Source organism: Bolinopsis microptera, chromosome 8, assembly GCF_026151205.1.
Source record: "Bolinopsis microptera isolate Bmic1 chromosome 8, MBARI_Bmic_1.0, whole genome shotgun sequence".
NCBI classification, from domain to species: Eukaryota; Metazoa; Ctenophora; class Tentaculata; order Lobata; family Bolinopsidae; genus Bolinopsis; species Bolinopsis microptera.
This window is the reverse complement of record NC_087079.1, coordinates 3,456,100-3,528,188: the sequence shown is the minus strand read 5'-3', so window position 1 is coordinate 3,528,188 and position 72,089 is coordinate 3,456,100. Positions and strand designations below refer to the sequence as shown.

The window sequence follows — 72,089 nt, the reverse complement described above, 5'->3', positions numbered from 1 at the left end:
CCTAGTACCGCTTTGTTCTGAATGACCGTTATTTCACAATACTTCTTTGTTCTCAGTTGATGTATATCACATTGAAATTGCCCTGGTTTTGTCTCTCTTTCACCCTGCCGCTTTATTCTGAATCGCCCGTTATTTCACCATACTTCTTTGTTCGGAGCGAATGTTTCGTACACATCTCTCCATTCTCCAACACTGAAATGGTTCTTATTTCTTCCATTTTTGCCGTTGTTTCCCCTTAGTCTTTGTCCACACTCCCCAGTGTAAGCTTTCATTGTCGCTATTATTTCACCAAACTTGGTTTCAGTACTGGGGTGTAACACTGTATGTTCGTAGCTATTTCAACTGTCCTGGTCCATACATGTACGAAATGCTAGTCATATTGCAGAATATTTGCAATTCTGATCTCGCAATTGATTCGGTATTAGAATGTATTAGAAAAAATCACTCTACGTTATGCAAATTATGTGTCCAAAGAATTGCATTACCAATTAACATTCATATTTTTTTTCTGGTCATCTCTAAACAGCATAATGGACATATTTTAAAGATAAGATGTTGATTATTAGCGCACTGAACAAGAAAGTATTTGGTAACCATTGTTTCGTGAACAAAAAATTTGGACGAAACCCCGCCAAAAGTTTTTGTCTTCAAATTTAGACGTAAGGTATGGAGATGCAGCAATGCAAGGACTTCAGCGCGTAGGATCACCACTCTCCACCGCGTAGGGCTTCAGCGCTACAAGAACACGGGATCCCAAGGCAGGATAAGTACCTTTCCCGCGCATAATTACATCTACTAAGGACCTTATGTGGGGGAAAATTTATGCAGAAGTCTGGCGATATCATATCTTTGTGGCAGGCCCGAATTACTAAACTGGGTACCTAGTCCCTAGTCCCTAATCCAAAGCAGAAGCCGCTGCAAAAATCATTCGACTTTTTTCTTATCAGTTAAGACAATTTTTATCTCTTTTATATCCTTGGCCCGCACACACTGACTTGCCCTAAATATGTTAGAGAAACGCCGGTACAGTGCCTTGAAACTGAGCCATGGAAAACTCTAGAATGTCACCAGAACTTCTGAACCTATTGTAATTCCAAAAATGTAGGCTAAACTCGCACAAATGATATCCGATAAAATACCCCCTTACATTTTGACCGCAGTTGTGAACTAAGCCCATATTACCTAACTTAATTAAGTTTCACCTGGTGTTCGTTTTAGATCCGTACTCAGCGCACTATTTTACAGCTGAGTACATCACTGCTTGTAAGAGATACATGTAACGTATCACGTGACGGGAAGTGGCCGTTAACCCTGAGTACCCGAACTTCTCCCGGTCCACAGCCCACAGATCTGTTGAAATATTACTGTCGTCAGCATTAGATATTTGAATTTTCAACATTGTTCAGTTGACGCAGGGGCGAAATCAATCGAGTAGATGGCCGTGTCGCTTGGGGTATGGAGTAAAGAGTTTAACATGGCCTCAATGTTTAGAACCCTGACAAAGTTTAGCTCTGATAGTGACTTTGTTTTACTTTTACTAGGAGACCTTGAAAGTGTTAGTAGTATACCAGATCCCTGGTCATGTTCTTGGTAGTGGGTCCCTTGTAGTAGCTAGTATAATTAGACCCGCGGACAATATTCAGATCAGATATAGAGCTATGTTTCTTATTTTTGGTCACGCTGTGGTCACTTTAGCCGCTAGGGACCTAATAATATATTATTTAATAACTCGCAATAAAATCTGCTATGATTATTTTTTCTGCTGGTGAGTAATAATATCATAATTCCCATACCTACTGTTACGTCTTAAAATATATATCGATATACTGTGACATGACGTTGGTTCAAATATAGCAATCTGTTAGCTGATCAAGGTGGTCATGGTGGCACAGAATACCCCTATTTGGATAACAACTTAGATCCAGATTTACCATGTTGACCTGACAACCATTCTCCATATATCCGTTCTCCATATCCACGTTCTGGAGTTATAGTCCCTTAAATAATTTAATGCACTTATGATTCGTTCATCATTTACTTAGTATACCGGCGAGAATTTGTTTTATGCTCGTTAAAAAAATACCAGGATTTAATCTTGAATATAATTTGTATCGCCAATTTTTGTAATCAATCACAACGTGCATTTCAATGTTGTAAAGAAAATGTACATCTTTCACCAGATTAAGGGAACTTTAATGTTCAGATTAATTGAAACGAACAATTTTATGTCCATGTTGCGAACAAATTTTAATTCGAAAACGACATTATCAAGTGAATCACATACAAAATATCAAACATATTGTCTTTATTTAAATATCTATTTTGTATTTATTAATGGCTAGCAATTTTTCCAAAACTCAAAATTTTCGATAGCGCAAATGACCTTCTCAAACATATTTTTATTGCACTCAACCCATTTCTCAACCCACTAAACCTGAACGTCTGCCAAAGTCCCACCCTTTTCTCATTTAATTTGAACCTTTAAAAACACCACGTGACACCTTAACAAAACCACGTGCACTTTAACAAAACCACGTGCACTTTAACAAAACAACGTGCACCTTCCCCTCACTTATCCAGTCAACTGTACAATACTGCCGAACTCTCTCGAACTTTTAATCCATCCAATAGAACATACCCCTGATTAGATGGAGCTCAGCCCTGAACACCTGATCGTGCTGCCCCAAATTAATGGGGCAAAGAGGCTACTTTATCATCCCATATAGCGACCCCTGATCAATTTCATGGCTCGAAGCTAAACCCCAGGTTGCCCGTAAGTCGTACTGTGCCACCGTTTAGTTAAACGCTCTGTTTGGATCGCGGGAACTGCGACTACAGTACTGCACTTATCTGTTCCACCCAATAGGATCATTTCCTGATAGGATCTTCTGGGGATGGTCCTTTTATTGTTTAGGTAGAATGGATCAATCCTCATGCGCTGCTTTATGAATTTAAAAGGTGATATTTACGCAGAGTTGAGGTATAACCAAGCGATACTTATCCTTAGCATCTTGGTAAGTTAGGTCGCCAATCGACTAGATATCATAAAATTGCTACAACTTTATTCGAGTAAAATGCTGACTCAACTTGAAGTTACCACCAACTACGTTCAACTTACGTAAACGAGTAGGTAAACGTGGGTACTTCAGCGTGCAATGTTGAGTAAAAGGAATATGGAAGTTAATTAAAGCAGTAGAAAAATTCACAATTCAAGTGGTAACTTCGTCACAAGACAGTAACTTCGTCACAAAACAGGACGAAGCCTGACACTTGAGGTATGACAAGAGTTCGACAGAACTTCTATAACCGCGAGTTTAAAGTTAAAGTAGTGATGCTGCAGGGACTTCAAGGTTAGTCTCAACCGTTCGTCAGAACTCCGTTACCTGGTTCTTGGAAGTAGAAGTTATGGCGAACATTCACAATTCAAACTTAGTTTCCGTCACAAGATAGGATGATGCCTGAGACTTCAGCAAAGAGGAAGTGAGGTGGAAGCAGTAGAAGTAGAAGCAGTGATGCAGCAGGATGTTAACCAGGAGGAAGTGCAAGGTCAGGGATTCAGGGGTTGCATGATTGGCTCAGATCTTCAGTACTGCAACTGCTTGTCGTGTACCTTGTAATTTACTCTCATGTTCTTTTCGGTTTCAGCGAGCTGCTGTGTACAGGATAGGGGGATTATCGTAGTGGTACCTGAAAAACTGGATACCTGAAAAACTGGATACTTTTGAGAACTTTCAGGGACTCTCCTCTTCCCCCGGAATTTTCGTATCTGCTTTAGTTTATTTGATCGTTATATTTTTGACGTATTCATCAGTATACACTAGATATGTGATCACAAACTTACTACTACAGATACTATACATTTACCATCCTTACCATAATTACCATTTCCATTGTCCACTTCTAAGATGTTCTCACCACCCGTGTCTAGATTTGTGTTCAAGACACAGTCACCTCAACATTCATCAGGTCCAGTATAACAAAACATGAGCTACAGTTTCACTGGTTTTGTTACACTGGTTTTCTAGTCTATAACACTGGACCACATCACTATAATAACGGACCTGCTCATTTCTGGCGACATGCCAGCTTATCCAGTATTTTTTGCGATTTGAACAGATTCAAAGTGGTCCGGAGATTCAGGTTTCAGTTAACAACTCTGGAGTGACGTCTTTGATTAAGAAAGTTTCGTAAAATAAATTGATAAAATGTGTCCACGTGGAGAGACATTGTTATGTTTGCGTGTCAGAGCCTTTTACAGTTCTTATCTGTTTTCATTATCTGATATTCCTTTATTGGAGTCTTTGATGTAATTTATGGTTCTGCAATCTGCAACAAGCAATTGCCCTTTACTTGACCTGTTACATAATCTGAAACCTTGAAATCCCGATAAAGCAAGCACTCTAATACTTGTGTCTGGACTGTGTTATTAATTTAATTAATTTATATAACAATTTTTAACAAGTTTAATAATAATAATAAATTCTAAGTTTAGAAATGCAATTGAAAGTTTTCTCTTTTACCGATAAATTTAATCGTTTTTATTTTTCTATTTCTAATTTTATCTTCCGCAGAACCTCAATTTTTAAACGGTTCGGCCGTTTTAACTTAATTGGAAACTTAAGGGTTAATCAGCGTATGTAGGGCGGCGGTGAACCTACTACATATTTAATGCAACTACAAATTATGTTCCGTGGAGAAGACTGCCTAAATCTACTTGAACATACTTTTATTTGAGTTATAGTTTCCATTCTTCCGGCGAGATAGATCAAGTTAAACGGACCCTTATTTAAGTTATAATCCCGCTGCTTCGGCTTAACATTTCCAGTTAGCTGTATCAGTTGCTCGATAATCAGCTACAAAATTGAACACCAACTCGGTAGATGCATCACATAGTTAAGATGAGGTCACCCCTCATTCTCTCTCACACAGCTGATATGAAGCGTTACAAGAGCAGCTGCCCATCTCGCTTCATCAAATCTCATCAAGTACTATCATGCCAGCACCCCCAATATTGTGAATTCTTATCAATTCGAATCACACTGCTTAGCCGTGTGTTTTATAGCAGCCAGTATTATTAATGACATGTGGAAACAACAGCTATTCAAGGTTGGAGAGTTGCAGTCATGAAAACCAGACTGGCGCGCTTTCTTCACCACTGCTAAAGATATCAATTACAAAAGTAACCGATCTATTAGGTTTCCCTTTGTTTTTGTCTATTTCGATCAATAACATGGTCACTACTAACATTAGTGACTACTATAGTGACATTAGTATAGTGATATTTTCTAAATCCTTCTCCTGGTACAATTACATCATCATCAACCCAAATAAACTGTCCAATCTCACTGATCGTGAGATTGGACGGTGTGGTTTATTTGGTGAGTCACTACTCACCTAACAACCACCACCGTGACCGTCAATACCACGTGCACTTTAACAATACCACGTGTACTTTATACCCACTCCCAGCACTGTGACTCATCCATCCAACAACCTGATATAAACCAACACCGTGACCGTGTGTTTCAACATGAGCTCAGAACGTCACCATACTCACGGTGTTGTTCTGTGTTCTCCACAGCCTCACATCACACAACACGCAGGCTAGATGTACTACCGGGTACTGGGGTCACGTGTCATGCCCTTATTTGGGTACACGTGCTACTCTCGCCCTGTTTGATCCCACAAAACCCACAACTAGTTCACCAGGAAGTGCTGTGGCCGGCTCGCCGCTACCCAAAAGTAATACACGTGTATTCAGGGCAAGTGTACGTTGTAGAAGTTGTCCAGCAACCGGCGAGATCTGACCTTATGCCAGGAACTGGCGGGTTCCTGCCGGTGTTTCAGTGGCTGCTAGCCTGGGTTTCTGGCACGGTGCCAGGGGCTACTGAGTTCCTGCACCATTTCTCTATCGTTTTGCTGTTAATCACTTGGAATGTGGCTCATTTATACCAATTATTGTGTGTTCTTTTGGTTGGTTGTTGCGCTGTATATCAGCTACTATTGCTACTCATGTCCAAGTGAAACCTTTCTAACTCTAGTTTTCAACTCTCATTTATCCGATTCTTATACTTTTCTCATTGAGCTCACGACCCCTTATAAGATATTCTAACTTCTCTGAGACTGAGTTTTGTTTGAAGTCTGAGGAGGGAAAGCCGGGATAACTCACTGCCACGTGCTTGCTGTTCCACAACACAGGCTGAATACAGTACTCCAGCACATTGTGCCAGCTTATCAACTGTGTGTTAACTGGTACCCTAACTGGTACCCTAACTGGTACCCCGTCCCCCACCCTCTCCCGTGTCTATAAACAGTCGCCTTACGTCCCAACTAAAACAACCGTTAAAACAGGTATACTAATTTAGCAGCCCCGGCCCCTCTTAGTAGCCCCGGCCCCTGCTCCATTAACGGTGCTAAATGTGGTGGTCAAGCTGTTAAACTCCAACATTAAGTTCCACGGTAAGCACCTTGTAAAACGTTGGCTAAGCAGAGACCGTCTGGAGTGGCTTGATTATTTTAAAAATTTGCCTTAAAAATATAAAATATGTGCGTATTTGAGCAGATTGTAAAATAATCCAACACGTTGATAGTTGGAGTTAGATTTACGGTATATTGCAGTTAGAAATGCTTTTTATTTTTTGCCGTTTTGTCGGAATAGCATATGGTATGTAGAAATCCTTATTCCTTATTCTTTTTTACCGTTTTGCCGGAATATGTATACGTAAGTTATAAGTCTTGAGCAACTATTTGCTGTAAATAAATTTTTAATGTTGATCTACTGTAATTCATCATGATTAGCAGGAGTGTTCTATACTATTTAGTACTATTTCGACTCTAAAATGTCATCCATAACTTGTAGCGATCAAAAGCCGACATCGCTGTTCATGCTTGTACCGGGTGCGATGTTATTTGCTCGTTCCGTGCCATTTTTCTGTCCCTATCATAAAAATAGCTTTGCGAGCACCGCTATTCTGGGAATATTAATGTCTTTCTGGCGGTGATCATTCTGCAGAAAATTCTAACAAATTGGTAGAGAATGATTCGTTGTTTTTTGCCACATCGCCATAAATGGCTAAAATGACGAGAAAGGCAAAGATATTTTTTACCTTTTCGGCATTTTTACCCCACAAATTCTCACAAATTAATGGCAATGACCCGAACATAATATTTAAAATAATCTCTGTGGCCAGGCTAACGAGTTTCACAAACATTACTCCTTCACAAACATTACAGTTAACTACAGTGCTTCATAACCAGTACTTGTAATAGACCTACGTGTAGTAGTAGTTGTACAGTCACAGCGAACACCTTAAACAGACCAGTGTAGTACAGATACGGAGATGATTTCTGTAGAATTGAGCCAGTCATGCCTCTTAATACTATTAAGGGATATGACCTGATTCTTATTATCATAAATAACCACACAATCTCTATACTTGAACCGTTCCTCGAGAGTTATTAGGAAAAATAGGTTGGGGTATCACTATCAGCCCCCCCCCCCCCCCCCCCGGTATTTGAAAGAGCAAATACCCCTCACTCTGTCTGATTATAGTCGTGTAGTAAGAGGAATGCTCGCAAACTATACAGTGTTTATAGATCCGTAAATTGCATTAAATTCTAGTTCGACTCCGGGGTAAGCGCCTAGCTGAAAGGCTAAAGGTCCTTAATCCACTTTTCATTATGAAATCAGAGTTTTTTAAATTACCCGGTGATATGTTACAACCCTGTGGAGTTGTTTGATCCCTCTCCGTGATCTAATTATGGGGATATAATTATTAGTTATGCGTTTATAATTAATAATGACGTTTCTGTAATTATTCTTCATAACTTTGGATTTGAATTCTTCATAACTTGTTATCTGGTACGTGACGAATAATTAAGTTCACGTAATTATTCATTGTATCACGTTTAATTATTCTTCATGGCTCATACGCTGTCTCCTAGTCCTCCCGGATTAAAGAGGCAGGTACATTCTCTCAAACTTACGTTCAATGGATACACCGTCTAGTTTAGTGGTTCCACTACCGTTATATACCGTGGATGTTTAGTGGCATCCTCCAGTATTTACCCTGGAAACATATATTAACATTACAATTTGTGTAGAGATATATTATATTATATATAAGATTACATATTATATTATATATTATATTATATGTTTCCCGGAATTGCTTTCCCCGTGATTCATTCCTGGTAATACAGTCTTTCTTTCTGTGTCGTGTTGCAGATCCAACTCCTTACTTCACTTCGGACAAAGAACGCTGCTGCTTAGATCAGAAATCCAGCGAAATATTAATTTAGTCAGTTAGTGAAGTTAATTTTCTTTTAAATTCATTGACATGAAGTTAATTTTCTTTTAAATTCATTGGCATGAAGTTAATTTTCTTTCTAGATTCTTATGATATTTTATTTTGGCAGCAAATACTCCAGGTCCTCTTCACTCCACATAAAAGTATTTTGTCTTCTCCTGCCGCGCCCTTTTTGCTCGGCACTAAACGTCACTAGTTATATTTAAGCTTCATATTAATGTCGGTGGCTTCCCTCACCGCACATGCTCAGCTTTTACCCCTCTTGTACAAGTGCAGCACTCATTACTAAGGGGGTAAAATGTGAATAACAATCAGCATTTTCTCGCTTTACAAGTGCACTTCCAAAGAATTCGGACTCGTTTCACTTTGAATTAATATTAATAATCATTTAATTTGTATTAATTAACCCCCATCTTTGCCTCCTTGTTCGAAACTCGCACATTATAGTGCTACAAAGACAGCTGGACACGTATACTATCCAGATAGCGTGGGTGAAGGTGGTGACTAGTGGATCTAAGTGCTGAAGTGGGACGTCGTGATCTGAAGTTTTGCATTGTGATAAAATTAGGTGTCACTAATACATATTACATATCATTATAGCGGATATATTGGCATCTAACAGTTGCATAGATTGGGTGCTGAGAGGTACGTGTCTAACTGAGGTCTTGAAGGAGGTCGCTCCAGCCATGTGTCGTGATGAGTTAAATTACATTAAAATATGTACGTGTCCAGCCTCCCTGCCAGCATCACTATCATCCTCTATCCGGCCTGTCTCCGTGCTTTCAAGCCCTTTTTTCCCTCCTTTCTTGTATTCTCGCATCCCCCGGTTTGTCCCTCCCATCCTGCCTGCATGTCTCCCCGCCTATTTGCTTTTTTGTTGTCTCCCTTCCTTCTTTCTTCCCTCCTTCCCTTCCTCCCTCCCTCCTTCTCTCGTTCCCTCGTTACATCATTCTCTCGTTCCCTCGTTCCATCATTCCCTCGTTCCCTCTCTGCCTCCCTGCCTAGCTCCCTCCTTCCCTCCCTCCCTCCCTCCCTCACTCCCTCCCTCCCTCCCTCAGTGTGTGATGCTGAAGCTGGGAGAAGCTCTGCCACTGCCCAGTGATTAGCCAAATCTCCTTTGCGCTACAAGTATAGTAGTACATCCTTGCATAGTATTAGAAATGCGAGAAATTGGCCTGAGTTATTGCTAATGAAAATTACCAATGACAGAGCGCAGAGGTGGGCGCTGTGTTCATGTCCAATGAGATGTCAGATGAAGGCCCCATGAGAGCTAAGTCCAGGGCAAATGTCCAACCGTTGCCGGTAATTGGCCTCACGTGTCACCAGCGATAATTCCTCCCTAGTTAACAGCCGGCCATCATCATACCTTTATACGCCGGTAATATTTTATGCAGTATTATCTATAATATTCATCCTAATTCGTCTTATAGTTAGTCTTAGCCCAAGTGTAGGCCGAATTTTGGATGATTGTTAGCTCGTCTATAACTGAATTGCGAGTCTAGTTCACGCGAACGAAACAGCATTATATTTTATGCAAGAGTTGCTTGGTACTCCAACATATTCATCGTCGTATCATAAGCATAAGGTAAGATATGAAGTTTAGCAAAAGCTTCAGCACAGCAAGCACAAGACTGTGCTGGTGTGGAACACGTGCGTTGGGGTGTCACGTGGGATCCACGTGAGACACACGTGCGTTCCCCTGACTACCACGTGCACTTAACTTACCTTGATGTGTGTGATGCACGTGACGCAAATTATTCAATTGTGCATATAATATGTAACGCCGGCCTATTTTATGTTAGCTTCGGTGGATAATTATGTTCTAGTTCATTGTTCGTTGTCAAACTCCGTTTTCTACTTACTTTGTGTGTCCTTTCTAGTTACAACAGCAACTCGTCTCGCTCCTGGGGGGTGAACACCGTCCCCCAGACCTCGCCCAATCACAATTCTCAACTATCACGTGATAGCTCCATCTAGCTCTCTCTCTCGCTTGCACTAGACTACATATCTTATTCGATGATTAGCAAACTACACGGTGGTGTCTCCCCCCGAGAGGGGAGGATCGTTCGATTGGATTGTGTCTTCAGCTCGGCTTCACTACCGCCGTATCTGCTGCGTGTATGTAATTAGATTGCGCTATATTTGCTATATAACTGCTATATGTTTGCTATATAGACTTGCTGTATATTTTCCTATATATTTTCTATATATGTTTTCTATATAGATATTCTATATAGATTTGCTATATATATTTGCTATATAGACTTGTTATATAGCTTAGATTTACACAACATGAACTGCATGTGTTTCGTTAATAGTTCCGATAGTAAGTCACGTGACGCAATGTAAAGCAAGCTTTTATCACTTAAATGTGCTGCACCTGTTCACTACCGTGTCTACACCCCAACACTTCTTACAACCTGCTGCTTCACTGTGATATCCAATACATAGTATACCCTCTCCCTCTACCTCTCTCTCTCTCTATCCCTGCTACTGCGCGCTTCTGTGCTGCTCGTTTACTGCGGTCCATTGATCCACTTTAATAATAAATTTCATGATATATGTTCCAACATTAAGTTCAATAAATTTACATGTTGTTTCAACATAACATTGTCTCTATTCTCCATGATGCTACATCCCCCTCCCCGCGCCGGCCCTACACTCCACATACTTAGCACTCCAACTTGGATTCCTCTCGTCTGTATTTAATTATCAGTTATGTACGGAATGGCTCGTCCCCATTGTGCTCTACCTCGCTGTAACGCAGACTCACAGCCCACTAATCTGCCCACGTGATGTCCATATAAGGGCATCTCTTAGTGTACACGTTCCCTGTGTGTATTATATCGCATTATTATTGTCCAGTCTAGCTGCGGCTACTAGATACTACCTGAACTTCTCCGCAGCTTTTATTGGATCACTGAAGTCACGCAGAGTGCTAGTCAACTTCCTTTGTTCTGCGAGCACATTCGAGCTTTGTTTTATGGGAACATTTGCTTTGTTTTATGGGAACATTTGCTTTGTTTTCGAGCACATTCGGGGTTTGTGTTTGAGATAATATCAGCTTTGTTTTAATCGATGGCAGCAGTCTAGTTGATTGTCATTGTCTGCTCTGTTAGTCTTACAATGACAAGTCTCCCATCTCCAGCACGACCACACGTTACACTGAGCGAGTTTTCTCTCTCTTCTCTCCTCCTTTCACTCTTCAACTGTAACTTTTCCGGGGAGAGAGTCTACTCAGCTCATCATGAAGTTAGCCGTAGTTCTAGTATAATAGTGTTGAAACACTGGTTTGAAACAGTACAACACATGGAACATGGTGTTCTCATGTGGCCGTGTTCCCACCTGGAAATTTGATCTGGAAACTTCCAGAAAATGTCGGTGATGCTCAAAATGTCATTATCTGTTCTGAGTTAGTCCGATTTCTAAGTGATCGCAGTTAGTCACAGTGTAGTGGTTTTCAGAGCACATGGAGCTGGAGGTAGTTCCACTTTATTTCCCGCCCACTTGAGGGGCGAGGGAGTCTTAAAATCAAGTACTATCCCCCTCCCGTACTTACCCCACTCTCCTACGTATCCCGTACTCATACTTGTATCATCAGTATTTATCCCTCTGAAGCAAGTAAAACTGTTCAAATCAGCTAATTTCCCCAAAAATTTTCGCCGGTGGCACTGGGATTACTTTCAAATTCAATTGTTGGTACTAATATTTGAGTTTTCTAATTGCGATTGAGTTATAATAGGTTACCTCACTTTTAAAAATATAATAAATATCTAGCTCCTCTTACCTCACTACATAATGGGTAGGTTTTCGAAAATTGGGAAGAAAATAAATTTCTCGGGACATGGTTCTACTTTGAAAGGGATATATTATCATAATTTGTGATAATTACGATAAATGGTGCCAGCTGGCTGTGTTTTACTTGTGGGTTGTCGGAGAAAGCCACTTTAGAATATTGATTTCTCAAATTTTCTAACATTCTATTTTGAAGGGCTTCAGATATTTTGTTATTGTAGATTTTAATGTGGCCAATCAAAAACGCCCAGCTCCAAATGCCCAAGAACTGGCTATGTGCTTGCTTCTCTCGCCGTGCTAGCCCTGGGAAGCCGACATTGCAAGCAAAGCGAGCGGGCCACAGAAAACAGAAAATTTGTATCTGGGAGGAAATTTTAAACTTTCTGGATGTGGCCCTACACTGCCGACTGCCGACCATATCATCTTTCTTCAATTTGACAAGTCCCCATAGGGTAGAATGTAAATGCAACTGAAGCTAATTATGCACTGGTATACATGAAAGTAGCTGACTAAGAATTTAAATGCTACGACCCGAAGGGGCAAAGCCCGCCGAAGGCGAAGCTTCATTTAGGGCTAGACGCCCCTCTAAATGCCCTTCTTTTAGGTCAAAATGTATGCCCCTCCAAGACATTTTTCTCTGTTGGTCAGTATGGTTCTCATCATTAGTTTCCTGCCAGTTCTGTTCCGCATAAATCACTGATCTGAAAAACCGCATTACTCCAGCCGTAACACTCCTCCCTTTCTTCTTTCTCTCTCTCTCTCTTTCTTTCCATAATTCACTCATACGGTAATTCAATTATTTTAAAACATTCATATTTTCATGCCTTGCTTCGTGACCTATAGTAACGGTATATATTATAACATCCCCCCCCCCCCCCCCCCCCCCTTTGTGCAACACGACGAGAAACCTCTCCTAGATCTGTCGGTATTGACTAGAAAAGTTAAAATCCTTTCTCAGTACTGCTGAAAAGGGATTAGCCCTTTTAGCACTTGTTCTAGTGCTGGCAAACTAACGTGTAGTGAGAGAGAGAGAGAGAGAGAGAGAGAGAGAGAGAGAGAGAGAGAGAGAGAGAGAGAGAGAGAGAGAGAGAGTTGTGGCGGGTTTATTCTCTGTACTCTAGTAACGTGTAGTACTTTTGTTTAAACAGTACCGTGGGGGTAGCAGTCTTGGTTAGCTGTCCGGAGCCCTTCATGCGAGCCAGTCGTTACTGTTATGTCTGTTTGTTGCTTGACTGATGAGTACGTGGCTAGCAGACTTCTAGTTGTAGCAGTAGAAGTGGCTAGCAGACTTCTGGTTTAGGTGTCTAGCGGACTTCTAGTTGTAGCAGTAGAAGTGGCTAGCAGACTTTTGGTTGAAGTGTCTGGTAGACTTCTAGTTTTAGAGCTTGAAGTGTCTAGAGACCCTCTGATTTAGTAGTAGAAGTCTAATATGTGCATATATTTTTTCGGCTAAAGTTTATCGTATTTAGCAGGAACGGTATGGGACGTGTGTGCTTTGTGCTTCACCGATAATTAACCTCTTTACCTTTAAACATCAACACAAATAAATGTGAATAGGTCACAAACTAACACGATTTATAGATATGTTGTTGTGAATTACAGGTAAATCGGCCTAAATTAGGTTGGATCAGGAATTTCTGAGAGAATGGGCGGTGATTCTTTTGATAACCTGTATTTAGCAGTGCATTACTTTTTATTAGGTAATTTTCTGAAACTAGATATAGCACAAATAATTGTGAATAGATCATAAACCTAGAGAATTAGTAGATATGTTATTAATTAGGGCTAGATCTTCCTAAATTAGGTTGAATCAGGAATTTCTGAGAGAATGGGCGGTGATTTTCTTAAATATCCTGTATTTAGCAGTGCATTACTTTTTAGGTAATTTTCTGAAACTAGATATAGCACAAATAATTGTGAATAGGCCATAAATCAACATAGTTAGAAGATATGTTATGAATTAGAGCTTAATTCCGGCAGCCCTTAAATAAGGCTAGATCAGAATTTCTTACAAAACGGACGGCTTTTCTTTTGAGATGCTCTCCAGCAGACCATTACTTTTTAGGTAATTTTCTGTAACTAGATATACCAGAATTAGAGCAAGGCTGAACAACTACTTAACTTAAATTAATATGTTATATTTAGTTAAATTACTATGTTATATTTAGTTCTAGATTAATGTAATCAGGAATAAAATCAATAAAATGCCCGACCCCCAGAGCACATCAGTTTAAAATCATCCTATCCAGTGCGTTATTCCTGCTATTCCGCATTCCAGTGGACTCATGTAACGTAACATACATCCATGCAGCTAGTCAGATTCAATGACTCTAATCGCCCATTGAAAAGCATTTTAAACTCTCTCCCTGCAATTTTCATATCCATGGAATTTTAACCAAATATCCATCGGAATATGTAGTTAAAGGGATTCAGCAATCCACTACTGAGTGATGGTCGTGCTTAGTTGTTGTGCTGTTCCACTGTACAGTGCAGAGTTACATGGAACATTTATTACTGTGGAGTCGATTTGACTGGTATTTTCAAAAGTAAGTCTAGAAAAAGTTAATACGATCTGCTTAACTCGCTGGTATGCGGACATAGCGGACAAGTCTCATTTGTCTTGCCCGGTAACTGTGACCTAATTCAATCCTCTCTCACTGGGAGGGTGATGTGTGTGTGTGTGTGTGTGTGTGTGTGTGTGTGTGTGTGTGTGTGTGTGTGTGTGTGTGTGTGTGTGTGTGTGTGTGTGTGTGTGTGTGTGTGTGTGTGTGTGTGTGTGTGTGTGTGTGTGTGTGTGTGTGTGTGTGTGTGTGTGTGTGTGTGTGTGTGTGTGTGTGTGTGTGTGTGTGTGTGTGTGTGTGTGTGTGTGTGTGTGTGTGTGTGTGTGTGTGTGTGTGTGTGTGTGTGTGTGTGTGTGTGTGTGTGTGTGTGTGTGTGTGTGTGTGTGTGTGTGTGTGTGTGTGTGTGTGTGTGTGTGTGTGTGTGTGTGTGTGTGTGTGTGTGACCAGTGCTTCACAATGATCGGGGATATCAGTGGTCATTACTGGTCATTACTGGTCATTCCAACAGCGTGTGACAAAGTAACAGTGGTCATTATTAGTCACTTCAACAGCGTGTGGCCAGTAATGAGCAGTGTTTATGAGAGAATATGACCAGCAATGACCAAGTTGTTATGAGCATGTAATGACCTATCTGTGATCATGCATTTAGTCCCCAGTTGGTGTACTTAGTGTCCAGTGTATTATACCCATATCTCATGTAGACAGCTCTGTACAGAATGCGCTGAGCTGTGCACAGCAACCTAGACTGCTCAGTGCTCACAAAGTTTCCCCACTTTAAAAAAAGTGACTTTAAAGTTGTAGTTATTTCTCTGCGGTTACATTGACATTTTCACTCGATTTACACACCTACTTTCAACGATAAAATCCCCTACAATAACCGAATTTGTTCTAAAATCACTAACCACAAATCTTATCCTAGGTGAATGTTTCAAGGTATGACCTAAAGGGGACATGTCCCAAGTTGAGACCGCTTGAGAGAGCTTGTGTACCTGGAAACTGGGCGCCTCTGATGAAATACTAAGTTAAGCGACTAAGGAGCAGGTATAGACTTCTTCTCGAACTTTCCCCGCCTCACACACCGACCTACAGTGTAAGCCCCCTCCTCCCCCTGCCTCCTGACCTCCACTCCTTTTTTCATGTGGTAAAATATGTGCCGTTGTTTAGTTTATATTAGAGTTGCAAACAAACAATCTGCTCTCAACAACACAGTCGACCGCCTCCCCGCCCCAAGTGACTCTTAGTTTCCACGCTCCACGCTCGTTAGCTCCTAATTTGAGAGCTCAGTTTCCCGGCACTCAGTCCAGCTCCTTACCCTCATAACTCCTTACTCCTTGCTCCTTACTCCCGCCCTGTTCCCGCCCTCTTGCCGCCCTGTTCCCGCACTGTTCCCACTTGCTTCACACTCTCCCCGCCGTTCCAGCCATGTTACAGGAGATGTCATCTCACTTCTAACCTCACCTCACCCTCTCTTCACCTCTCCCTAGACAAACCCTGAATTACAATTACTCATAAGCCAATAGAGAGTTGTTAGGTTGGCAGATCACCGGAGTTGAAATTGTACGGACGTTTTGTCTACTAGTGTAAAGCCCCAGGGAATTGACCCCTGGTAATGTTACGCGCTCTTTTTAAGTTTAATAGAGCTGTAGAGTGCAGGTTGTGGTAGTTTCTGCGGTAGGTTGCGGTTATTTGGCGGTAGTTTGTGGTTATGTGGCGGTGGATAGCGGCAGTTTGCCGTTGGGCTTTAATTTGGCGATATGATTTAGTATTTTGACTGTTGGTTTTCGTTCTTTGGCAATTTTTTTGAATCTGCTCATAACTTTTGCGTAAACTGAAAAGTTTTGGGACCTGTCGTTTACTTAGTGTAAGTTAGTTATACTTTTATTAAATTTACATTTCTTTACCGAAAACTCGTGCTTATAACTGCTTGATGCGTTCTAAGCTACAAGTACACACGTATTACTAAAGTGGCCCTCCTAAGATCTCTCATGTTTCGAGATCCAAATTCCCGACTAATTTGTCATACTTCTACTAGAAGTGACTTATAGATCTACTAGATGTGACTGATTGTAGCTGGAAGTGGGTGGTGATATTCTGTCCGGAATACCATTACTTTTACTGCCCCGAGGGTAGCATGTCTCCTTTTGCTTTTCGTTTGGAATCCTACCCGTACCTTAAACTTGCCTTTGAGTATCCCTACACTTGCAGCAAATATTTACTGATCGTAGCATATCATGACTTAGCATAATATCGTATCTCGACTAACCAATACCAGAATATGTTGACTCACCAATTACCAATTACTAATTTCATATATATAGCATATCTTGTCATATATGGTTAAGCAGTCCATTATTATGAATCTTTGTTTGGGCTTTAATAAAAGGTACGTAACTTGTTCAAAGTCATTCTTAATTGATTACCAAAGAGTTGTTTATCAAATTTTAGTGGTAAATCATATTTTACTGAATTGAACACCACCGTATATAATTGTTTCAAAAGTTATGTATCACGCGACAGCGATTGACTAGTCACATGTCAGTCACTCCAGCTTAACCTCTCCAGTAGTAGTACTACCAGTAAAATCAGTTAAACCGTCCACAAATCCCCGTAACAGAGCCTAAAGTGGTTCTAAAAGAGTGTCTTAATTTATATACAGCTTAGCAAGCAGTTTGAACTGTTTGGTAATTTCTCATACTGGCTGCTTACTAGCGGAGTAGTTGTCAGTTTATTCTTCAACCTACTTATTACTTCCATTATTCATCCCAGTTTAATCGGATTTGTTTCCAGGGAACCCCAAATAAAGATGTCTTTTGCCTGGATCAGGCGATCGTTCTACCGTCACGAATGTTAATTGTTAGCTTTTACAGTCCTTTTATGAGAACATTAGCTGATCTCATGATTGTGATTTAATCTTGTGGTTTTGTAGTTTTCTGCTTTACCGTGACTATGTGTCTGAATCAATATGTTTTAGAAGGGAGCTTTATAGTTATACCCGTTATATTTGACAATTCTAGACCGGCCAAAATCACATACTTCCGAAAAGTCTCTTGCACCACCACCTCCTCTCCCGATTATGTAATAAATATAGGTTATATAGGTTTAGGTTTAACAAACCTCTATCAATTAGTTGGGGAAGACAGAGCAGCTTGCTAGCAACTAGTGAGTACTCTATTATACTATATAACCTACCACATTTCACATAACACCACCTTGTCTTTGACCATAAGATCCAGAGCTGATGCACTCGCACAAAAGAAAAGGTTTAATCCACCACTAGCTCTCCTTCTCTCTCTCTCTCTCTCTCTCTCTCTCTCTCTCTCTCTCTCTCTCTCTCTCTCTCTCTCTCTCTCTCTCATGATCCCTGACGTGGTGATGCATAACAGAGCCCCCTGATTAGTATAACTTGGTGTCATTATCGGGGCTCTGTAAACTGCCTCCCCCTCCTAGTGAGGAGAAGAGGAGGAGGGGGTAAAGAAGGGGAGCACTGCTCATTACTCCGGCTCTGTTGAGGAGAAATGTTGCGCATAATGGTGTATGGTATGTGGTATAATGGTATGTGGTATTCACCATACATTTACGGTAATGTTATTGTGGGGGAGTCTTGGTGTGGAGTGTTACACAGCGCTAAAATTAAGCCGCGCTCAGGGTAAACAAAGATTTGACAAACAAACAAACAAATTGCCCGGCCAATAATTTGTAATTTGCAGCCGTGTATGGTGAATGTGGTGTCATTACGAGCTGCTTTTGTTACCCGTGACTTTCCTCCTCCTTTATGAATCACCGCCACCGTCACCCGTACCGTCACCCTGAATCATTCACCGGAGCTGGTGATATGCACCAGATCAGTGCCAGCTTCGTCAGCTTGGTAACCTTTCCAGCTGTTTCATTGTGAAAACTTAGCTAGTTTTGTGGCGCTGATAGTTGAATGGGGCCCTTATTCTTAGTTAGCGGACGCTGATGTCGATGAGAGATTCTCTGCATTTTGCATGACTCACTAACTGTTACCCTCGAACATTCCAGCCAATATCTCAGCCATCACACACCTCAATGTTCGTATATCTATTTTCAACCGTTCACAATTTATTTAACTAACGTTACGCATCTTGAATGATGCGTGCACTGCTTATTAAAATGTTAAAACTCCGCGAGAGAAACATCGGGGGCATATTATATTTGTGTGCCGATGAACGGTTCGTTAGTGTGTCGAGTAGGTTTCAATGCTGCCTACACCGCTGCTCTCTGCACATCGCGTCGGTTCTAACTGCGATTTCAAATTTTGTAACGTTTTTTTCGTATTTTGTGAAGAGCTTGCTTTGATTAATTCCTTATAATATTTTTGAATAGGTATAATTTTGACCGCGTCGGCACGTTGTGAAATCATGAACGAATATCACGTGAATGCTTTATAAGAGGTCCCGGTCATAATTTTCGAATCATATGATAAAATGCGCTATTGATATCCTTTCGGACAAAACAATGAAATATTCCACCCCTTTGACTCACGCTGTTATTTTTGAGACGTGTCTGCTTCATTTAAAAATAGAGCTGCTGCAATGTCTCTGCATATAATTGTAGTTAATTTTGGATATAATTTGTGCCGACTGTTAAAGACTTAGATCACCCTTCTCCTCCTCTTCTCTTCTCTTCTCCTCCTCTTCCCTGATCTCCAGACTCCTTCTGATAGGCTCACAAAGCAGTTTAGCGGCTTCCTCTCAGTTCCTTGCTCTTAGACCTGACTTACCGGTCGAATCTGTCGTGATGAGAACCCGGGTTATTAGCCCGGGCCAGAAGTAGCCCAAATATAGCCTGACTCAACACTGCATCTGGGATTCCTGGGGTTTAGTACACGCTACCTGGGGTTTTCCTGGGGTTAAATACAAGGTACGTAGAAAGGAGTTTCTAGGATTCCCCCGATTCACAGAGAAAGCTTCCTCGAGTTAATTATAGGTTACCTTTGTTCGGATCTCCTACGATTTCCTATTCACTGAAGTAGCAACCGTCAAAGTAGGAATGAGGATGCTTGATAAGTGACCGCCATGTTAAACAACACAGCACGTCCTCTGTACTCATTTCAAAGAGGACACACATGTATCAAGTATTAGTAAAGTTAGATCCCCCGTCTCCCTCCGCCCAGACCTCCAGACCAGACATCTCGGACTTCTCCAGCACGCTCGTCTGACAGATCCCCCACTTCCAGGTCCAGGTATGGTTTTACGGCTAAACTTCAGTGGCTTTACAATAGCCCACTCCACCGACAACATGCAGCAGCACTGAGAGGGGGGGACCTGTTAGAGTAGGATGGGCGCCACATAACATCACTCCTAACACCCTATCTCGAACCCTTCATACCAGGGCTACCATACATATGCTCGGAATATACATAACTAGTGCAACACATCAGGGTACACTCTCGTATCGTGTTACAGTTCCCTGGTCACCGTGTCATGGTACTGGTACTAGCTATGAAGTCTGGCCCGCGCTTACCTTCCCCCCAATTATGTACCGGAGGTCGTGTCGTGTGTTCCTGGTCCCTGTTGTGTTGTAGTGCTCTCTCTCTGGTTCCTGTGCTGGCTTTGTGGTACTGGTAGTGGTTGTGTTTTGAGGTGAAGTTTTGGTGGATTAGAGTTCCGGTTAAACCTTAGAAACGTGTGAGGAGGGATTTATTTTATTAATGTAAAACGCCGAAATCGTTTGCGAACTTCAAAGTAGTGGTACCGGTAGTGCTGGTTGTGATCGGTAATGGCTTAAGTTTCCCTGTTTTCTTGTTATATCATCTTACGGTTCAGTTTCAATTATATTTCATGTTATGTGTAGCAGGTTCAGATAAAACTGTTGCCAATGGGCACTGGCACATGCACTGTCAATGGTCAATGGTTTTGCTGCTCGTCTCGGTCTGTGAAACCTGTATTTGTGATAAAGCTGACCCTGAACTTAGTCCTGCTCACTATCAGGGGATATCTAGTCTATATACGGTGTACTTTATAGTGGGTATACCAGTGCTACTTCATGTACTGGTACATGTACTGTACCAGTACTGGTACTGTACCAGTACTGATACTGTACCAGAAGTTAGACCTGCTTTTGACGCTGATATCAGAATATATCCAGCCTATATAATATCTAGTCTCTCTCTCTGTCCGTAGTGTATTTTTATAGTCGCGTGTGTCTGATTAATTTGATCCTGCAAACTCGCCGTATATCAAGCTCCCTCAGGTCGGAAGGATCTACTGCAATATATAGACCTATGATTTAATATATATCCACACTGTCTCTGTCTTCAGTGTAACTGCCACAGTCTGATCCACGGATTCGGAACTGCTTTAGTCTGCTTTGTCAGAAGGTTACAGTCGCCCGATAATAGCATTTAACACGGACATCTGTGAGGAGTTGTTCGGCAGAAATATAACTGATAACTCTATCAAGGTGGGAAGTCCGAGTTGTAATTTTCAGTGCCACATCTAATTCCTCCGTGAAGTAGGGAGGGATGACTGCCGGTACAAGTCACGAAGTTGGGATTTAATTTATATGGAATCACGGGAGATCATGTTATTATGATAGGAACCCATTTAGTGTATTAAATCGGATCACGTACTCATGATAATTCCCGTTCTGTTGAGTCTGATAAGAAGGCTGATCTGTTGCCTATCCCTTATTCTAATCGGAACCTTAAGTCTGCCGATACCGATTATAGTTGCAAAACTTAAGCTCAAGTTTGGAATTCGGTAAGAGGAATAAGGACATTCCTAATTCGCTTATTGAAATTAAGTTATCTCCTATCATATATGTAAAATATGCAGAATAAATTTGCATAAATTATTATTATGTTATCACATGATTATCATCGAATTTCCTATCTCCGTGCCCGTCCTGTAAATCACAAATTTCATGGACATTTTTGTTTCCAGGATCTTAGGAAATTTGTGATCTTTGCTCGATGATACTGATCTTACGCTTGTTGTCCTTAAAAGGTATCCGTTTCCTTTCTTTTCTTCTCCGTCTTCTCTTAACTTAAAATTTGTAAAACCTATTATCTGAGCGATAATTGGGTACTTAAAATAACTTAATTAAATGCTGACACATTTACCCTCTCTGTTTATCAATGCCTTGTCATTTCTGGTGTGTTGCGCTATGTTCTGGCTTTATTATTCTGGATTTATCAATAATTACCTGCCATTGCATATTGTGTAAAGTACGGGAAATGGAAATCGGGTTCATAATGATCCTAATTTTCTCCCAATTCATGGTTATCCGGGATTGTTGCTTGGAAACGTGACTTCAATTGCTTTGCTCCCAAATTCACGAGCTAATTGTGCTCCAATTCGTTGCTCTGTCATACCCACCGGATGAAGTCACCGAGAATAAAATTCCAGAGGAAATTGTTTGCAATTCGCAGTTTCGAACTGGAGTTAAAGCATGTACTGTACCTCACACTGTCGAGCCCAAGCTGTAAATTGATTCCGAAATATATGCCACTATTTAGCGATCACTAAACTCTATCTTCACACGTCCGCTGCCTCTTTATATTAAAACGTTAGACAATCCATTTTAAATGGCTCGTAACCACACAAACTGTTCAGTTTCGGTTTTGTCTCCAGCACCGGCAGTGTTACTAGTCACCCTCACTTTATTACCAACCCTAACCAGTTCTCCGTAATCTCCTGGTAAACACCTCAAAGTGAGCAGGTAGTTTGCATAAACACTCCGCAAGCAGTTTAGGCACCTGCCTCCCAGCTTTGTTTTCTCTAGAAACAATCTCGGCTCACACTTTACCCCTGAAAAGCAATTACGATCATCATATTTGGATATCTCCGTCTAATGACGATCTCACGAGGGATATCACGAGATAGGGATATCCAATCCCCCAGACCCTCGCTCTGACCCCACTGTAACCCCCACCTCAACCCTGACACCCTAACAGACATTACCCGCTCTTTGTCGCGTCTCACCTCAACTACCAATCTCCTTCAACTCATGATATTCCCCGATTTTCCCACTCCTTCATCCAATTTTCTAATTCTTGCTTGAATGTCAACCGGGCCTTCCAATAATATATTATAACACAACATATATATGCTGGAATTAGATTAAGCGGTATCCGTGCAGTATGCTGTATCGCGGCGGTGATCTATGTTCCATCATCTAATTAGGGGTGTTTTGTTTAGTCTGGGGGCGCCAGGGAAGTGTCTACCGAAGTGCGGGATATATGTATACCCCTGCTGGGAACTTCAAGATATATGTCCTGGATAATGTTATGTTATGTGCGGAGTGAGCAACTCTTCGCTATGACAATCACTTAGGAATTTATTCAGATCGCTCTCTCTCTCTCTCTCTCTCCATCTCTCTCTCCATCTCTCTCTCTCCATCTCTCTCTCTCTCCATCTCTCTCTCTTCACTTCTCTCTTTCTCTCTATGATCTCAATATCATATTCATATATTCGGGTGTTCATGTCAGGAGGTGATCGCTTAGCACTTCAGTGACAGTACCGGTGCTCTACCAGTCCGGCATTCCTTTTCAGACCTCCTCCTTCCCGGTCAGTAGTTTGTGTGTGGTGTCCGGCAGCTCTTTTACGTTCTGCAACGTACTGCCACGTCTGTGAATTTGCCCGCATTCTTACTTTGTGCCGTTCGTTTCGGTTTTGATCTCTTATCAGTGATAGGTTAGTCGAGGTGAGTTCACGCTGCCTTCTACCCACCGCATCTGTTACACCGTTCTACTCATGTTTAGATTTGCAAACTATTCACACTAATGATATCCATTCTTAATTAATATATTATTAAACTAAATTAAACCAGGATGCCACAGAATCACTCCCGGAAATAAATCCTGAAAATGCACTAAGTATGCACATAATATGGTCACTCCGTCCAGGTCTGTAGAATAGAAGACACCCTCGATTATCCACATCTCTGTGTTAGGTCCAATATGCTGCGAGTAGCTAATTAAAACTATTGTCAGATATTTCATTGTTAACCGATAATTTTCAAGCCTCGCCGCGAGCGCCGTGTCTTTACAACCGTTACTTCGAGTTGCATGGCACACAACTCACCCCCTCCCCTTTGTACTCCAATTGAACCCAATTACAACTACCGCCGGCATTATGGTCATATTTTCAGTGTTATGGTGAGAGAGAACTTATCACCTGGGAGAGAGATAGAGATAGAGGGAGGGAGAGAGAGAGAGAGAGAGAGAGAGAGAGAGAGAGAGAGAGAGAGAGAGAGAGAGAGAGAGAGAGAGAGAGAGAGAGAGAGAGAGGGATGTTTGGTCTGTATTGTGTGTGTAGTGCTCTCTGTACCGTTCCTGGGGGACTGCGCACCTTAGAGAGCTAGTAGTCCCCATTATACCATAAACGTTGTAATGTTTCAATTTATATGTCGAACAGCTTTTTCGAAGGACGCGGGGTCCGTTTGGTATGTGTAGGTGGGTCCCGTCCTTAGCCGGTCCAATTCATCAGTTCTATTAGCCTGCTGTTGGAGCACCACGAGGGAGAGAGTGAGGGGTAAGATCTGGTGGAGGGAGTGTTCCACCTCAACTCTCAAGCTGCGGGGAGCGTTAGAGGGGAACCATTAGCGTTCCTCCATTCATCTGCAGTGTGTGAGCAGGATAGCGTTAGTTGGAACACGGAGTTTTTATTTTAAGGGTGTAGGCTGCTATTTAGAGACACCATGTTGTAATGCCTTCTAAAATGATCCGTTCGTTTTTGTTTTTAACTGAAATATTTGCTGCTGCGAGAATATATTTGGTGTCCTTTGTTCCTCTGGTTTCAACTTGTGTTACGCAATGCTGGCTTTGTGGGGCTCCCTTCTCTCTGCAACTGAGCTGATGTGGCGGAGTCTGAAAATAATAAAATTGCATATCATGCCGATGGTGTGCATCACTACAGCATAAAATATAACTATGTATTTACACGATACAGCTCTTTCCTTTACATATCCCTTAGAATTTCGTTAGAAGTCGTGCTGTAAACATATTATCTTAGTATCTCATTTTTCTTTAAGCTTTTAAAAAGGCTCTGTTTGTCAATCATGCCCCATATAGAAGAACACGTAAGATATATCATCTGTGAGCTGCACATATATATTCTAGCAGTATGGTGCTCTACCAGCATTGTGCTGCTCTCTCTCCCTCTCTTTCGTTTGGAGCAGGCTCAAACCTTCACCACCAAACTGCCTTTATTTTAGAGGCTTTAGAGCCTACATTATTTAGAGTTATAGACCTTTTCAAAGCTTTCCACCAAACTACTGTTCAGAGTCCTTTTATTTCTAAGTCTCTCAAACCTTCTATCTGTATTTATTGTAGAGTTTAAACCTTTTTTGTTCGTCTAACAAACTGTATTTTTTATATAGTTTTAAACGTTCTTAGTCCGTCCCAATACTGGTTTAGATATTTTAAAGTTTTCAGTTCCATTCGACGCGTACCTGATTGCCTTCACTCATCAAGATTGCTCACTTTTTAAATTTCGAAGGTTTATACTGGGCAGGACATGAAACAAAAAATATGAAAGCTTACTGGGCGGTACATTTTAAATACTTGGGTAATGGGTATCGTATTTTAATATTGAGTTTCAAGGTTATAACGTCATAAAAAGGGGGCTGCCCTCTCAAATTAAAGGGGAGAAACCATCTAGTAATGAGGGGACGAACCCTCTTACAGACAGGAGGGGTCGTCTTCCACAGTTAGCCTGAAGTTGAAGACCACTGCTCTTGTAGTTTTCGGTCACTTCCCTTGTCGGTCACGGCAAATCATCGGCTAGGAATGCTAAACAGGTATTTACCGGCCATCATTCTCCACTACTCTCACTGGATCTTTTGCCTCCCTCTGTCGGATATGGGGTATTCTGAGCTAAGTGCTTTCGACTCTCAGACAAATTGGGTACTGTCAGTACTCCGTACATCTTTGCCTGTTTTCATTTGTTTAGTTTTTGACGAGGCTGTGTGATTTGCTAGCACCATCTTTATTTGAGATTCTTAGAGGTTGGTCTTCGGGGAACGGCAAGATTCTTTAGAATAGTTAATGAATGGTTGCATTTGCAATGAGTTGAGAAAAGTAGTAACTGCACTTTCGATGAGAGACATTTATATTTTGGGCTTTAACTGCACTGTTTATGGTAATAATCTTGTTATTATAATGTTCTCATTAATCTGTGGCTAGACCTCAGTAGCTGCTGTAATACTCAGTTTGATTTTTTCACAAAAGATTGATTCAGATTTTAATGCAATCGTAAGTCTCAATAATATGATGTTTCTGAATTGCTGAACAAACAGTAACCGCTTACAATATAGCGTCCAAACCGTGTACACAAGAATTCCACAGAAATACCGGGTGTTACTGGAATGTAAATGGCTAGTACTCGACCTTAAAACTGCCTCTCCCACAAGATTAAAGCAATATTCAAGTCCCGTTAACCACTTCCACACTCTCCGATGTTAACTACCTTACTCGGGATTATTATGACCGGGATAAAGTGGTGGGTTTAGGGTAATTTCGCCATATTTTTCCCGAACCACATTTTCACCAGTCGTTAATAAACCCGCCTACTCAGCTTTTAGGGTTCCCAAGGGGTATGGGTGCTCATATTTTAATCGTTGTCTTATATTCACTAAAGAAGACTATTGGGACACTTGTTGTAGGTTTTTCGACTTCATTTGGCTAAAATTGCAAAAAATTCACCTTTTTGCCCAATTCTTGTCATATATGAATATCCTTATTGTCAAATTTGATTTAAATAGGCCAATTTTTAATTTCTTAGGTATTGACTATCTCTACATAATGAAATAGGACTCAAAGTAAAAGTAACAGTTATATTAAAACTTGAATTAATTAAAACTGATGAAAGGGATGATCCAGATGAAGATAACGAAGATGATTACAACTTATTGGAAGACTAAACAGCTCTCCCTTTATCTTAATATCGATCTGGTTGTTACGCTTCAAATGTTAAAAATTATTTTCCATCTAGTTTGATTAACCACGAGTCATTATTTCTGTCTACTTTCAACAATTATTGATGTTTCACAAGTTTTAGCAATGCGAAAATTTCTAAACTTGCTTATCTCTAATAAGGAAATTTACATCTGAGACAAAATTTTTGAATCTAAAATTGAAAGGTTGGACACCGGTAAAATGGCGACCGGGAAAATGTGGTGGGTTTTGAGCAATTTCGCCATATTTTTCCCGAACCATATTTTAACCGGTCGTTAATAAACCCGTCGTAATAATCCCGAGTAAGGTATTTGAGCGGAATAGATTCCAGGTTTTAGGGTTATCCTAGGTTTTCATGGCACTCTTTGCACCGCTTTAAGAGGAAGAAGGGTAAGATGCAGTAATGTTGTAGCACGCAAGATGCGGTAATGTTGTAGCACGCAAGATGCGGTAATTTTGTAGCACGCAAGATGCGGTAATGTTGTAGCACACGTTACAGTTACGTTTTATAGCGTTGTTCCTCGGTCGCGGCAGCCTTAGAACCCGAACATTTACAGGGAGTTCAGCGGGCAGTCTAAAGAAGCGAGGGTCGGATATTGGGTACAACCCGGGAATGTTTTAGGTTTATATTATGCAATTGTGCCAATTGTTTAGTTATTAAGGTTCGCATTTCGGCTACACGTTTAGGTCTTCGGCAGCGAGGAAGAAAGAAAGCCTCACATGTATCCCTTTACAATTATAGTTTCCCAACTCTCACCATAGGTACGCGTGGAAACAAGGCTGACACATCCATCCTTCACACAGCCCGGGGTTGAAGGAGGAATCTGTACGGAGAGGTCAAGTGTTTCAAATCTGACAGGTTATTGTGGGCTTGTTGTCGGTATGCCGCAGCTTCCCCAACAACTTGTCGGTGTACGGACAGATTGCAGTAGTAGTAGTAGCTGGCTGGTCCGTGTACGAACTGACTGCAGTGCAGCTTAGCTCCCGCGCCGGTCCGACCTGTAACTTGATATTTTCATATATTTGAATACGGGGGTGACATAGCTAACCGAGAGTCAGAACACTTTTTTTTTCATTATTTATTAAGGTGCTTGTGACCTGTTAATTCGGCCAATCTCCGTGCAGTATTCCGTGTACCGGACCAATAGAGTGTCGAGCTGGGTGATCACGAGTCCCCTACCACCACTTTCCAGTTCTTTAGTAAACACGACGCTTATATTCGCCGATTATCAGCTATACTTGCAGCTTACATAATACCAGCTCTCTCTTTTCTTTCTCTCTCGCTCGCAGTAGTAGTAGTAGTAGTGGTAGGTCTGGGGAGATCTGAAAAAGTAGAAACACCTCCTCAGCTTTCAACTCTGTCATTGATCTGACAATCTCCGGGTGAGCATCGAACAAAGATCTAGTGACAAGGATAACCGATATCAATCCTATCAATTCACACGGCGGGGTGCGCAACATGCAGCTGCAGGGAGCTGATCTAATAATTGTAGCATCATCTCGCAAGGGGGCGTTAAAATTCATCTTTAGCTAAACAACTCAGTTGGTTAAACTCCATGACAAATTATACCATCTATGGAACTAATACCAGGGATAGGATTTGATACAGAGCAGTCTGTGTTGAGAGACGCTTATCAGGAGTATAGCCACGGAACTAGTTCCGTGGTCAGAGGTTGTGGGAGTGGGGGTGTTCGGATTGTGTTGCGTGTGGAGGGGTTTCATGTGAATATGTGTGGAGTTGCTGGGTTGTTTTCATGGGTTTAGTTGTTACAGTAGGAATTCGTGGTATGTGGTCTGTGGGTTTTTGAGGGTTCTGTTCTTGTCGCAGTTCAGTTTGCTCAGTATTTGCAACTTAAGTTCTGTTCCAGTTGTTTGTACCTTTGGTGCTTTTTAAAATATATCTTGCACTTTAATCCAAAAACGTCTTTTTCGTTCCACAATATTATAGTGGATATCAACCCACCAATCTCAAGCCGCGAACAACAAAATAACTTCCAAACAAAGGTTTTATATAGGTCACTTTTCATCTGTGGCACTCCCTCTTCATTGTTGTTTTTAAGCGTTTGAGTTCAAAGAATCACTCTCATTTGCGGTGCATCGTGTTTGGTGTCTCAAATACGTTTGAGATCTTGCAACCATTTATACTGTATTCAAAAAATTTCTTTAAATTTAGCTTGCGTTTCTCTATTGCAACAGTCACGTACATTGTAAACGTTTTTGGTATATATTCACAAAAACATTTATATATTATATTATATTGAAGAGCACAATTGAACGATTTAACAGAACAGACCTTCATTACGGCATTCACTGGCCTTTAAATTCGCGTTCGGTCAAAGGAAATGCACGGTAAATGGAAACGCTCGGTAAATACAAATCCTATTTTTATTACTGGTTTACTCTTAAAACAAATTCGGAGGAAATTACCGGTCCGGTAACCCTCATACCTGGTAATTCTCAGCCCAGTAAACCTCGGATTTACTGTATTAGGAAAAATGATACCAGTACACTGCACAGCCTAAGAGTTCTACTTCGTGTGCACTAATGAGCCAGTCAATTCTCCTACCCTGCCCTACCCAATAATCAAGCAGTGAACCTCATGATTGTCATGACAACACTTGTACAAGGTGAAACTCATGATTGTCATCATGACAACACTGCTACAAGGCGGTGAGGTAATTATCCATTAATTAATTATTACTAATAATTATAATAATTAGCAAGTTCGATTTAGCTGCAGGGAGGTTCTGCAGCGAGCCCGGATTGTTACGTTGCTGATCCGTAGTGGTCTGATTTTAGTGGTCTGTACTGACCGGGAGGTCGTTAGTAGTTAGTTTAGAAGTTAACCAGAGTAACCTTACTTATTTAGATTAGCAGATATAAGTTGAATATAAAGATATATAAGTAGGGAAATACCAAGAAATACCAAGAAGCATGTACCAGGTATACGTCACATTAAAAGTAATGATTTATTAGTTGAAATAAGGAGATTTAAGTGGAACTTATTTTGAGTTGTAGTTAGTTATTGAACTTAGTAAAATATCCCAGCTCGTAATGCAACATTTATTTTATGATGTTTGATAGTTCTTATACCAGCTTAAGCTTAATCCTGGAGGGGGATATTTAAAACATATAAGTGATACGTATCGTATTAAGCTTAATAATTAGACGTTATACACATGCTCCTGAATGCTCCTGCTAATAACACCTTCCGTATCATTTATATGTTTCAAGAACCCCCTCCAAATTGGGTGATTGTTTATCTGATAAGAGTAACTCGTCTCGTTTGCCCAAGCTGTCAGTGTCCACGAAGTTTCAGAGAGATTACAGCTTCATATAATATGAAGATGTTGTCACAAATAATACTGTTATTCATTCCAACTTCATTGCCTTTCTTCAGCTGTTCATCTGATCTGACGAACCAACGTTATTTCTTACCGCATTTCTCTTCACTTCACGTTTAGAGATGCAGGCTTATAATCAATACTTGGTATGTTTCCGACATACATTTTTCCTGAAGATTTGTTATCTAAACTTCAGATAAGTGGTTCAATGAAACCCTTTAACCAAATAAGCTTACTAGAAAAATGGTCACCACTTCGTTAACCATGAACGATGCTGTTCTTAAGCCAATCAGAACTTCCCAAATTATATTCAGTTATATAAGTTATATAGAGTTATATAAGTTGTAAATAAGTTATATAGAGTTATATAAGTTGTAAATAAGTTATATACAGTTATATAAGTTGTAAATAAGTTATATACAGTTATATAAGTTGTAAATAAGTTATATACAGTTATATAAGTTGTAAATAAGTTATATACAGTTATATAAGTTGTAAATAAGTTATATACAGTTATATAAGTTATAAATAAGTTATATACAGTTATATAAGTTATAAATAAGTTATATACAGTTATATAAGTTATAAATAAGTTATATACAGTTATGTAAATTGTAAATAAGTATAGTTATATATAAAGTTATATAACTCAACCTTTAATTGTCACAGTTGCCATAGAAAGTAAGTTGTTCAAGCTCAACATTGAATAGCGCATCTTACACGGAAACTACAGCCCGTGTTGAGCCCTTTCTTTCCTCGACTGTTCTTATTCCTTTGTCACTGTGAAAACAGTCATCTCACCTTGTCTCACATCTTCCAGAAATCTATCTAACATCATTTACTCTACATTATTTTTCTTGCTCATGGTATTTTCTCTTCACGTACAAACTGAAAAGATACACTTAATCGTAGGAAAAATACTTTAAATAGGAAAAAAGGAGGTATTTTTCCGGCGATAGTTTACATTTTTTATTGATAGTCTAGTTCAGTCACGATTGGCTGCAGTAGATATTGTTCAATTATGCGTATTATGTTAAGTCTCAATACTCTATGTAGATTTCAATGTGCTAATGGTAATATTGGTGGCGTCTTAAATGATCTGAAGATGGCCAACAAAGAATAGAACACAGCCTGAGCCCCAATATTATACCCTTTTCTTTATCGCCACGTTTTGTGGGAGTAGATTTTGGTGAGGAGATGAGGCATTTTTCTAACGTTATTCTAAGGTTTTATTGGTCAATAGTGGAAACTGATTTGCTTATTGCCTCAAGTATTCTGTCGAATTGTTTGTCGAATTGTCAACAAAAAAGCTGCGTTACCTGTGAAAAAGAAGCTCTAAAATCCGTTTTTGGGCTTTTTATTTAATACCTTGCCCATAATCAGGCAATAGAGATTTGGTTTCAGCAAATTTGCTCGCAAAAAAGAAGCTAAATTATAGTTCATTTCTTCGAATACGGTTATGTTTACAGTGATTAATGAAAACTTTGTCGCCAACAATTGCTCCCTCTGCTCAAATTTTTGTGTTGAATATACCCCCTCTGTAGCACACCCATCGGTCCACTGATCTTACAACTAATAATACTCTACACTGCATATTGAAAAGAAAAATATATTTTGCTCTGAGTTTTTAATTTCAATTGTTTCCATGGTAGTAATTAAATGCCTTTTGCTTTGTTCACCATACCGGGCTGAAATTTAAAACTGATCATGATGATCTGTGTGGCGTCTCCATACCTGGGGACGTCCTTTCAAACTCAACACTGAATTTGGGACCCTACACTACAGCGGGTACTGCCCTTTATTTGAGTCTATTTAGTTTATTTTAACTCTTAATTTCTATTCGATTTCTTTTGTCCCTTACTCTCTGCTCCAGAGTTAGTTAAAATGATTGCAAGGTCTTATAGAGCTCTAATCTTTACACTTAGCTTAGTACAGGCATGTTTGTAGATATTATTGGGCCATATTCCAGTGTCGACATTGTGATTATATAAGCCCAGCCTGAAGCACTGGGCCATGTTCCAGTGTCGACATAGCGTATATTCCAGCACAGCCGTACCCACATATATTACGCTAACTCCGGCCTATTCCATATGTATTATAAACCCCATTTTCCTGCAGAGCCCTCTTTTCTTCAGTAAACTACAATTCTACTTGTATGTTGGTACACTGTGTTAACCCCTGGATAGTGGCTATATAACACAGGCGGGTGTTCTCTTAACTTTCCCACATATTTTGTTTCGATCTCCTAGTTTGCTTTCATATTATTTTCTTTTGTTGGACCCCGATTCGCGTCCATTAGACGTCAGAAGAATAACCACATCGATTTTGTGCACATGGGGATACTATTTGTGTCACCCCGACGTGAAGTTGAGCCTTTGCATGGTAGTGGGGAGGGGGGGGGATAAATTGGGCTGACATTTTTTTACGGCAGTTAAAAATCATTAATGTGCGAACGGATAATTCTGATGCAATCGCTTTTATTTATTAGTAACCCTAAAACTACTAACATTATATTGTGGACACTCAAGTTAACTTATGATCGATATTACTAGGTTACCAAGTTTAATATTCATATTTTGAAGTTAAACGTTTACGGTCAACCGCCGATCACAATTTTGTAACCATTTCCCATAACTTTAATAATATCAAATGTTATTTAATATCCCTAATATTTGTTGAATATTTATGATAAACCCAAAGTAACCTTTCATGATAAACCTAACCAAACTACCTATTTAGCGAGTTGGATGTTCACTCTCATAAATGTTACATCTCAATTCTGAAGATAATAGTGTCAGTTTACTTTCTAACAAAACCCATTTGACTCTCATGTTCCCAGGTATGTTATTTTAATGAAGAATTATTATCAATTATATTAGAAATTATCTATTTTGATCTATTTGTTGAGATTATTTATAGTTGTTAATAATCATATTCGAAATTATGTAGATAGTTTTCAGTGATGTTATGCAGTATGAACATTCCAAAGTTGTTGATAATATTCAGTAATGCTGTTTAGTGTTTCTAAATTCTCCCGTTTTTCAACATAAAGTACTTGACTTAGTCACGCCTCCAAACCTTATGAGCCTTCTCAATTCTCATTGTAGTTACTATTTTCCAAATAGCTGAGCAGTTCTCAAACAAAGCTCTTTGAAGCTGTAACTAACTTGCTAATTGTGGCAATTTTCTGGACCCTGTAATAACTTTTACGCTTTCCTCGAAAAATTAACGGTCAGTTATAGTAAAGGCCGGTATCTTTCAGACTTAAGAAAAGTGTCAAAAAACTCAACTCAATACCTTTTATCCCAAGAAGTTACCAAAAACTTTGCGCTTACGAAATCGTCGGGCGTAGAATTTGAACTTAAAATTTTGTAGGCGACGAAATATTTTGACATCAAAATTATGTGAATGTGACAAACAAAAGACTCTCTCACAATCACCAAATTAACCCAAACCAGCCAGACATCTACCGGGTACCTTCATAAAAGCTCACCATTATCCAAACAGAACTGCAACTGTTTGATATTGTATCCAAATATCATCTTTTAGTCCAGGTCTAAAATCAAACCGTCTAATTTGTATCCGAACGCTAATTGCTATATTATAATTTATAATATTGTATTTGAGTCCAAGTTTAAAATCAAACCGTCTCATTTGTATCTAAATGCTATTTTATGATGTCATCTTTGAGTCAAAGTGTTAATGATGAATTGTGTTAATTGAAAGTGTTAATAATTAAATTATTAAAAACCATCTATCCAGGCCAGAACATGGAGCAACTCGAACAAGTTATAAGGGTTAACGAGGGAGAAGAGTCACCCAATTCTACCCCCACCACTCCCGTTTCTGCTTCTAAGAAACGTCTCCCTTCAGCCGAATCAGTGAGTTTCAGTGAATATTTTTAAATTTTGGATTGGTTTGAGAATCTGGTTTTTTCATGTAGCTTACATTTTAATTTTGTAGAATTTCTACATACTTACTTGGAAAAAGTGAACAAACGAGAGTCTCCAGTCAGTTGAAATACACCAGATATTGTCGACGTTCCGGCTACATGCCTTTGTCATTTTTTACATGTCACATTTTAAACGATGTTAACATTACAGTTTAATACAAATTCTGATCAACCAATAAACACCATCATAACAAAATTCTCTCCAGGACAAAGCCCAGAAGAAAGTCAAAGAAAACGAGACAGAAGCAGCCAAAGAAGAAGAAGAGGACTGCGTGCCGGACATTGATACAGACGACTTCATAGCATGTCTCCTCCTATGTGCCGTACTGGACCCCACCTCCCCCAAGATCAGACGACGCCGTGAGTTCTGGAGACAGAACCGACCCGCCAACAGCTTAAAACTTGACTCAAAGTACCTGTCAATCGGAGTTAACCCTACCTTATCACAAGCCTCCAACTCGCTGGTATCCAACGCCCTCGCCGTCAACGCCTTCTCGACCGGCTCCCTCGCCTCCACTGCCTTGAAAAAGAGCCTTGAGAGGATTAGCGAAAATGTTTCCATGTCCATGACGAACAGAAACGCTCTGAACTTACCACAAAGCTTCAGGAATGCCGCTTCCTCTAAGGGGTGCAAGAACTATTCCCAAGGTAGGCTGAAATATCTTTCTTTTTTACATTCTATCTCTTAGATCAGGCACATTCTAATTTCAACTCCGTTCTCGCAAGTGTAGAATCTTCCTCTTTTGTTGTAAGTATGATAGCACTCCGCGGAATAGCGCTAGAAGGCGAATACGGTATCGGGATGAGTTTGACCGTAGACTGTCGCCAGATTGTCTACCTCAGAATGTCAAGAATGTTTCCTGGTATTTGGTCGGTATTAAAAACTCGAGGCTGTGGCTGCTGTAACTCGCCCTGCCTTCGACTTCCGAGGCCGGCACCAATCAGCCGAGCATCCGATGTAATATTTATAAAAATGCAGAATATTCAAGTAATATGTTCGTAAACTCTCGGAAGTTTGGGGATAATCTGATTTTCTGCACTTCAAGCATTTAGCCATATTTGTACAATTAAAGTAAACTTAACTTTGTCTAAAGGTGAAACAGATATAAGGTTATGAGATATTTCTACTGAAAGTCTCTGTAACAAACAAACACACACACACAGATGAATATTATACTAAACACTTTAGTTCTCTGATACTCCGCAAACAATCCCATCAACTCCCAATGTAACTCCGAGCTGAACAGCACAGCAGGAGTGTGCCCGGGTATTCACGAACAATAGTGATAATCAAGCCAGACCATGACCAGGCAATTGACTGGATTTCTGAGACCAGTCTAATTCGTACTGCAGAGCAGACAAGTCACACAAAGTGTGTCTGTTGGTGGTGTCTAGGGTCGTCTCCTTGCAAGGTCTGATCGAGTTAAGGTACGAAACGTGATGTAGCGTTCCTGCTCCCACGTGAGCGAGAAACAGGCGGGTACCTTGGGGCTCGATCGGGAGGCATTTCCGGGAGATTTCCGTCCCGCTGTCGGCTCTTTCTGGGGAATGGATGAGGAGCGGGAGAAATGTTCTAGAACCAATGAGTTGCCAGCTACTATCCTGATCAGCGCCGCTTGCCGTCATCTAAACAGTTCTCCACCAGCCTTGGGCATATTCGGTCCATGATCTTCTCAAACGACACTGGCGAACTGTTGGTCATGAGCATTGTGATCATGATCCGTCCGTTGGTGCCTATGTTGTCGTAAACTAGCTTGTAAGCTGCCTTGTGCCTGCAGAACGTCCGGGCCAACATCTGCTGGTATGAACCCTGGGGTAGGATGAGTTAATGTAGGATCATTAGTGTAGGATATTGAGGGTAGGATAATGATCGTGTAGCGAGTGTTGGATACTAAGTTTGGTATTATTAGTGTAAGATATTGGGTGTGGGAATATAAGTCCCGGGAAGTAAGTGTAGGAAAAACGTTTGAACGTCAATGAGTGTAGGATAATGAGTGTGTAGGATAATGAGTGTGAGATGATCATCGTAGGATGATTGGTGTATGATGATCAGTGTACATGACGTAGTCTTATACGATAGTAAATGAAGCATTGGATCAGAAAGTTATTTACCGATTTATAACAACAATGTATTATGACGTCTTCATTATACGGTCGTGCAATTCTCAGTTTTATACTTCATATTTCCAGGATGAATTGACCCTGACTTTACAGCGTACTTATACTGTAACAAGTCCTGTACTAAAGCTCCCTCAGATTAGTTCCTGTGTTTAAACCCATCCTACAGGCAAGCCATACAACGACTCCAGAGTTCCAAGTACGCTGAAATTTACTGTTCTACGGTCTAGTGTTGATGATTAGTAATTGAGCTCGTCAGCCGGGAGTACAGCTAGTGTAGGCTGAGTTCGAGCACCGCTCCGCGAGCACCAACAGCATGGCCATTGTAAGGTCTCCCCAGCTAATTTGCTGATCAATTGGAATAATTAAGAATGTAAAATGAGAGGATATGTGGGATATTTTCAACACTATGTTCGTGTAGCAGGAGTATTAGGAGCGCTGGTTACCTGTCTAAAGAAAACGTTTATCAGCCCTGCAATAACGTTGAACACGTTCACCACAATCATGGCAGCTAGCGCCCACCACAGGATTAGGAAGATGTATTGATGCATGACGTTCCGGGCCAACACGCACATTCCATGCTCCACCTGAAAACATGGAGCGGGTCAGAGCGGGAAGAGTTGGAAATTTAAAACTGGAGCGGGGAATTATTATCCCAAAAATACACTTTCAGTCTAATGTCTCAGAGACAGTTACGAGTTTTAAGAAAAACCGGACCGTCTAGTCTAGAAGAATGTTGTCTCCCAGCGCCCAACCTTCACGTTCTAGTTTTTGCTTGGCATCCAGACCCTGGTCCGACCGTGATAATTCCTTGAATCAGAAGTTTCGCACGAATCTGGGAGCCCTTACAAAAGTGTTTCTGGCTGATAAAGCTGTGTCTGCATTTGAGCGCTGAGCAAAGTGGCTCAAGGCTGGAAGGGACTTAGTGCTTTAAATTTCGCACGGGTGGCGACAGGAAAACTTTAAACTTTCTCACCTATTTCCTGGACACTGCCCTTTGTCATTTGTCTCAAGTTTCCCACCTAACAAGGTGGGATTTTAACAGCACTTAACTTAACCAGCACTTCAACTAACCTCCAGCCCTGTGGTTCCCCATCTCTTGATCTGACACGCCACCATCTTAGGAAAGAGGAGATCTTTGATGCTTGTTGTGTTCCCCGGGGGATCCGGCCACTGTTTAGCCGCCCAAACCCACCTGAGAACAACCAAGAAAATGAGCGGTAGCAAACCCAGGTTATATTAAAATAGACTTGAGTTCAAGTTGACTTGTCGACAAGTGATGTTTGAGCCCTAAAGGTATGGTTAAAAACATGGGTCGTGACGACGTGTTATCTTGGACCCAAGGTGGAAATCTTTCACCGCCACAGTAGTACACATTTCAACGTTGTGAACTACTCAAAGACTGAAATCATAACCTCTCTCTCTCCGTTCAAAGTATGTACCTAGCTGAACTGCTTTAAATATGAAAATATGAAACAGCTACTCTTACTAGACTGTTCTATGTATGTACTAGGTTTGTACTGTACCTAGAAGGTATGTAATAAGGTATGTACTAGGGTTGTACTGTACCTAGAAAGTATTTACTAGGTTTGTACTGTACCTAGAAAGTATGTAATAAGGTATGTACTAGGTATGTTCTAGGTATGTACTAATAAGGTATGTACTAGGTATGTACCTACCCGAACAGCTTGAAATCTGCAAGTTCGAACATGAGACTAGTAGTCCACATGATGATACAGGATGTAGCCAGGTAGGATATCTTGATAGCGATGAAGAGGAGTCCAACACCATGTCTCCGGATAAGGGACATACCCGGGCCAGGAGTCTTACTGATACACACTGCTAGTCTGTGGTACAGCCACACACTTGCTCGTTCCACCTGTAAAGAAGTGTGTCTTTACTTACACGTTGAATAATAATGAGTAGTGTGAAAATCAGTTTCATGTGTTTTTACATTATCGTTCGTTTTAAAACCGCCACTTGGTGTGTACTTGATATTTTATGTTTTAGCCACTTTACCTCCTCCTTCTTTACCAGTATTCCATGTGGTTATTGTGGAGTAAACAACTGAGGAGTACTACACATTGCTTCCTGTACGCTCTTTTCAAGTGCTATAAAAGGCCGTTACAATAAAAAATATTGAAACAGACGACAGTGATCCTATAATATGAGTCAAGTCATTAGTGGTACCGAATCGAAACTATGAGGCTCATGAAAGATGGGAGAATGGAGCACCCTGTTCGCGATGTTGCCGGATAATATGGTTCTAGGGGTACTTACATCATTCCTCATTCCTCAGATTACTCCAGTATTAAGTGAGACAGTATGAATAGACTAAATAGTTACTAATTTGGTAATCAAGTTGAATTGAAGCTTGATGGAAAAGCCACGTACAGTTGTTTGCTTATAGACAGGCCTCTATTTCTACCGTGACTAGCATAATAGAACGTGACTAATAACACGTGACCAATAACACGTGACCACCATAATAACACAGCAATATTACCTTCCCCTCCAGCTCCTCCTCATTATCCCTGTACTGAGTATCATTTAGAATCTTCAGAAGAGGCTTGATCTCGAAACCGTACCGCTTGTAGACCAGATAAGGGAAGTAGAAGGACCCGGCCACCATCCACAGATACGGGGTAACCCACTGGTACCACAGGTGGAAGACACGGGTCTGAGTAAAGTCCCCACCACAGTTCACCAGATCTTCTGGGTCTGGTAGAATCCCTGATTCATAGCTTCCTGCAGCGTCTGGGCTGAAAAAGACCAAGCTTACTCGATTTGTGGTGGCTGTGTGGGCGGTCTATTTCTGACACAACCGAAACTGACATGTCAAAATTATCAAAAAAGTGGGCTATTTCTTGGCCATAGTTTAGAGTGATTGGCTCGGTGCCGGTTAGATAAAAGTTAAGCTGCGTAGAAGAATGTGTCAGAGGAGGAGGTGTCCAGTGGCACTGAATGTCGGACACTCTCCTTCAGCTCAATTGGTTTCAGGGTCAGGAAATTGGGGGGAGGTTTATAACCCGTCATCAGGCGTACCAGCTCACTTAGAGGAGATATATTTGTTGCACTTTTAGTATAACTGGTATAACTTTATCTCTTTAACTTCCATCATCCACACCATTGAAAAGGTTTCTATCTAAGTATGGAATCAATATATTTATATTGGCGGGAAATAAACCCGGGAGAAATAAACTAGGCATATAAGTGGGGTTAAAACCTAAGAAGTTTGGCGGACAATTGGCGGGGTACAAACCTAAGACATTTGGCGGACATTTTGAGGTTGGTAATAAGCCTGAGTCATTTTACGAACATATTTAAGTGGGTAACAAACATTAGAAATTACCAGGGCTGCACAAACCTGAGACATTTGGCGGGCATATTAGCGGGAGCTACTCCAGGGTAGGGGATAACGTCCCTGCTGTAGTGGTACGCTTCAGCTACCGTGTACAATCCCTGTGTCCAACAGTAGTCTTCACTGAATAGTTGGTGCAGTTAGTACGGCTGACAGCTCCATCACACCTCCAGATCAAATCCCGACAAATTCTAACAATTTTAGCTCGGACCGTCCGGCACTAACTCCCCGGGAATCACTTGTGTTATTTATTGTCGACAATGTGATGAATTTGACAGCTTGAGCGCTGGACCTAAGTGCTGGAGAGTGGCCGGTGATTCGGACATGTTGCGCGCGTCACCCTGCCCCTAGCACCCGCACATTGTGCGCACCACCCCTCCCCTGGCACCTCCACAATTACACTCTCCCTTCCCCGCTGTCTACTATCACAAGTCTGTCAGACACCAAGTCCGGGAAACATGTCTTCTTGAACCTGGCAGCCCACATTTACAGTGAAACCTCTATCCACCAGCTAATATAGTCCGTTGAAACCGAAAAATGTCCTAAGTTTAATTGGTCCGTCAGTCACATAACTGTACGTGAATAGGGCGGAACGAAAACTTAGCTGGTTCATTATGATTTACAGATCAGTCTGTGGTTGCAGGATTTGAAGCTTTTCACTTAATCTGCAAGCAACTCACCTGAACGATTTCTCGAACTTTTCAAATCCAGTGCAAGCAATTGTTTTGCCTGACGCGGCCGCTGCCGTCATAGCAAACGCTGAAAAAAGTAAAAGTTAGTGCGTAAAAAGTAAAGTTGAGTGCTGATAAAGTAAAGTTTAGCAGACAGTGATATGTGCAGTGTATGACATCATGCCTAACCTTGGCACACGCACCTCCCACTATTATCCGCATTATCCAATTTACAGCGACCAGATGGTTCACTATCACGTGGTTAAGTTGAACAATAGAACATTACGGTATGAAATGTAGACTATATCGTCTCCCTTGGAGAGCCGCCCTTGGAACCTGGGGTCCTGGAGCTACATTATAATGTCGCTTCTGTAACTAATTCAGTGATTCAGTAATTTATACTGGGTACTGTCTCTATATTGTGGGCTGCTTTATACATCCAGATCTGGACTGTTGAACTATCATCACGGGATTGTTCTCTCTCTCTCTCTCTCTACTTTGTTGTCAGAGTGTCAGAGTTACATCACCCCTAAAGTATTTCTACTCCTGTCTTCGGCAAGGCGACCGACTTTACATACATTGGAGAGGAATAAAGAATTTGTCAAAAACGTTAAGTCACGTAAATTGTCAAAAAATGGAGGAATATTATGTCGCTTGCTGTCAGACTATAGCAGGCTAGCTAAAGAGAGAGAAATCTATTTTTAACTGACCTAGAAGCACAGTGAGTCCGAACATGAAGCTGCGGTTAAGCTGGTCGTACCAATCATCTATAGCGACCTCCTTGAAAGGGTTTAGCGTGCTCAGCAGATCTAACCCAAATATCAAACTTCCCATTTTGTTACAGTGTCACTATAACTCTCCTAACAGAACAGGGGGTTGTGTGTTAAAACATGTTTTACATGGTATTTTAGTACATGTACGAGTATCTAGAATGTGTTAAAAATGCTCATGTGTTGTGCTGCTCGTTATATTACTATATATTTGGTGGACGGATTATGTGAGTGAGTGTGTGTGTGTGTGTGTGTGGAGCGTCGAAATACTTTAAACTGTTTTCTTGACAGGAGCTACTATAACTGCTGCAGGACATTTTGTTGCGGACGAATTGTTGCAACTTGTGTGGCAGTAGGTGTAGTACCCCTGGTGAGTGTGTGTGTGTGAAGTAGACACGGGTTGTGGCACATATGAGACCTGAATTGTAGACTTGAACTATGTGACAGGTGATTGAAGGAAGAGACGTGAAGATGTGCACTCATCGATAGAAATAGACCAGTCGATAGTTTAAAACTGGTTTTAAATCTCAATGTAATGGGCAAGCGCTTCTGTAAACATTGCACCAGTGGTTTAAATGATTACTGCTCGTTATGTACATCTCCAGTAGTACGGAGCACTCATAAACTTACAAGTTTTCATATTTTAACCATGTCCGAGAGTGTAGCTAACTACCCTGCACGATTTTGTAAAATTTCTAGACAACCTTGTGGTGAATATCTACTCATTTCTCTTCCATGTTCACCACAAAAAAAAACATCTAAAAAGAGGTTCAAGACTCTAAATTCTGAAATATATCACCTTGAAACACTATCATAACACTCGTAATTTTATACCACTTAAAACCACCCCCCCCCCCCCCCCCCCCCCCCCTCTCCTACACCTCTTAACCATATCCTGAATAAACATTGAATATAATACGTGACGCATCATTAGCTTTAGCGAGTGAAATCACTGCGTTACAATAACTGCTCCCCCGTCTTAATAACCCGGCCTGTATAAAATTGAAAAGACTGTTTTACCCGACTGAAAATATCTTCAGTCCCGCTTCCCTGCCCGGTATGCACTATTGGAGTCTGTACTGAGGAATATTACCAGAGCTGCTGCAGTGTAAGATTTAGTGTTGTCTGACCAAGGCAGCTCACGGTAAATGTGGAGATTAGTGCAGTGTCGGAAGTGAATAAACCCTTATGAGGTCCTATACCTGTCTAAAACCTAAACATATTTGCTTGTCTGTTGGGAGTCCTGCTGAGTGCTGGTGGTGTAAATTGGGTAAAAGAACATAATACTATCATATTGTGCTCATATTATATCATGTTTCTCCTGGCGAACACGTCCGTGGCGTGGTGTTCAATGTGGTCGGTAATCTTCACAGTCGAAACAACACTTATGAGAGGCGAGCCCGGGAGAGCCGAGAATGAGATTATGTCGGTAGTTCTGGCAGGAGATTGGGATTATCTAGGTAGTTCTGGCAGGGGTTAAGTCTCAGATAATATCTTCAGGGGGTTGTCTGGGAATTGTAGCCTAGTCTGAGAGTTCCACTTAGGGGTTCTAGGTAGTGCCTAATCTAAAGTCTGCCATTTTACATGTCTGGTTCACAGGGAGCTGACCAGTGAAATATGTGATACTCAATTCGAGAGATCTGCATTTTAGAAGCCAGTTCAGGGTTACTGTCATGTCCACGTGGACTGATGGTATACCACGTGACTTAATGGACCGACGGTATACCGAAACCTACCCCCGATAATACTACAGGTCTGGGGAGACTGGAGATGATAATAACATATCCAGATAATATTATGAGCTGTGTATCTACCCTTCCTCTCTATTGTTTCTCTTCTCCCCGGCCCACGTGCCCTCTAATTAACGTCTAATTAATTCCTGGTCAAGTTATCTGCCTATCTTCCCCTCCTGTACACATGCTGAATTAGCTCTCAACATATCCCATATATATGCGGAGAGATGCATGTGTAATATATTCTGAATTCGCCCTGCTGCTGAATATGTCTCATGTGCAACGTATCTTTACTGGCGGATCCTTGGTCGGGTCTCTTTCCTCTAGGAAATGTTAATTCAGTAATACGTCCGAAAATGTGGAGGTCATGCTGGTATTAATAGTGTGCCGTAAAATCAGATATATGTAAAGAAAACATCCTCTCTCTGCCGCAATCAAATTATCCCTGGCTCGCGAGACAGTGGAATTGCTGGTTTGCGTGGCGACGAGTTGGGTCCTGATCTGATTTGGATAACGCTAATTTTGTCGAATTCTATCGTGATTATTGAGTCTCCCCGCCCCCTCATAGACTTTTCTCTCTACCCGGTGTCAATTTCCCGGTGAAATCATGTCAACTTGGGAGACCGTTTCTCTTCAGGGTTCCTCAGAAGTCATGGGTTTTATGTGCATAAATGTAATTACACACGTTGCTTCCTATTTTGGTACCATGTTGTAATCATTAAGTTATGTCGGCTGTTCTGATAAGAGGTAGGTTCCGATAAGTGTCATGTTTTTGGCACAGCTTTTTAGGCTCCCAGGTGCTGCGCACTGTGTTCCTAACATAAAACCCCGTATAACTGGAGTAGCTGGGTGGACCTGGTGAGAAGTCGAACTGTCCTGATCCTAGCTCAGTGGAGTTGAACAGGGGGGCTTTAACGCATTTTGGCACTTACAACACTTTTAGTTACAGTGACAAAATGTGGGGGATCCCTCCTTCTCCCTCCAACAAGGTGTTAGGGTACAGAACCTAACACGTCAGTGCAGGGCCCGTCCTCATCACCTGGTTAAACACAGTGCTTCCTCTGAGAGCGACCCAGTACCCCTCACTACCCCTCACTACCCCTCTTCTGGGACCCCTGACAGTTCACCCTATCCTCTTTTTAACACGTAGCTCCTAAATTGGACTGTGTACGGTGGCGGACTTGGCACAGACAGTGCGTGATGTTGCACATTTGCAGGGTGATATGAGAAATACTGTTATTATTCAGGGTTTTCCATGCAGGCCGGTACGTTAGGAATCACACGAAGGGTAGATTTAATTCATAGTTAAACAAAACATTTGTATAGAATCCTCAAGTTCATCGCAAAAACACTTAGGCTTGCCAATTTTTTCGTACTTAGCATTGAGCAAATTGCGTCGAGTTTAAAACTGAACAAATTAAAGTTCAATGCAACAGAAAATGCAGCATATAAGCTAATCATGGCAGTGACACTAAATAGTGCATGATTTGAGCAACTAAATCAGCTTATCTGTCCTTCCCGGTGGTGCTATCATACTTCTTTCTAACAATTTAGATTATTAATTATATAGTTTTTATCTTATTTTTGTTGTTGAACTAATGTGTTGATCTAACATTTAAAACTCTTTCAGCTATTGGAGGACTAAGGTTATCGGCTGTCAGTAAGTAAACCCAATTATTTTGCCCAGTATTTACCCACTGGTTTCAGGACCAGATATTTCCTCCTAAATTATTTTCGTAATATAGCGGTCTCCACCCCCCTCCAGGCCCACGGGTAGCGGATTTGCCCTGGATGACCCAGTCCAATCTCCTGAACTCTCACGGCACACTGACCTCTTCCCTTTCAGCAGACCTGTCTACGATAAACCCTAACTACCACGGTCTGAACCACCAGTACCTTGCAGCTCCTTGGCACTCACCCAACACTTCCACATCCTCCTTCTACCCCTCAGCCCTCACTGCCTCGGTCGCTAGCGAAATGTCTGGCCTCGGATCACTCCCCTACAGTTCCGCAGCATGTGAGTTAGGGTCAGTTTATTAACCGTTCAGCACCTCCGTGTTCGTGTGCATGTTCGGATCAGGGTTTGATGGCGTGTCACGTGACTTTGGTGTAACACGTGCTGGTGATGCGCACACGTGCTATGACGCGAGGCAGCAAGCAAATCGCGTGTATTTTCAAGTAATCTTAAATCATCGTTGCGAAACCCCTTTACGCACGAAAGTTCAAACAACTTTGTGATAACTTTTACATAAATCAAATTTACAGAATTACACAATACATTCTAAAAATATTACTATAAATACCCGGATGACCTAAAATGCCTAGACAAGGGACAGTGATGACAATAAAGGGGCTTATAAATACACAAGTGACCAGCCAGCTCTACAACATTAGGCCCTGGGGAAGTACGTCACACCGAAGCTAAATCCGGCCTTCAGCCTGTTAAAGGTCATCAATTGGTAACATTCCCCATACACTAAGAATAGCTCAACCCAGAGTTTGATTTAAATTAAATATGTCATCATATTTCCAAATTCTCACTAATCGCTTCAATTCTGTCAATTCTACCGCAAGGTCTGAAGTTCTGAGATCAAGTCTTAATTCTATGATATAATTAAAGTGAAACTATGTCGAATGACGTATCCATTCCTGTGTGAAATTGTTGAAATTTAACCCTGTACCGGTTAATACCCCTGCGGTTGGCCGCACCTCTAATGGCCCCTCATAAATTTTATCGGATTTGGAACGCCCATTTTAACATTCTAAACAAAATTTACCAAAATCTCGGTTAAAATGCCTCCTCTAAAACAGCACATACTCTATGCTGAAGCTCAGTATAGCTTTGTTCACGACACGTACCGCTAATGTTCCGATGAATAAATTGTGCCTGCTTCAGTTTTGTGTGTAACTGTAACAATGCCCCCTTCACAAAGATTGCTGAGTGTGAAAAGTGCTTCCAAGTTGAGAGCCCACATGGCTTTCCAATTGCAGTGTAAGAGTTTGCATTATAATAAAAGGAATTTTACGTAAACTAAACTATAGACTATAATTATAAGCAATATCATAGTCATAGAAACTATTGTTTGAGAATGCCAGGTATAGCCAGTCTCTGGAAACCTTTATTTGGGCTCCATATGCGGCCTTCTTACTCACATAAGAAATGCCGCCAAATATCCTGGACGATGATTCGTGGATCACGTTCAATCGCCCGTTTACAATCGCCCGTTTGCAAGCCTTTTCGCGTGTTACTCGACTAATTGAGCGTTTTTTCGCGCGTTATTTGATTAATTGCACGTGTAGCCGCGCATCAATTGCACGTGTAGTCACGTGACTTGCTATCACCCGAGTGGTGTCGTTTACCACGTGATTCTTTCGGGCTTGTGATTTGGTTTGATTTCATGATGCATGTGAGATTGTTTTGGGGGAAAATAGTGCGTTCTAATTCTGTACTATAACACTCAACCCGTTCAATTTAAACCCAGCATTAATTTTAATCAGTTTTGATTGTACAGGGTGGCCCAAAATTAGCTTTTTTGATAACTAGACCCTCTGACTAAATGTTACAACGGTCACATATTGAGTTATGGACCATTATTTTTGTAATCGAATGAATTTTGGCCCACTCTGTACTATAATTAATGGGGATCTTTTAATTGTCAATCATATAATTATATGATCATAAAACCATTCGATTACAAATTAAATGAACGAAATCAAACAAATGGACAGCACAAAATTAAAACACAATGATAAAACAAGAATATTAATAATACTTTTAAACCTACATTACAATATCCCTTACACTAGCTAACATCCCTCACCGTGATGTTATATTCCCATTGTCCCCAATACAACAGCTGTATACTGTGTTCCCCATTGTGTTACAACTTCCCTCCAATGATATTCAGCGCTCATTGTGAAAATTTTCGCTTGAGAGCTGAGTGCAATGTTTTTGTTTCCCTCCCCCGCACATCCGAGCTTAAATGCAAGGTTCCTTAGTTTGAGGCTGTTTAATGGTCACATCCCGCTTACCCTAATGACGTTGCAGTGCTCTTTGAATAAAAGCATAAATATATGCCTTTAAACATGATGATATTGTTATTATTTGACCAGAAAGGTGATCTTATATGCCCCGTATCTCAGATTGCATAAATATAAGCTATGATAAAAAGTGTTATTAAAAAAGGCTACATTACCCTGCTCATAGTGAGACAGTGAATGTATCACTATAAAATCATGCATAAACCAGTGCAATAGAAAATTTGCACTGAAATCTAAAAATAACTGTAGCAGAAAAGAACGAATCTCCTTGCATAAAAATTTCTTTAAAAATCCTTTGTAATGCTGTGTGTATTGAAACATAATAAAAAAGATGCCCATAATTGGCAATATATTATCAAAATATAAATCTATAGTATTATTTCTTGACACAATTATACTGTTGACTCTCTGTTAAGTCCAATTCTGAAATTTTAACTGCCCCCTTGTAACCAAGTTATAACAGGCCAAAACCTAGTCCCTGTAAAAATAGTCTCTGTATTCTGTCTTTCAGTGCCAGACGTGATCGTAACACTCTCTTCATTTCAGCGATGCAAAATCTCGCGGCAATAACCAATTTGCCGGGATACGTGGGCGGGCTAAACCCGGAACAACAGTTCCGTTTTGCACAGGCTACGGGAGCGGCGGCGGCGGCGGCGGGGCAAACAGCGGCCTCATCTCTCATATCGGACAACACGGGCTCAAACCTGGGGGGGATCTGGCCGGGCATCCAGCAATCACCGGTCAATATGGTACCCTTCCAAATACCCAGTATTAAGCTGGAGTCCTCCCTCAGTTGAAGGTAACCTGGAGTGCTGGCCTGACACGCACCTACAACTGTGTAGCTTGTTGACGCCCAGCGAGTGATGTCCTGTCTCGCGCCCTGCACGTGCCGTGTTCACTCACGCACGTGCACGGAAGTGCGTCTCGGTATATTCGCACGCGAACTGACACTGTTCTGTCGCTGGTCCTGTGCCCCTCCTCGGGGCTCAGGAGAATGATTTTTAAGTTTACCGTGTAAAGCTTGTACTAACTCACGAGTTAACCAGCCTTCAACTTGGGAGTCGCAGACAATCTTTTGATCTTACTCATGTACTCAGAAATTACAGGGCTATATTGAGATATATCATCAGCCCCTGCAATCCTCTGTCTCAGGGGATCCAAGATTTTTGCATGTACTATCTTCGACTCCTACCAGTTGACAGTGCTCCGCAATGATACACGTCTATATATTTATTGGTTATATCTATAAATATGTTCATACGGTGTACGAATTGTCGGCCCCCCTAACTCCGATATAGCCATGATAATTGTATAGGCACAATTTGTTAAGATGGCGGCCCGAGAGACAGTATTACAGTGTTAATGGTTCAGGGAGGTCTAGCATTTATTATTTAGTGCGCAGCAGACGATATCAATATATATCTAGGAGCTCTTTTAGAGTAGATTTTCGCGTCTTGATCTTTCTTTGTTGTATTATGTTAGTGGCGTCAAAACGCATGTACACGACCTTTTAATGTGGTTCAATGTCAGGAGTGATGTCGCTGCACGGCGCGCGCCCCACCCGAATACTCTAGCTCCACGTGCTAAAAATGTTATGATTATCCCGTATCACACCGTGGAGTCGCATGGGTTTGTACTGCAATCTCTACAGAGACCCGCATGTTGCGCAAGCTCCCTGTGGAGATGCGCGCACCCTGCACAAAATCCTACCGTGCCGTGCAGCTACACGTTTGTTTTTTCATAATTTAGCACCATTGTGCACATTTTTGAGTATAGTGCAACCCCCTTATAGTGCACAATGGTTGCAAAATATATATATACATACTATATATATCTTATATGCGCTATATGCAGTTCAATATATTTTCGTTGGCTGTATATATGACCATTAAGGTTATGTAAGACTGTCTGCCCCAAGTTGCCGGTTTTGGTGACCGAATGTGGTTTCATATACGTCAACATTCCTCCTATTCTTTCTGTGAAAGCTATTTTACCGTATTGTTGGGCAAATGTATGGGGGACCTACCGGGGGCACGCGCAAAGCGCTGATACTAGCGCTGCACGTGCGTCTCAAGATCGGTTCGTTGTTGCACTTTTCGCCACCCCCACGTGCAACACCACGTGCAAAGAGCGAGCCCCCGGTATCCCCTATTATTCCTACACTTGAGGTGTTATTAGTCGAACTTATCGAGTCAAAATTTATGTTCTCTCTTAGTGTTTTAAGTCTTAGTTTTGAAAATTGTTGTGCGATTTCATCCTATGTTTAAGATGCGTCGCAACATTGTTGTTTTTAGTTTGTATTAAGGTCTATTATTAAAACTGTTAAATAGCGTGTCCATTGCAAAATTTTTACTTACTGTTGAAATTGTTGTAAAATTATATTTCTCCCGAATTTTTAGTAGGTGGTTATATTATATCTCACCGATCAGCAGTGGCAGTTATTAGCTAACACCTCACTGTATGTGAATCCACAACGTTACTTAAAGTTACTATCACATACAAATACTCCTCTCCGACCTTCACCTCTCACTCCCACACAGCTTTTGCAAAATACCTCCAAAGTCTTTCAGACACCCTGACTGATTTGTCACGAGAGCTCTGTGAAGGTCGAACCGGGGTATGATGTGATGAATTTCACACATACATACACAGCAGAATTGCAAGTCGCGCGCGCACGCCATGTTTAACGGGTGCATGCGCACGTGTACAATCTCTGTTTACACACATACTTTGTTAACCTCTATCTAGTTATATACTGTGGTTCTGCTCCAAGGTCTCACATGTCTCACGTGTTTGAAGAGACCCCGCGGTTTAATGAGCTTGTTTTGTGCTTTTTGTCGTTTTTATTAGATACAAGTGATGATGAGATGATAAGAAGAGATCTTAAGATATATATATGATAGACAATATTATGTTTAATGATGATGATGATGATCTCTATATTTTTTGGTTTTTTAAGAATAGTAATTCCAATTTTATCCTCTGTTTGAAGAGTTGAAATATGTTTGTCAGGGTGTACCTGGTCACCTGTCACGTGATCATCGTCCTGTGATAGGAGAGTGTGGATGTTGTGCAGTGATCACACGTTAGGATGCCAGCAGCTGTATGTCGCAGAGTGTGACACAAAGATCGCCTTATCGTTGTGATTTTGGTGATCACATTCTGTGTGATTCAGTGTGCCCATTCTGATGTGTGATTTTGCGATACTACCAAACTGTATACTCCCATCATCTTGCAATGTTATGTAGACCAAAGACAAGTCCGTTTCGGACAAAATTTTATGTAATTCAAGCTCCCCCGAAATTTCTGAGCTGGAATAATATATTCATAGTCGCAACTCATTTGTTGTGAAGGTAACTCCAGTTAATATTGAGCTAATAGCAAGTCGAATGTAACCGCTCCTTTCCCTGGTCCGTCCTCATAAAGGACACATAAATTGCTCCTACATAAACACCTTCATTGCGTGTACCTTCCATGTTCAATGAGGTCCAATTTACCCACATCTTTATTATCTCGGGGGACAATAAATTCCCCGAAAATATACAAAACTTCGTGAATATTTGAAATGGCGTAATATAAACCCCTCTCCGCGGGTAGGTATGAGATGCAATATTACTAATAACCAATTACCCATAATTATTTCCATTATTTTGAAATTATAGTCGAGCGAATAAGCCCTGTTGATAGGTGTAGTGGGGTGATGTTGGTTATAAAGCGTATACGATATGCAGTGATGCTAAAAACGTGGCCGACTAATTGCACCTATTGTTTTGAAATTTGAATGAATTCCAACGATTTAATTCGAACACTACTATTCGAGCAAAGCCTTTGTGTTAATTCCATGTTCAATAAGTGTTGTGTGAAATCACACGCATTTTAGTGAACTTAATTTAAAAACTTCGTCATAGCACGAAAAATTTTAACAATTTTGAACAAAATCTTGAAAGTTTGAAGAAGATGGTAACAGTTTGGTAGTCGCTGAAAGTCGAGTATATTCACTTTGAAGACGGAGTGATAATATTGGCGGCGAGCCAGATATGAAGATATTTTAGAATAGTAGAACAACCTTTATATACCAACTGTAAAATCGTTTGTGATTTATTGGGCTTAAAAAGGGACAATTTCCCACTTTTCGTGCGAAAATATTACGGCATTTCAGGGATTATTTTATCAATGATAGTTTCCGAGCACATTTTGCACTGTTTGAGGTGTTTTTAAAACTGTTAATTATTTTGGTTTAACTAGTGCATAACTTATTAACGCTTTTTGGAATTACGCGCGTTACAAAGGAGACTTGAGAGAGGCAACTGTATCGTTTGACCCTGATATTACTTGGTAAAATGTGATTGGTCATAATTAATCATAATTAATTATAATTAATTATGATGATTACTTGGTATTATTATGCTCAGTTCATTGTAGTTGAACGTGAGAGCGGAGAGAGATAAGAAGCTGTTTCAAGTTGTGTATTTTATGGTTTTAACCGATAGAAGGCCCACAACCCTGCCTTGTACTATCATGAGCTGTCATATTGTGAACATATGAGCATTTTCTTCTTTTTAAGAATTGGTTAATATTGGGTCATTAATTTATCACGACGTACCATTATTCGTTACAGAATATCGCCGTTATTGATGATAACAAGAAAAGTTGGTATCAGTCCAAATATTATTTCGATCATGTGTATCTAGCGTTATAGCCCGTGTAATCGTAATGATTAATTATTGATTCTAGACAGGAATGAACAGGACCACCCACCCACGTGAGCATCCGCCCACGTGACAAACTACGTCACGTGGGCAAAAAAGTCACGTGACTGTTAAGTCACATGACTTTTGTTTGAGTAAACTTCTCACGAGTTCAACCCTAAATTTGGATCGCTTTCGTTGCACTGTTTACGTTGATGTTGAGTTCGTGGGCAGGGGGTTTGCTGACAGATCAGAGTGGGTTGGTAGGTGGGCCTGGGTGGGCCTGGGTCTAATATATGCTGTGTATTATCAACCTGACTCCACAACTTATGTCTTATCTTTGGGAACACTTTCTCTGTGTTGTTACACGGAGACGTTAGATATGGCAAACTTTCATGTTATACTTGACTTGGATTGAGATAAAACTTTTTAAAAGGTACTTGAAATTTCGAAATTCGATTTCGTAAGGTCAGCATCCTTACGGTAAATTTATCCAGGCAACACATACTGAGCACGTTTTTGAAAAGTTATTTATGGGACATAACCTCGTGACAATGAGAAAATGAGCTCAAAATGAAATTATACCAAAAATGAGTTCGATCGCAAGCACTTCTTTAAATGGGCTGATTTATGTTTGGACTCCAACTAAAATTTGTAGAAAAAGAGAAGAAAAAATTGCCAACAACTCAAAATTTGATGTACACGAGACCTGTACACGGCTTCAGATCGCTCGTGAAATTCTGTGGTTTTACAGATTTATGATAATGCAGTATTCATGCGAATTTAGAACATAAGCAACCGATCTGGAATTAGATCTGTGTCTTGGTGTCTGGCCAAGACCACGACTATTTCCAATTCACACGGCAACTGATTCTTATTAAATTATCAAAATTCCACCAGGAACTTTTAAGCACGCGATTAAAATCCAAACTTGTAATAATGTCGACGGTGCGGCGCGAGAGAAAGTGTTTCCCAGTAAGATTGAAGATATTTTGCGTTTGTTTGGCATTTATAAAGTGCAGAGAGAGGACTACACGTGTGTGATCAAGTGACTACACGTTCGTCTGGTGTCTGAAAAGATTTTAGAGGTTGTTATAATGAGCGTGTTTGTTTAGTTATTCTCTTCAAGATTTGTTATCCACTATACTGATCTATAAAAAAATATGCGCGTTTCTCTTTGTACTGCTTTATTGGAAATAGAAATATTTCTTATTAAATTAAATATTAACACGTAAACTAGCTAAATACTAAATTAGCCTAACCTCAGCTTATGAAACTAATTTTATGTACTTTGTACTTAAATTAGTTTCATAAGCATAAAATAATTTTAAAAAATAGACCACTTATCACATTGTCTATAAAATGTAATTTCCATAGCACATCTTTCTTCCTAATTCTAATTCTATACAAATTTCTTTCCTCACTTTATTCATCTCTACTTTTATCTCTATTCATGTCTTCTCCCACCTTTATTCATCTCCCTCTCACTATTCATCTCCCTCCCACTATTCATCTCTCCTTCCACCTCTATTCATCTCTCCTTCCACCTCTATTCATCTCTCCTTCCACATCTATTCATCTCTCCTTCCACCTCTATTCATCTAATTATATATATGCGCTTTTCTCTTTGTACTGGTTTATTGGAAATAGAAATATTTCTTATTAAATTAAATATTAACACGTAAACTAGCTAAATACAAAATTAGCCTAACCTCAGTTTATGAAACTAATTCTATCACTATGTACTTTGTACTTAAATTAGTTTCATAAGCATAAAATGATAATATAACAAAATAGACCGCCTATCACAATGTCTATAAAATGTAATTTCCATAGCATATCTTTCTTCCTAATTCTTTGATTGACGGTCATGTCAACCCATCGAGATCGTTGCTCTGCGAAGCAGAGCAACGATCGACGATGCGAAGCAAGAATGCTAGTTTGCGCGGCGTGTCGAAGCGGCGAAGTCCTCCAACCTAATTCTATACAAATATAGTTCTAATGTTAACGGGTGATCCTCGTAAAATATTTTGTATTTGTTTCAAATATTAGGACCGTCGACGTGTCCAACTCGGCTTTAATTGACGATGTCAATTCATCTCAGCTCGGCGCGGCACAGTAGCCGATCTCATTGAGTGCGCGGCACAGTAACGCATCGCGCTACAAATCGGCTTGGAGGACTTCGACGCGCCGCGCGAACTAGCATTATTGCTTCGCAGAGCAACGATCTCGATGGGTTGACATCGTCAATCAAAACTCGGCGTGCGTCCTGGTAGGTTGTAAACCTACAAATATTAGGTAATTCTGGGCAATTGGAGATAGTTGAATCTGCATTTGATTCACGATGTCAATCCTTCGCATTTCGCTGATCTGCATGTGTTTGCGAGAAGCATTGTTTGATGCGCGCGCGACCCAGTAGTGCATCGCGCTACAAAATCTGCATTTATCAGCTTAGTAATAATAGATAAAAACATTTTTTAAGTAGCTTCAAATATCTGGCTTGTTAAAAATGTGTCTAGATCTGATTTGAAGTAAAGTAATTAATAAATTATGGAAAAGTGTACTGTGACAATTAGGTACTGTGCAAAAAATCACACATTCTCAAGAAAACATAAATGATGAACAATGGTAAACAAATTTTAAAATCCAAGCTAACTAGTTCAATTTTATTGTGCACCTCTTAAAGTTAAACTTAAAGTTCATTATGGAGGGCAACTAAAGTCAGCTCAATTTAGTTCCGTGTCATTGTAGTTCGATTCGTTTCCTTCCTCCTAGCTCATTCGACTTTGCTGCTGTGGGCAGTAATCTGGAGGGGTTTGGGGTCTGGGGTGGTTAGGGAAATAAGTTGGACTGCAGTTGAAAAGTTTCATCGCGTTAATTATATACTTAGCCTCTTCCACACCAGCCTCTTCCATTGATTGACGATTTCAATCCTTTGCAGCTCGGCGTGGCCCAGTGGTGCATCTCACCGATCTAGTGGTGCATCTCGCCAGTAACGTTGCATTGCGATAACAGATAAGCATTACTAGACTGGATGCGCGGCGCGGCCCAGTAGTGCATCGCGCTACAACCTCTTCCACATCCCCACAAGGTATTCCTAGGTAGAAATTTCCGTGCAGCAACTATTGTCATTATCACCGTGGTAACCAAAAACATATTAGCTAGTCCCCACTCCCCATGCAACAGGCAAAATGATTTTATATTAATAACCTGAAAATTTGTTTTCGTTATTCATCATCATGTTGTCCACCAAAAAACATTTCATTTACTAAAACTTAGAAGTAAATTAACAAAAAAGCGAAAAAAACCACTACATGCGTCATGCACTACATACAAGTACAACATATGACATAGGGATTACAATGTTTTATTTGAACAAGACTTACCACAAAGTGTGTTTTGGTTGTTAACGATTGTGCCAGCAGGGCAGGGCCGGGGGAGCAGATTCCAGCACCACGTGTATAGTGTACTGATAGTGTTACCTTTACATCCAACACACTCTGTCATGATCATCATAGTGGAGTTCCTGTAACTCCCTTTTGAACACAATTCTGAAACACGTGACACGTTTCAGTACTTCAAGTATTATGATATTTCATTATAAAAAAACAGCCATTGCATTGGTGGTGAATTGGACAATATACAAGTGCAACATCATGAAGGTTATGGTAGTACTATTAGTTGCAAGAATGACAAGTCTTTTTATTTTACTTACGTTCACAGATTCACTATACAAAATGGAATTTCGATTATCAAATTGTATTCTATTAATTACTAACCAAAACAATTCTATTAATTACTAACCAATACAATACGAGTCTGATGCTGTGTCCCACTCAGATGGGAATTCAATTCTGCTCCCTTGTCGTCCCCAGTAAGTTTCCCAGATATCAGCGTGCTTAAGACTATCACACGTTTCAGAGGTTGCTGTGATATCTAAAACTTGCTTGCCGTTACAATACACAATGGTTCTGAAACCACGTTTTCGCAATTATCCAATTTATTTCCTCTCCTGCTGGTATACTTGTCAGTCAGGGAGTTTCCCCTGAGCTTGTGAGAAACACTCAAATACATGATACCGAGAATTCCACGAGCTAAGATTAAGAACAGAAAACAAAAGATAGAGGTTTTTACAGAAATAAATATCGCTGTTCAATTTTGACACGATACTCCGTTGCTGCTACTCTTTTGTCGATTTGGGTTTACAATCCAGTAGTCACGTGAATGGTGAAGGTGGCTAGCAGAGTCACGTGGGGTCACGTGGACTGGGCCGGGTCGTATCATACGAAGAACCTCTCACTGGCACCAGTAATTTGATATGGTAACATTTTGTTGAGTAGATTTGAGATTGAGAAATGCCCCGTTACGTGAGGCTAGCGTACTCAGTGATGTAAACTATGATCGCAACAATATTCTAATGTAAGAATTAACAAATTCCAAAATTGCCTCCCTAGCTCCCCTGCTCCCGTATTATGAGTATAGTCACCAGACAGATTTTTTAAAAAAGAAGCTAACTCCATCTCTAGATCACGGCGCCTCTGTTCCGATGGACTATTCAGATCATGCTGTCTTATATCAGTCTTCATAGACCTGAGCTTTAATCTCTATAACCTTCTGGTTCAACTTCTGTTTCTCCTTCTCGTGTCTCTCCCCTATTGAAATACTGATAGTTGGATAATATCCGGTTGGAAAAGACAAGGACAAATGAAACCTTTCCACTTAGTAATTCCTGATTACTTAAATCTGCTGAGATTTACTGAACTTCAACTACAAATATTGGTGATTTTAGTATTCTTGAAACAAAAAATTCACGGAGTTTTTTAAGCATTTTTCTCCACGTTTCATGCAATTTTGCAAATTTTGCAAATTTGATCACTTTTGGCGAACAAAATATTTCGAATTTTCGAAATTTTCAAATTAGTCTTTAAAAAAGTAATTGAAAAGTTTTTCTAAAAACTACTTTTCTCCGTGTATTAACTTTAAGCTATTCCGATCATCATTTGAGCCGACAAAAATGATTTAATTTTTTCTAATTAGCTAATTGATAATTATCCAATTAATTATTATTAACAGATTGTCTGACGTAACAAGAATTTCGCCGCGGTTACACCACGCACGATTAATTTTCCCTGCTTAAACCGTTAATATTTGCAACGCAATATTTTCATCGTAATTTGACATTGCGCGCGTGCAGGATTGCATGTTATCGAATATTTAGACGCCGCGCCGCGCACAAATTTTGGGCTAATTTAATTTGAACGACATCGTTTGACATAACAATTGAAATTCGCGTTGGATACTGCAATTAACTAACACATGCTGAACGTCACGCGCAGCATAACAGACGCTTCCTATACACTTAATTATAGGGGAGTGGTCTATATTGCGAAGGAGCAGACTTTTGTCGTCACCGCAGGTCCATCGGGATAGCTCATATATCCAAACCCGATTACTTATTCCCTACGATCTTTTTGCCTTCGGCAAGAGCAGGGAAAAAAATTGTCTGAATATGAGATAATTAGTATAGTATCAATATCATGAGTAGTACAGGATTTAGTTGTATTAATTTACATTTCTTCTTGTCGTATTTTTTGGTGGCGATTACGTTTTCACCTCTTGAGGGAATCCTACGCATGTTGTAAACTGTCAGACTTTGGACGAGGAAATGTTCTCGCGCCGTACGTTTATTATGGTAAAGCATTTTGGTACCAGAAAGATAAATCTGTTTAAAATAAAAAGTTAAAAAGTTCGAAAATAGAGTGTTTTAGTGAATAACTTAGAATATATTTTTGATTTTCTCAAGGTCTGACTGATAGATTTTCTTTAAACTTTCCAGATAGTTACAAGGCTATATGACGGATAATGTGTGAGAGTTTGGGAGAATTTATATGTGCCAAACTTGAGATATAATGACTTCAAACACAAGAAAATATATATATACAAGATATTGCGAGCGTCCTGTTACTCTCTTAGATGCAATATCTGTAAAGTATTGGATGAGAACTGATTTTAAGTAAGGATTTTAAATTAAGTTCAGGATTATAAAAAAATTCTCAGATTTGCAGTTCGAATAATATGTGCTTGTGATGTATCCGGCATCAGCATAATCTCAGAGGAAACATCTCTCGCGTGCATATCTTTTGTATCTTTTTTAGCAGAACTCTTTCCTCAGAAAGTCACCGAGTAAAAATGAAAAAGTCAGATGACTGTAACAAAGCAGCAGAAATCCCACACATTAATAGCCCTCTCTCATCACTATGCTGAAATTAAAAATATAATTTTTGACTGTACAATGGTAAGTAACTTTTCAAATCTCAATTAGGTTTTAATTATCTCAGTTATGAGTTACTCGCCAGATTTTGAACGATTAGGCGCTAGACAGTATGATTCTAAAGATTTACAATCTTAAATTTTGTACTACCTTTGTTCATCCTCAGAACAACATTACGAAGTACTCCAGCGGACGAAGTACTCCAGCGGACGAAGTACTCCAGCGGACGAAGTACTCCAGCGGACATCTGAGCAGAAACGATTTCACTCGACCAAGGTACTGGAGCTGAAAAATTTTGAGTCATATTTCTTTTGTAAACAAGTGAAAAAGAAGTACTAAATTACAAACAATGTCATTAAGATTATTAGCGATCATGGATGAAGATAACAATGTAATTATGAACAATTTAAACATGGAATGCAGCATCGTATTGATTGAGTGGGTCTCAGAATTAATTTGAAGATAACACACTTTAAAAAAGTTTAAAGCAGTCGGTCGGATTAACAAGTAAAAGAAATACAGTAGTCCCGGTAATAAAGCTTTAATATACCACACATCATGCGGAACAGTGTGTAAAAAATAACATTAAAATAATTTAATGGCTAAACATTTCAGGTTACTAAATGATTGAAAGTGCCTGTGTACTACTGCATAGTACATAATACTGTGTAGTGTGTACTATTTACTAAGTTATATTAATATATCGTGTATTGCTGGGAAGGCTGTTAATTTAGGATAGAGTTATTGTGGCACTTATATCAGTTTGTTCTTTTGTAGTTGTTCTCAAACTGCTGAGTAAAAGTTTTACAACTTAAAAGCAGTGTTTATAATTTAATTTATTATTGTTATTATTTCAAATATAACAAAAGCTTGGCGGTCGATCATAGTTTCGCAACGTCTATCCCAAATTTAAAATTATTCTACACAGCCCACCTGTATAACATCAACCCAGGAAGTTATTAAAAGCAAAGCAGCGTGTACGAAACCATAGTATCAAAACTTCCTTTTCTCTTAATCTCTTAAAATATTGTACTAAGAACTAAAACAAATTCAATTGGGAATTGAAAGCAGTCTTCATTACGAAATTTAATACACATGACTCACTCCATGCACTAACAAAATTAAAATAATAGACCGAATAGAAATTACATCAAAGATCAATTAACAAGTATATTAATTGAGTGTATCATTAATTAAGTCCTCCAAATCCAGAGCACTGGAAGAGAGGCTGGGTTGAGTGATAAGTGAAGAAGTGAGGAAAGCTCATTATAATGATTACGTGAACATGTTACATGCTAGTGGAATGAGTATACTAGTATAGATACACCTGTAGGTACTTAAAGGGGCTTTCCAGAGACTGATGAAAAGGGTGATGGGCTTATATTACAGTATTTCGGTTGTAGTTGGAGCTAGGAGAGAAGTTGCCCAGGGTTTGGAGAGTAATTTGTTGTTAAGGATTCAGACAGCCTGACAGGAAACAGTTACCAGAGATTTTGACGCTGCCGTTGGATTTATTTTTTGCACTTCTCTCCCAAGATGTGTATCGCGATTATTGACGTCCTCGGCGATTTTAAGTATGGTCTTCCTAATATCCGTAGAGTTGAACCAGAATCTGTTGGGGGTCGTTTCCACCACTAAATGCCCAGAGAAACCCAAAGCATAGAGGTCCACACGAGAAGTTATCCGTCTGCTGTTGGCACAGCATGGCATTGATATATTTCACATTCCTTGCTGTTGGATGTTCTTCTCTTGAACAGACGAAAATCTGGTCACCATCCTCAGGCACTCACTAGATGATTTAGTTGCTACAGGAACTAGCAGGCGATTATCAATCTTCGTTGCTGGCTCTATTTTCATAAACTCTAAAGAGTGGAGGAATGGTAACAGGCTTCACTCCCTATTCCACTCACTGACTGGTCGAGAGGCCGACTTCCAGGCCCCCTCATTACTAGGGGGCCCAGGGAGATCAGATCATGTCACTAATTAGTGACGTATAATTAGTAATGTGATCCATCAGTAGAATTTAACTAACCTAGAAATGGTAGAGTTCACATGTACATCATAGCTGTGCATTAAGAAGTAAACATGATCTTTAAGATTTGACCGCTCGACTCGTATAACTATATCACATAAGGGACAGGAGCTCTTGCTAAAGAGGGGTTCTTGTATCTAGGGATGTGAGACGTACGTGCCAAAGGCATGCAACGGGAGTGAGCCGATCAAGTGTTCTTAGGTATATTATATACTGGAAGATGATAGACAATAGTATCGCATTCTATCAACATGCCTACCTTCTCCAAATTCATCTCTGGTCGGACAGGATGTCAACAGCTACTCGACTCTGATGGATACATCTACTCCCGGAAGAAGGACAAGTAAAGGATTCAGCCCTCAAGTCTGCCTGGCTTTCACAGAGGATTTAAATCCCGAGTGCATCGCCCAAAGCCCTCTGTTCAAGAGTATGTGCGAGCTATCAAAGATCAGCAAGTCATTACCGACTTTCACATCGACAGGTTGAGTGTTGGCAAGACACCCGCTAAGAGGCGAAGGAATTACCATACCCAACTCCACGATATCTGTTCTTTTAGTATTGTGTGTGTACTTGTTAATTTAAATCAAAACTAAGGGGTAAAACTGGGCTAGATATAGGGTAGAGTTCACATGTTCTGTAAATCGTAGCTGGTGGATCACATCACTAATTATACGGCACATCACTAATTATACGTCATATAATGATCTGACAAGCAGCACTTGTCACAAGAGTCAAAGGATCTCATCTCGGAGCGGAGTAAGGTCAAACAGAAATGCCCATGTGATGGATTCAATAGATCTGAGTATTCTCTTGCTAATAAGCGTGTTAAGAAGAGCTGCAAGAAGGACGATGAGAACTGGGCTTTACGGGTTGCAGCCGATCTGGAAACAGCTTCTTCACACGGTCAGCAGAGGGAGGTCTGGCAGATGATCAAGTCCTTGTCAGGCAAGAAGAGTCGGAAGTCAACTGCTGTCAGAGATAAAACCGAGAAGTTGATTTCTGACCCCGCTGCTCAACGAAAACGATGGGGTGAGCACTTCGCTGAACTACTAAACCCGCAGATAGGAGACGTGGACCTTTCAGACCTAGACAGTCTAGAGGTCGCACCATGTTTTCCGTATCTGAGTGATAGTGATTTACCCCCTAGCAGAACAGAGATCTCTGAGGCTTTAAAGAGTCTGAAGAATCACAAGAGCTCTGGAATTGATGAAATTTCCAACGAACAGCTGAAGTATGGGGCTCCTGGTCTTTTAGACAGGCTTGAGAAACTGTTTGCACGTGTTTGGGAGACGGAGAATGTGCCAGAGGATTGGGTTAATGGTATCATTGTTACTTTGTTATTGTCCCGAAAAAGGGTGATACATCATTCTGCTCGAACAATAGGGGCATAACCCTACGCTCCACGGCATCAAAACTCTATCAGATAATAGTGTTGCGACGGATGAATGCGGGGCTTGAAGAACTGCTCCGAGAGAATCAGTGCGGGTTCAGGAAAAAAAGGTCTTGCATTGATCAGATTTATTCGCTCCGTACTATTATTCACAACAGCATTGAGTTTAACCTCCCCTGTACTTAAATTTTGTTGACTTTAAAGCTGCATTCGATTCACTTAATCGGGAGTTTATCTGGAAAGCTTTCAGTCATTATGGCTTGCCTTGTAAATACATTCGCATAATGCAAGCATTCTTTTGCGGCACCGTCAGCTCTGTCAGACATAATGGTGAGCTCTCAGATTGGTTTGACGTTACATCTGGTTCTGGGCAGGGGGATATTCAGGGTCCACCTATCTTTAATGTTTGCATCAACCTGCCTGCGCAGCGGGCTGAGAATAACAAAGTGTTGTCACACGGGGCAGTGCTGCAGAGAGCTACCACCAGCTTTGGTCAGGATACAGTCGTCTTGGATACTGACTATGCAGATGATTTGGCTATCATGGACAACACCAAGGACGGTCTCCAGGAGACGACTGATCTTTTATGCAAGCATGCGGCTCAGGCTGGCCTCAGAATCAATGCGAAGAAAACAGAGGTTATGGCCATCGGCAAGAATACATCACAGAGGCCGTATACTGAAGCATCAACGGTGGACATTACAGTGGGAGACACGGCTATCCAGCAAGTCAGCAACTTCACTTACCTTAGGTCGATTATATCAAGTGATGGGACTATTGACCGGGACTTGTCTGCACGGATCCAGAAAGCCTCAGGAGCATTCAATCAGCTCGGTAATATTTGGAAGAATCGCAATATCCAAACTAACACCAAAATACGGATATATGTTGCAGCGGTTCTAACAATATTACTTTATGGAAGCGAAGTCTGGAACACTACTTCAAAGCAACTACATCGCTTCGAAGTTTTCCATCAAAACTGTTTGTGGAGAATCCTTCGAATTAAATGGTTCCACCGGACGAGCAATGTTCAAGTGTTGGAGCGGGCAAGAATAAACCCGGTTATAACCAACATCAGTGCCAACCGTCTTCGCTGGTTTGGACATGTTTCTAGAATGCCGGACACCAGGCTACCAAAGTATCTACTTGACTGGACACCTGCTCACGGCCGAAGATCACGTGGGCGGCCAAGAAAGAATTGGCGAACCTGTGTCCTGGAAGACACAGTAACATTTACAGGAGATCCAGACATTGTATTTGATAAGGTCCGAGAGTTGGCAGGAAATCGCAAGCACTGGAGAGAGATGATACGACATAAGCGGCAATTCCTTGGTGCAGGCCACTCGAATGATCGAGGAGACCTTATCAAGTATCAAGTAAGTAAGTATGATCTGACCCCTAATAATAGGGGGGCCTGGAATTCGTGCAGCCGTTTCTCATAAGATGTATGAATGTAACCGACAGCAGTAAGTTCATCCCCGACATGTTATATAATGAATATCTGTACCTATTAAGCTCCTTGTGATTTTGCTCACAAATTGATGTGTTTATTCTATTCCGTAGCAGCTGTGCACAAATATTCAAGCGATGAAATATATCTTATGGATTTTTAAAATTCACCTCGAATGAAATCTGTCAAATAAGATGTACTTATGGCTTACTGGGCGGCGCTCAGCCTGCACTGTCTTTCCGCCGAATCTCTATCTTTCATTATGGACATAAATATGGTAACTTGTGGCTTCACTTGGTTACAGGATGGTCTCTAGGGTTGGATTTCACAGATTGAATTTTGTGGTTCAACAGCTCATCGAAGTTTATAACGCCGCCGAATTTGATGAATTGCGGGATCTCCGGTTTTGAAGAGTCTGCCAGCTTTCCTCCGTATGGTGGCAGCATACCAGGGAACTGCTTCTCGGCATGGCAGGCCACTTGGGAAGCAAAGACCACAACAGATATTGACGGAATATGCTGCCATGATCTAAGGAACTGAACGTAATCCGATGCCCCTTCATGCAGGCAGAGGACCTTAAACCCTACACATATTCCATGTGGACACATGAGTGTAAGAAGTCCACCACTCTTCCCAGCAATCTGTACAAACTTTTTAGTGAACGAATAGTGATCTGTGTTGTGTTCTATTATCCTCTCCACCCGTTATCTCAGTGTCCCCTTCTTGATTAATTTAAGCATGTCAAGCATACCGTTGATGACGTTAGATCCGGTTTTCTGCTTGACGATCGATGTTCCACAAGTCATCAAATTGTATGGGGTAGACATCAGGTTTGCCGTCAGAGCCTTTATCTATTGCTTTCACATCAAAGAGGATGACAGGGGAATGCCTCCCACACTCTCTACAGGACAGGAAGTCTAGAGGTGTCTCCTTCAGGCCCATATAGAGTAGGAAGGGATCCCTTAGGGTGTTGTTGGTAAGGTGGGGACTGTCGGACTCCTTTCGGAAAGATCGTCTGTCTCGAATATGGGGTGTCCAAACAATGTCAGTCTGGTGAAGATGGTTTCCAGAAGCTGACAGTCTACAATTGTATGGTCGTTGTTATTGAACCGTGAACACCCCTTCCGAGACAACGGTGTATCGATATGAAGTCTGACAGGTGAAACAGAAATAAAAATGTATGTCAACAGTCGTCACTGCCTCCTTCTGTAACCACCTCCCCTGGCTGGTTACAGTGTGTGCAGATTTGCTCGAAGTTTTGACAGGGATTTGACTGGTTCCGTCTTACACATGAGTGGATTCCACTCAGTGGAATGCGTTTGTTTTCCATCGTATGTTTGCAAAACCTCGGTAAAACTCGGCTTGGTAAAGATTTTATCGTACATTTTGAACGTTAAGATCTGACGGTTTCGATTTAAATCAGTAAAATGTACTACTATGATATGCCTTCATACTAGTGATTTGACTTTACATACTGGTGATTTAAGTACTGTTAGTGTTAAACGACACTGCAATTCAAACATCAAGCATTTGTGAGATCAATAAACGTTGATAGAAGATAAACTGTAGTTTCACCCGGGTAACAGCTGATTATCAAGCCTGGAAACAAGTTATTTAGATGGATTTGAGCATGACGAGTGACGACATATAATGTAACTCGAGATCACACATAAAATCGGCAATATCCAAGTATCCCGATGGGCGACACGTGTTCACGAACAGTTTTTCCACTTGTACTAACCGATTTGACAGTGCTGCATGTCTTGATATCAGGTTTTTTGATATCAGGCTTCTTGATAACAGGTTTCTTGATAGCAGGAATGCTCTCAATCTTCGACTACTCTTTGGCTGAAAAACAATAGTTATTTCAATGAATGTATATACCAAATGAAAACGAATGTAGGATAGTACACATTGCTGCGATAAGTTATGAAGCGTGTAACAACATACTATGTTACATCGATTCTTTGACATTTGACAAGATATACTTACAGGAAGAAAATCATATGAGCTCGAACTGTATGTATCTTGGAGCAATTTGTTCATTTGTGATGAAATATTGTTCCTAGGAAATACTGTTTGACTTACATCTCAAAACTTATTTAATTTAACTGTTACTATACCTGCCGGCAGGTATAGTAACAGTTAAATTAAATAAGTTTTGAGATGTAAGTCAAAACCATGTAAATCTATTAAGTTGATCTACCAAATAATGGTATAGGTGGTGTCCAACCGTGTCCATGTCGATTGGGCGACATCTGTCCGACAGCCGAATTAGGGATTTCGGACATATGTGGCTGTCGGACAGGAGTCGTTTTTGGCGACATCTGTCCGAATTTCGGATCATATTGTAATTTCAGTTCACATTCGTATTTCACAAGCTCACGGGTAATCTCGTGACGTTGCTCCCATTGTTCTAATGCTGATGTGATCCATTGAAATATAATCCTCGATATATGATTGACTAGTTGAGAACAGGAACGTCAGATCGTCCTAGCGGTAAACTTACAAGCTGTCGATCACATCACAGGACATGAGTACATATAAGACAGCGGTAATAACGGTATGTAGATCAGTTATCGCAATCCACAATTGCAACCAATCTTCAGTTTATCCCTGGACGCAAACAAGGCTCGGCCCGGAGAACCCTGTCCTGAATGGCTTCCGATACGTCTTCGACAAATAAAGAGACGATACCACCCACTGGAAATATTCGGATTTCCGAAAGGGTTGCAGAGCACGATTCTACCGTGGAGAAACAACTGATCACTCCTACTCCTGACCGCACTCACCCTGCCTACCATGCTGAAACGACCGTCCACGTCAGCAAACAGAACTTGAAAAGAAAAGCTTCTGGTGGAGATCGACCGACGAAATAACTCTTATCTGAATCAGTTGGTGGATTGGGTTACGAATCTAGAGCTGCCAGCTATCACCCCTCAACAGAATGGTACAGAGAAGCAGAAAAGCAGCAAACAGACATCTTTCGAACCCGAGAAACCCTTCTAATCTGGAAACCTTTCTAATCTGGAAACGCTCCCCATTCCTGCAAACTATATGCTCTCTACCGACAACGAAACAATGCTGCTCTGGGACTCTGGATGGGACGAAAATACTCGACGATCTTTCCTTTGGGGTACTGCTAAGAACGCAGATCATATATTATATGGCGGACGCGGAGCATTGGGTAGATCATATCTCAAATTGGAAATGTTACGTATACAAATTAGCGAGTAACAGTTCATGAGTTCAGATCATGTCTCTAATTGGAAATGTGTTGAAATCAGATGATGATTTCGGACAGATGCCGTTTGATTCGGACAGATCTCGCTGTCGGACACGAGTTGTGTTACCGTCCATGTCACGGCGCAAAGGCTCAGGTCGTTGCACTTTTAACAATAACAATTTTAATGATTGTGAACCACTTACAACTGGTTTAGCTGGCAACCTCTGAGGTATGGATTTCGTCTCTACTACACCGGCTAAACGTTTAATCTGCGGTCAGATGTGTCCCATTAGCTTCAATTAAAGTCTATAATTCGATCGTGATAGTTAAAGTTTTAAGAAACACCAATAAAAGCAACACTTTTGGTTCATACATTTACGTAAAAAGCATGCAACTTTTCAAGTTTGTTATAATATCAGATATAATGGTCACCACGTCATCATGTCGAGTTCCTGCAATTTAGACTCTTAAAAGGTGAAAATCGATGATATCAATCACAAACAATCTTCCTAACTTAACTTGTTACAATATTTTAATTGTATAACTTGACAAAGACTTACCACTACGTTCCCTACTGTAGCTTATGATATCAGTCAGTAGCTCTCCTTTCATTCAATTGTTTCAAAACTGACTTTCAGCAGACAAAGCTCCAAACTTTTGCTATGCAGTCTATACAATGTAATTCAGTTAATATAATAATTTCAATACATTCAAAATTAAACAACAATAAATCAGTTTGGTAACACGACATCTGTCCGACAGCGACATCTGTCCGACAACACTATTTTCGTGTGTTTGAAGTGATATCTCAAATTTGGCACATAGAAATTTAATCAAACTTGCAAAAATTATTTGTCTTAAAGCTATCTTACTATCTAGAAAGTTTCAAGAAAATCGTATCGTTGGATCTCCAGATATATGCTTTGGAACCACTGAAAACCACCGAATTGGATATATTTTTAGTGTTTAAGGTAATATCTTAAATTTGGCACATAGAAACTCGCTCAAACTTACACAGATTATTCGTCATATAACCACTATACTTAATGGAAAGTTTCAAGAAAATCGTACGGTAGGATCCGACATAAACTATTGTCCAAATAACCTATTTTCTGAGTCGGACAGATGTCGCTGTCGGACAGATGTCGGCCAATCAATTGGAACCATCAAGGGGAATGAAATTAAATTATTGGATGCCAGGAACTAGAAATAAATATACTGGAATACTGTGTTTCCATGGAGAGGTCTAATTCTACTTGGAACCATCAAGGGGAATGAAATTAAATTATTGGATGCCAGGAACTAGAAATAAATATACTGGAATACTGTGTTTCCATGGAGAGGTCTAATTCTAATTGGAACCATCAAGGGGAATGAAATTAAATTATTGATGCCAGGAACTAGAAATAAATATACTGGAATATTGTGATTCCATGGAGAGGTCTAATTCTAATTGGAACCATCAAGGGGAATGAAATTAAATTATTGGATGCCAGGAACTAGAAATAAATATACTGGAATACTGTGTTTCCATGGAGAGGTCTAATTCTACTTGGAACCATCAAGGGGAATGAAATTAAATTATTGGATGCCAGGAACTAGAAATAAATATACTGGAATATTGTGTTTCCATGGAGAGGTCTAATTCTACTTGGAACCATCAAGGGGAATGAAATTAAATTATTGGATGCCAGGAACTAGAAATAAATATACCGGAATATTGTGATTCCATGGAGAGGTCTAATTCTAATTGGAACCATCAAGGGGAATGAAATTAAATTATTGGATGCCAGGAACTAGAAATAAATATACTGGAATACTGTGTTTCCATGGAGAGGTCTAATTCTACTTGGAACCATCAAGGGGAATGAAATTAAATTATTGGATGCCAGGAACTAGAAATAAATATACTGGAATACTGTGTTTCCATGGAGAGGTCTAATTCTACTTGGAACCATCAAGGGGAATGAAATTAAATTATTGGATGCCAGGAACTAGAAATAAATATACTGGAATACTGTGTTTCCATGGAGAGGTCTAATTCTAATTGGAACCATCAAGGGGAATGAAATTAAATTATTGGATGCCAGGAACTAGAAATAAATATACTGGAATATTGTGATTCCATGGAGAGGTCTAATTCTAATTGGAACCATCAAGGGGAATGAAATTAAATTATTGGATGCCAGGAACTAGAAATAAATATACTGGAATATTGTGTTTCCATGGAGAGGTCTAATTCTACTTGGAACCATCAAGGGGAATGAAATTAAATTATTGGATGCCAGGAACTAGAAATAAATATACCGGAATATTGTGATTCCATGGAGAGGTCTAATTCTAATTGGAACCATCAAGGGGAATGAAATTAAATTATTGGATGCCAGGAACTAGAAATAAATATACTGGAATACTGTGTTTCCATGGAGAGGTCTAATTCTACTTGGAACCATCAAGGGGAATGAAATTAAATTATTGGATGCCAGGAACTAGAAATAAATATACTGGAATACTGTGTTTCCATGGAGAGGTCTAATTCTACTTGGAACCATCAAGGGGAATGAAATTAAATTATTGGATGCCAGGAACTAGAAATAAATATACTGGAATACTGTGATTCCATGGAGAGGTCTAATTCTAATTGGAACCATCAAGGGGAATGAAATTAAATTATTGGATGCCAGGAACTAGAAATAAATATACTGGAATATTGTGATTCCATGGAGAGGTCTAATTCTAATTGGAACCATCAAGGGGAATGAAATTAAATTATTGGATGCCAGGAACTAGAAATAAATATACTGGAATACTGTGTTTCCATGGAGAGGTCTAATTCTACTTGGAACCATCAAGGGGAATGAAATTAAATTATTGGATGCCAGGAACTAGAAATAAATATACTGGAATACTGTGTTTCCATGGAGAGGTCTAATTCTACTTGGAACCATCAAGGGGAATGAAATTAAATTATTGGATGCCAGGAACTAGAAATAAATATACTGGAATACTGTGTTTCCATGGAGAGGTCTAATTCTAATTGGAACCATCAAGGGGAATGAAATTAAATTATTGGATGCCAGGAACTAGAAATAAATATACTGGAATACTGTGTTTCCATGGAGAGGTCTAATTCTACTTGGAACCATCAAGGTGAATGAAATTAAATTATTGGATGCCAGGAACTAGAAATAAATATACTGGAATACTGTGTTTCCATGGAGAGGTCTAATTCTAATTGGAACCATCAAGGGGAATGAAATTAAATTATTGGATGCCAGGAACTAGAAATAAATATACTGGAATATTGTGATTCCATGGAGAGGTCTAATTCTAATTGGAACCATCAAGGGGAATGAAATTAAATTATTGGATGCCAGGAACTAGAAATAAATATACTGGAATACTGTGTTTCCATGGAGAGGTCTAATTCTACTTGGAACCATCAAGGGGAATGAAATTAAATTATTGGATGCCAGGAACTAGAAATAAATATACTGGAATACTGTGTTTCCATGGAGAGGTCTAATTCTAATTGGAACCATCAAGGGGAATGAAATTAAATTATTGGATGCCAGGAACTAGAAATAAATATACTGGAATACTGTGTTTCCATGGAGAGGTCTAATTCTACTTGGAACCATCAAGGTGAATGAAATTAAATTATTGGATGCCAGGAACTAGAAATAAATATACTGGAATACTATGTTTCCATGGAGAGGTCTAATTCTAATTGGAACCGTATTTTTTGAAGTTTTGAATTTTTGCAATTACATTTTTGGGTCATATTTCGTAAATTTTATTTCTCTGTTTTTGTTTTAATGTTATTTTAAATTTCTTTCCGTCGTTAATTTTACACATGTTTAACAATTTTATTACAGAACTGAAGAAGACGTACAGGGTGGCCCATAAGTGACTACCCACACGCAACCTCTTAATAACTCACGTAATTCGTCTCCAAATTGCACCAAAATTTCAGAGATTTTAGATATGGGTCAAACTTAGATTTCCTGAAAGTTTCGTAAGCCACACCCAATTACAGTGGGCGTGGCGTGACACTCCCTCTTTTTCACTATTGTCTTCATAAAATGAGAACGCTTTAAGCTAAGAACTCCAAATTTTTTTTTGTAGTTACGTGGAATGATTATTTCAATTCAATAAAGTTTCTAGCCTAAAGTCTGTTTCTTCATTTTGTTCGCATCTTTAAGAGTCAAAAGATAACTTCTCCAAGCAAAATCAATATGAGATAACTTTATATTAAACAAGGGATGAATTGAACATCGCAATGTATTATTTCAGCACGTATCTAAAAATACCGTTAAAGATAATATTTCCACAGGTATTTGGGAATAGGCGTAGCGTCACGTGACGTGTGTTTGGACAAACCTCCTCTTGGGTCGTGTACCAACAGTTGGTCACTAAGAAACAATGGTACTTGTTAGCATGCTAACATGTCGATATGTCGTAATCAACAGAATATCTCGATACCAGTGGGGAGGTGAACCATGTTATTTCTGACACGTTACCAGTGATTCCCCCGTTTTTGTAATTTGATAATTTTTTTTCCTGACACGTGATTATGCCATTTCTCAAACGGGGACTGTCATGTGTCAAATCAAATATATGGTTCACCTCCCCACCAGAACCAAAATCTATGAGGATGGGTAGTTATAATCTGAGGAAGATTTATATAACCTTTTTCATGAAGGGGCAACCTATCATATTTCTAAAATTCATTATTCTTATTCGGCACTGAGGATTGGTATTGTTTTCTACATATCATGAAACGGATCGTTTGCCCGCCAATTTGAGTGTTTCCCTTTTTTTGAAAAACAATTTAAATTTATGTGCAATTGTATTCTGTACATATTTTGTTTTAATATAGATACACCGATGTTTTACAATAAATATCATATTTGCTGTGAGCGGTTACTTTTATCAACTGAACTTACTTAATTGCAATTTCTTTAAAACTAGTTTCATGGCCGTGTAAATGTTGGATTTTGAGTAGATTTAGTTGTTGTTGTATTGTTGATTGTATGAGTTAGCTGCTAGAAGTGTTTCCACTTAATAATAGTTCATGTGGCTGTTGTGTTTATTTCGCCGCGGTAACATTTAACACCACCGAATGATGCTGTGATGATCTTGAGAATTACATATGATTTATAAATAATGATTCCCACGATGGTATAAATAGAAAATTACAATCTGCAGTATATCTTAGTAAGGATTGTACGTTAAGCAAGTACAAAGTTGTTTGGAGGTAGAGGGGATTCGGCTGTAAAGAAATTGAGGAAGACTTGGGTAAAGTTTGGAACGGGTAGTTCACTTGTATGGGGATTGGGGAGGATTGTTTGGTTATCTGTATCAAAAGAATTCACTAAATCATCCGATATATTATCGGATTCTAAGCTTTATGTTTTACCTTGAATCTCAAAATAGGGATCCTCTCTGTCAATTCTGTCAATTCTGTCATCGCTGTCTTCGCTGTCTTCGCTGTATTCGCTGTCTTCGCTGTCTTCGCTGTCTTCACTGGATAGGGATGCCTTGACTTCGATTTCTCTCATGTGAATACACCCTGGTTTTCCATATTCTCCCTCGTCATGTCTCACCTTCAGCACTATTTCATCTCCACACTTATGATCACATGGTATAGTGTACGTCTGACTTTTAACTGTCTTTTTACTGCTAATCTTAAGTACGCTACAAAGACTTTCGGTTCCTGTTTTAGAGTTGACTACAAACACATTTGTGTCCTCCATACGAAATTGTTTTCCGTAGTTATTTTCCAACTGCATGATAACGACCTCAGAGAAGCAGTAGACATCACCAAAGTTCATTTTGTACCAGTGATCAGTGTCATATGAACAAACAGTGATTGAACTTGTTGATTTTACACCGTCAATAGCCAGACTTGCAGTGGATGTTTCAAATGTGCTGCTTTGAGACACTGATATCGGCTCAATTTGTGACACAGCTGAAAATATGGTTGAGTGAGTTCTGAAAAAATCGAATGATCAATTATTATTGATATTAATTTGTAATTATTGAGATTTATTGCAATGAATAGTATAGCTGTGCATTCTCAACGGACTAGCTAACCTCGCGCCGGTTTAGAAATACTTCTTGAAAAGAAAGGAGCACGGATAAGTTTTAAAAATACGTACCAAGATCAGTGTTTATAACAATTCTTGCCAAGATTGAGAGATTCAGAAGTTGGGATATCATCCTCTCGTCATTGAAATCATCTCTATCTGGAAAAGGTTAAGTATATGTGTTAGAGACAAACAGAATATAAAAATAAGTAAACTGTTAAATATTCAGGATTAGAAGCACACGATAAGCATGCCGAACATAAAGCCTTTTTTCGTGGCTACAGGTATAACCTGAAGAAAAGAAACAGAGCTCACAAAGAAGCCGTAGTTCTTGTTAGGACAGTAATCTTGAGACCAAAATACAA

The 72,089-nt window shown here is 40.2% G+C and overlaps 1 protein-coding gene and 1 long non-coding RNA gene across 6 annotated transcripts; one reads left to right on the top strand and one right to left on the bottom strand.

Moving 5' to 3' along the window:
- The first annotated feature begins 32,028 nt into the window (after positions 1–32,028).
- Positions 32,029–52,419, top strand: LOC134819483 (uncharacterized). 4 transcript variants are annotated; one of them, XM_063829436.1, is made up of 6 exons: positions 32,029–32,768; positions 33,692–33,810; positions 34,088–34,529; positions 44,165–44,194; positions 44,300–44,561; positions 47,122–52,419. In XM_063829436.1, exons 1-6 carry the CDS (start codon positions 32,693–32,695, stop codon positions 47,348–47,350), a joined length of 1,158 nt encoding a protein of 385 aa, XP_063685506.1. In that variant the 5' UTR covers positions 32,029–32,692; the 3' UTR covers positions 47,351–52,419. The 4 variants fall into 4 exon arrangements, with proteins under 4 accessions (XP_063685506.1, XP_063685508.1, XP_063685505.1 ...); XM_063829438.1 differs by having other exon boundaries at positions 32,030–32,768; positions 44,384–44,551; XM_063829435.1 differs by having other exon boundaries at positions 32,030–32,768; positions 44,300–44,551.
- A 5,016-nt stretch (positions 52,420–57,435) lies between these two features.
- On the bottom strand, positions 57,436–66,297 carry LOC134819851 (uncharacterized). 2 transcript variants are annotated; one of them, XR_010160807.1, is made up of 6 exons: positions 66,193–66,297; positions 65,836–65,901; positions 64,399–64,471; positions 64,148–64,254; positions 57,685–57,819; positions 57,436–57,523 (listed from the first exon to the last, which is right to left on the bottom strand). It is a non-coding gene; the product is annotated as an uncharacterized LOC134819851 (long non-coding RNA). The 2 variants fall into 2 exon arrangements; XR_010160806.1 differs by lacking the exon at positions 64,399–64,471.
- Between the last annotated feature and the right edge of the window lie 5,792 nt (positions 66,298–72,089).

What these genes read in the sequence shown, in the direction of transcription:
- LOC134819483 (XM_063829435.1), top strand. Translation starts at nt 32,693, where the DNA reads ATGTTACATCTCAATTCTGAAGATAATAGTGTCAGTTTACTTTCTAAC. An exon ending in GTCTCCCTTCAGCCGAATCA is followed by an intron (nt 33,811 to 34,087) that starts GTGAGTTTCAGT and finishes AATTCTCTCCAG; the next exon opens with GACAAAGCCCAGAAGAAAGT. An exon ending in CCCCTACAGTTCCGCAGCAT is followed by an intron (nt 44,552 to 47,121) that starts GTGAGTTAGGGT and finishes TCTTCATTTCAG; the next exon opens with CGATGCAAAATCTCGCGGCA.